The 72089-nt window shown below is 40.7% G+C and overlaps 1 protein-coding gene across 1 annotated transcript; it reads right to left on the bottom strand.

Annotated features, from left to right (window-relative positions):
* Positions 1–32130: 32130 nt before the first annotated feature.
* On the bottom strand, positions 32131–69659 carry RFX6 (regulatory factor X6). Its single transcript, XM_075750060.1, has 19 exons — positions 69217–69659; positions 68753–68909; positions 66993–67116; positions 65396–65457; positions 57676–57753; positions 54494–54521; positions 49833–49940; positions 47368–47445; positions 47161–47274; positions 45069–45118; positions 44198–44357; positions 42632–42776; positions 41279–41388; positions 39117–39234; positions 37902–38024; positions 36291–36500; positions 35244–35753; positions 34028–34246; positions 32131–32858 (listed from the first exon to the last, which is right to left on the bottom strand). The coding sequence occupies exons 1-19, from the start codon at positions 69413–69415 to the stop codon at positions 32692–32694; spliced, it is 2760 nt and encodes a 919-aa protein (XP_075606175.1). The 5' UTR covers positions 69416–69659; the 3' UTR covers positions 32131–32691.
* Between the last annotated feature and the right edge of the window lie 2430 nt (positions 69660–72089).

Here is a 72089-nt window from a genome sequence, read left to right as displayed (position 1 = left end):
TGCATCTTTAATGTAATTACTTAAAACCTTAAATCATAAAGTGCCCTGCATTGACGATGTCTTTGTAGAAGGCTGAAATGTCATCTTGCAGCACAACCTTCTCCAGTTCTAATGGACAAATTAATTAATCTCTTAATTTCAACATTCAAGGTGTGATCTATGCTACCAGTATCAATCACTTGCCTTCTGTGATCTTATCCAGTTCACAGAGGGATTTTATGCCAAATGCCGTTTGAGCTTGGGTTTGGTGCACGAGCGACACAGAGTAAAGCTGGATCCAATATTGGGCAGGTAAGGAACAGGAGAAGAACACAAAGCACGGGTGGGCTTAACGAGGAGGACCTGTTCATCTACCGACTGCATGGTCACGGTCCTGAACCAGATGGGCTGAAGTCAGAGCGAGTCTTTCCACTGACTCCATCTCAGAGCATGGAACCAGAGCTGTCGCTGAGGATGCGACACTGGCTAGATGTTTCTCATTGAAACATGTCACCTTAAGCAAGAGTTTCACATTAATTTTAATTTGCTGCACAGATAGATTAGAAAAATGTGTTTTCATCCTGAGATTAATGTATAATGACATCTATCCAAAGAATGCTTAAGTATTCACACTTCAGAGAAACTGACCTTTAAGCCACACTTAGTGAAAGTAAGCTAAAATCAGTATGGCATTCTTGTTTCCAAGGACACTTATAATCATTTTCTTAATTGTCCTTGACCATCTTATCATTAAAGATCTTGGCACTAATTAACTATATAATGTCCCTTGCTTGATAAAATCAGCCTTGCTGGCACAATAGGCATTGTATTCCCCAGGCATTCTTTGCAGGGACTGTATCTATAGCAGGGGTCGCTCATGCTACTAATGTTGCCTGGATGACACACAAACATTTGGAGCACTTAATTGTCTGAGAAGTGAGCTGAAAGAAGGCAGGGGCGACGCTGTAAAGTATGTTCCAACTCAGTGTTTCTTAAGGGAGCTTTTATGCCAAGATTAGTATCAGTGTTTAATTGACAGCCTCTTCACTTAGTTAATTACTTGGGCTATTGTAGCGGAAAGAGCGAAATGGACAAAGGCATTTGTGATATGAATCACTACCAATACAGAAACAAATATGTGAGTGCTGTGAAGACCAGCAGGAAAAATACTGAGTCTTATCTTTCCCCTGCTGGAGCATGATCTTTCAGCATTTTCAAGGGAAAACCTGAATCACCACAATAACATTGGTGGTTCAAAGGTGGCCAGGTTCAATGCTTTTATAATTTTCAGATGACTGTTAGGAAAGATTGCAAGTTGAAGGCTGAAAGTTGAATCTGTGCGTCGTCTATCAAAACACAGTCAGACAGAAATTGCATGTAATTCTGTATCTGCGCACACACAAAGTACATGCAATTAACAATACAGTCGCACTTGCATAAATTGGAATAATCGCTAAATAATGAAAGACTTGAAAGACCTTTTGTGCTTTCTTAAAGCACAATACCTAGCTGAACTATACTCAGACATCAGAGTTTTATTTTTTTTAAATATATGGTTACAGTCTTTATGCAACCACCATTTTCCATTTTAAAAACCAAGCAGGCTAAAATTTTGAATGTGATCTGTAAATCTCGCACACCTTAATGCACTGACTCTGGTTATGCTTAAAATGTGAGCGTGCACAAGACCTTTCAAATGCAAATGTGGAAATACAGCTGTCCCATTGGGAATGCTTTCCAGAAGGTATAGTCACAGTCGTGTTGGTGTCTCACCCCAACCTCTTGGGTGTTCATGCAATACCCACCCCCAGCTGTGCCACCAGCAGATACTAGCCAAAAGCACACAGCCGCTGAAGGGAAACAGTTTCTAGGGTGGTCCTGTGTGGGGCTGAGGCCTCCAGTCCTGGAAAGAGCACATTTCTCCTTCTGTCTTGTAGTCCTACAATGAGGGACATTGCCCGTAAACTGAGGGAGCCAACAAACCTATCAAGTTTGGCAGCAGTGATCTTGGGACACTGTTGACTCCCTACCAATGGCCATGGCAGAAATCTTCATAACTGCCAGTGAAAATATCCCTGTACTCCTCTCTAAGCAGAGCTATAGGAGGGAACACTAGAAATGGTCCTTACCTAAAAGGATGCCCGTGCCCTTTCTGGTTCCTTGTTTTCTGGTGTTCCATAACCTATTTCTTAATCAAATGTCGTGCGTCACCACAAAAGCCCAAAAGACTTAAGCAGTGATGTGGGAAGGGCCGTGAAACCTCCTCCCTTTGCCAGTGCCACTGTGCCTCCACAATGAACAATCAGGGCATGATGAAACTTTTTGAGCGTGAACTCTACAATCACTTTGGACCATCCTCAAAAGATTGGGGATACACTGCTGGACCACCAAAGCAAAGATGATTTTAACAAAGCTAGTTAGCGCTAGCAATCCTCTAGATAATACCAAAAGCAATGATCATTAGCAATTTTAACTGGAGATCCTGGCATGAACACCACTGCTGTGAGCAGCAACAGCTCCGTCCCATTAAGAGTCTTCTGTTTCCAAGCACAAAGTGATCAGTTCCCCATATCATGTTATAACGGGTAGCTCTGGGGTGCAGTTTCACTATCAGCTTACACTTTGAGCTGCTGATGGAGAAAGAGGCCAGCTCTCCTCCTCTCTAGTCTTGGTTACATGTCCTCTCCCCAGTCGCTGGTACCCAGCTGCTGCATGGCCAGGCTGAGCCATCTCTGCTGGCTGCTCTGGCTGGAAGCTGGCAGTGAAGAGCAGTCAATGGATGAAGTGATGTGGCTTGCTGAACCGATACATGGGACAGGACAGGATACACAGACAGGGGATGAGGGACAACAAAACTGTCCTTCTAGGGGACAGCCAGCATCTGAATGCAGAGAGGCCCAGCCAGAAGTTTACATAAGTGTTCAGTTAGAAGAATTGTGGTTAATTTTGAGCAGAGACCTTTTGACTCAATGTGCCTGTCAGACTCTATTTGTCTGTATTTCCCATCAAGCATAGGCCCAGTTTTTAATATGGAAATTATATTGCTTATGAAAATGAGCAGACCTTTATGGCATACTGTCTCCCTTGATGATCCTTCTGGAAAGGCATCATTCCCCAATGGGGAAACTGGGAGCAGGTGCTGGGCAGAAGGAGATTAAGCTCCACTACTGCTGCCACTGTGTCTGAGCTGGATGCAGGGATCTGCAGGTATATCCTGTGAATCTCTGAAATACCCATGCCCCATAAAGCATCAGGACACACATTTTTTCCATACAGAGCGTTGATTTGCTTTTTCCCTCTTTGATGGAAGACTTCGGAGTTTCCTAGATTCAAGCAATTTTTTTCTGATCTGGCTCTGTTTCTACTTTACACCTTCCTTTTTTCCCTAGTGATTTCCTTTCACCTCTTGCTAACCATTTTGCAGAACAGATTTCACAATACCTTGCATACTCCGAGGCAAACAAAAAAGGGTTGCAAAAGTTTGGATTCTCCAGCACTCCCTTCCAGACTCCCAGGAGAGGGTTTGAGTTATTGCAAGAGTTAACTTTTCTCTCTCATTCCCATTTTTCACAAGGGAAATATCAATGCTGGCGAATGTGTTGGGGAAAGCCCACAGCTGAATAGATGGGAAGACTTAGGTGCCAGTGAAATTCAGCAGTAGAGTCAAAAGACCAGTCCAAAGCTTCTGCATTTGGATCTGAACAAGGACTGAACAGAGGTCCCAAAGGCCAGTGGTGCTTGAACCTTGACTTGCTGTAGGCTGAAATATTCCAGTTCATTCAGGGGCAGGGCTATAGTTCATGGTTTTGGATACAGCTCACAAGCTTCCATCACCCTCAGGTCACTGTCATTTCATCTGCCTTCAGACGCCATGTTTTCATAAGTTTGAGGAATGCTACATTTGCTATCTCAACAGTTAGGCTTTTGCCCAGACTACTCATTTTGGAAGTCATCATATGTGTCTTAAAAGTTTATCCAACAGATGAGATTTGGTTGATGGGCTAAAACCAAACACTGGGTCTATAAAGATGTGCCTTTAAATGATTGCACCTGACCTGCAGGAGTAAGTACAGCTAATCTAACATCTTGTTGTTCATCAAGTTCATTCAGGTGGTTTGTGGTATTTTAGTATATAAAGAAACTATTTTTCCTGCCTTTACTATTTTATTAATCTTGTAAAAGTTCAAAGACTCCAGAGTAAACAAAGTATTTTGACATGACATGCACCCAGGAAAGAACTAAACCTTGAAAGAATGAGTCTAAGATAAGAATAAGCTGGTTTCTGAGACTGGTGTTCAGGCGAGCAAGGCATGATGAGGTGGTCCATGTCTTGGCTACTCGTTGTCCCTGTAGACACAACCACTGATAGAGCCGAGTGGTCATTTCTGTCTAAAAGCTTGACTTGGCAGCTAACTGCAGCTGGGTCTTGATTGCCTCGATGCCCACTGACACAGGGAAATCCTGTATGAAAATATCTTACTGCTTTGTGAGTCACATTATCCCAGACCTTCTGCTTGTTCTCACTGTTGAGGTAAACAAAGCTCTAGAAAGAAAACAACTCATGACTCTCAAAGAAAAGGTGACAGAATGATAAGTATGGCACATTTGGCTGCTGGCTTCACAAAATTTTTCCTTTACTTAGTCCTTCTACAAGCAGGAGCTCCAGTAGCTCTCCCCATGTCCTATTCTTCAGTTCTTCATTCTCAATCTTGCAGAACTTGTGCTATTATTTTCTCTGGCAGCTTACTAGAGCCTTGGAGTAACTGAAAAAAATTAATACAGGGGAAAGACTAGACTGGAAAAAAATAAACTTTATGGAAAAGTGCATCTGTTAGTCTCTGGAATAGTCTTCACAGGCAGACTCTGCAAATGGTGTATTTCAAACAGGACCAGTCACTGATCAAGAACAGTCCAGAAATGGTTGGAAGAAGATAGATAATTTTAAGAGATTTTTTTTTTCATCTTGTCTAGCCCTGTTTACAGGATGGTGTCACCTGAGGCAGTTGCAATGACAGTCACCATTGCAATGCCAGCACTTGGATCCCAGAGTTAGTTTCCCGTAAGACTGGTCAGTTGAAACATATATTTCCAGCTTGCTAGCTGTAATTTTAAACAAAGCAACACAGATATGTGTTTAGCAGATTTGTTCTGAAACCATAAAACCTAGACTTTTTAAAAAAATGTACAAGTTGCTGGATATGATCAAGTCTCCAAAAGAGTACTGGAACTACCTGCTTTGTATTCTGAATTACTTAAACTGCCATTCCATAAAATGCTGAAGACATTAGTTTAAACTATCAATCATTACCAGGTAAAATATACACGACATCTTTATTTTGGTTTCAGATTACGTGTGTCATAATATTATTGAACAGTTTGATGCAAGGCAGCTCTTTGGGCAGTCACTGCTGCAAGATGAGACTTGACTAAAATAATAAATTTTAAAAATTGCTTTGAATTAAAAATTGAAACAATAATTTATCATTTGTGCATTGAAAACCTTGGCAGGTACCCACAAGACACTATATGCTGCCTACATATGCAAAGCACTATTAGTGTCAGCACCAACATAAAGCAGCAGCCAATAAGCCTGTGGCAGTGATGGGGGGAGCAGGAAGGGAGGTGGTGGATAAAAGTGCAGCTTTCATTCAATTTACTTCTGATAGCTGTTCATTCCTGGTTGAATGGCATGACTACCTCTCTATGTAAGAGATCTCCTGATGTCCAGCGCACGTACTTGGTCCATAGCCAGTGCACGTGTGCAACCGCAACAGCCCGTCTACAGTACAAATATGTCATCTGCTACACAGGTGGCTTGAGAGCCACAGCGTAGGGATCGGTGTGCTAATCAAGAGGGAGACTTTTCAAAAGTGCAAAGGACAAGAGAGCTTTCAGCTCCCCCTGATGCTTTTAAAAGTCTTCCACAAACCCAGTGCGTCAGAGTGAAGGCATGTCTGCCAGGCTTTGTGCAGTTGCCTGCTCCTCTGCCTTTGCGATAAGCTAAGCAGTTGCAGGCCAGAAGAAGTTGGGATACCATGTAACTATGTCAGCATGCTGTTGAGCATGGTCTAATAAGCCCTGCTGAGAGGTAGCATCTGTTGCCTCCGTCTCAGTTTAGTGCTAACAGGGATACATCTGCTGACATATCTGGCTGGCTTGGTACCTGAGGGGAATGACTGTCAACATCTGATCGTTTACATCTTGAAGGAGAATTTTATCTAGCACAAATCAACATTATTAGTTCTTTTTGAAAGCATTAAGTTGTCTCTGTCATTCTTAAGAAAAAAAAAAAGTAATTTAGAAAAGTCTGATTATGAGAAAAATATTTCCATTCAATATCTGATGCACTGCAGGACCCGTAGACATCCCCAGTTACCATGTGACACCCTCTGTAAGGATGAAAAGTGCTCAGGCCTCAAACCCAGCACCTTCAAACAGGACCACTCTAACGTAGCAGAGACCACTAACTATCTTCTGAAGGCTGAACGTTTACAAAGAATAGCTGCAAGTGAACGTCATCTACTCCAAGGCAAGCTGAAAGCTTGAACATCTGCCAAGGATGAGCAAAGCCAAGGGACATGACTTGGCTCTCCCTTCCAGAGTCTTGATGGGGGCCAAAGGAACTCGCTGTACGCATATGGCAAAGCATATAAATTAAATGTTTTTTTGACGGTGGCCACCAGAAAGCGGTGTCAGCATCCTGTCACTTGGCTCTGCTCTAGTCCTGCCTCACAGGCTGCAGCGAGCAGCTCAGGGTGAAGGGCACAACGAGCTGGGTTACGTCTGAATCCACCCGCACGCACTGCAGGTCATGAGTCCCCTGCGGTATGGCAAGGGGTAAGAACAGAAAAAAATCTTCATTTCTCAGTCCAGGTTTTTTATTTGGCCAACTACTGGTGGCTAACCATGGAAGAAAACACCGTGGCTTTTTTCACTTGTTGCTTTGTTTTCAAAGGAGCGGTTTCCAGTGCAATTGAGAGTGTGTGAGGACAAGAAAAATGAGGTATCGGCATTGGCCTTTGTGAGTAACTAGTCACCAGCAGCACCGTTTAACATTTCACACCGCAAATCTGTTTGAATCGGAGACAAGCCTAAATCCCATGGAACAGGAGGCATGATCTTCCTGGGATTAGTGAGCACACTCTGTTAATATACGTCCTAACTTTTGGAATCTGTAGCTTTAACAATATTTATACAAAAAGAAATCTAAATGACACTGCTAATTTGAAACTAATGGCAGCTGAATGCACCATAATTTATCTCTAAGTTATAGCTGAGCATATGATTTACGGTGCCAAAAATACAGAGAGATTTCCCAGATATTTACCACCGATGAGAGTAATGCTTGCAATGCCTGATGGCGGAGTCGGTGTGCACCGCTCCAGAGCCCGCGGCTCCCCTCAGGTTGGGAGGCATGTGCTGGAGGCAAGTGGGTTTATGATCCATCACCCACCATACAGATCAGAATATACTCTCCCTGCTGAATCACATGGCACTTCTCCACATTTTCTAGCTGATAGTACTAAAAAATTAGATTAGCTGAAGGACAAATATGTGAAAAAAAGCAATGCTGTTTACCTCTTGGTGTAAAAGGTAAATGAGTGGAAAGAGGAAACATTGCACAAACATTTTAATACAAGTGCTAACAGACAATGTTGTTAACTATGTATAATACAAAATTAATGAGTACTATAACACAGATGTACTTCAGAGACCCGTATAGATGCAAAGAATAACTCTGGCAGGAAAAGACAGTCTTCACAATTGTGAACTTCCAGGCTAACTGGAAGGGGAGGATCCCTACTCGTATTTACACATGGGAAGCTGAGTCACGCAGAGACTGAGAGAAGAGCATCCTCCAAGGGGAGAGTCAGCCTGCCGCAGGCTGGGCTCACCCTTGGGGACGTGCCTGTCCCCTTCCTGGGACCAAGAGAGCACAGAGGAGACAAAGTCCTAACCGGGGACTGCACTTTGGTACAGATGACTCTGAGGGACTTCAGGCAGTCTCCCCAGGAAGCCTCTGGCAGAGCAAGAAGGAGACACCCAAAATTCATGTATCATAACAAGACATTCTTCCTCTTTCCCTGAATAGTGCCTGAGAAATGTGTGTGATTAAAGAAAACCCTGTCATACAGTTGTTGTATTACCACAGTTCAATGGTTAGACAATCAAGGAGAAAAAAGAAATGTCAACCAATAGTCAGACTAAAAAATTTGTTTTAACTCAGTTAAAAAAGTGAACAAACTCTGGAGTGACTTCAGTTGAAAGAATTCAGAAATTCAGTTCATTTTTAGTGTGAGCGGCCATACGTAGCGCACTTGGACCCAGATCTGGGGGTGAGTGCTGATCCCATCCTGCACTTGAAGATGTTTTAATCAGGAATTGTAATGTTGGCCTGAAGAACTGGGCATCATTTTTACCAAAGTAGTAAGCTATGGCAAGTAATTCAGGTTTGAGAATAAATGACAGCATCTATTAGTATTCAGAAAACATCACCGGATCATTTAATCAGCTTTCTTCTTCAAGCCTGATATCTTCTTTTCACCCATTTAGCTTCTTCACTGAACTTCATAACTTTAGCGATAGCCCTAAACTCTCAGAAATAATGCTCAGGAGACTGTGGGTTTTGAGACAAGGAACGTGGAAGATCTTAAAAAAAAAAAAAAAGAAGAAAGAAAAGGAGTGAGTTGATCATTCTAGACCACTGTTTGATCTGGAAGCTGAAGGTACTGACTCAATCATTTCACATGAAATGCAGGTCTTTAAATCAAGAGACACATCTCACCCTCAGCAGTTGTCTAAAATAGGTCAGGTGAATTGCCCTCTGGAGGAAGGAGACCAAGATGCCTACAGAGGCTAAATAATTAAGGTTTCTTGACCATGAATGACATGAATGCTGTGCTGGGGTACTGTAATTTGCAGTATACTGTGAAAAAGGTCATGCATTGAAGACTACGTAAAAGCTTGGGTATCTTAAATGTCCCTTCATCATCCCATCAGAATCAGCTGAAACCCATGTTGGGTGGGGGTGTAGCAGCACACAGTGATGTACTTCAAGGCTGTGTTGCAATGTACTTCAGACTGTGTACAATGAAGCAGAGTTAAGTTTGTTCAGACAATTTTATTTTTTAGTTGATAACATGAAGTCATTGGCTTACATTACATTGGATTTCCCCCAGTATAACTCAGACTGTCGAAGAACTTAAATTATCTTTTAATGAACTCCATCTTCGCTGGTGACCCGTGAAACAGTTGCAGTGTACAAACCAGTGTTATTAACACGCTTGGCAAAGCTGCTGTTTTCACAGGCTGCTCATGAAAGCACTGTAACAGAAAAGATCACTTCAGAGGAACGCTTCCTCAAACAATGCACTTACAAAATAAGTTTTCTTCTAGGTTTTGCACACTGGATGATATAGCTCAAAAAAACCCGCACTCTTTCCCCCCCCCCTGCCCCGTCCCTTCAGTTCTGGGAAGAAAGCTCTCCCTGAATTGCTAGCGAAGCGTGTTCCCAAATGTCCTATTTCCTTAACAGGTGATAATGTTCTTCTGGAAGTGACAACTAGCCCCAGCTGTTGAAACATTTTGAAGACTGATTGTACTGATGAAGGGTTACTTCATGTGATGAAACTCCGATCAGTAGTCCAAATATAGGATTACCTCTAGCCCCTTTGTTTTGAGAACTGCTTCACTTACTACCACATGGGCTTAAGCATGCTGAGGGATTTTCCCCTTACAGGCGTCAGTTTGGTAGATCGTTTGCAGGATTGATAGTTTCGTAAGCTCAAAGCAGCGATGGACCTGAAGGGGTCAGTGGTAGCATAGCTGCATGAAAAAGTTATGCAAAAATAAAGGCATCATATGGAAAAATCTGTCTGCAATTAAGTCTTCGTTGCCAGAGAAAAAGAAAAGGAGAAACCGAAATCTGGTGTTTTCCTCTCCCAAGTTCCTTATGTGAGCCTCTGACTTCTCTGTCTTCCCTGACTTACAGCACAGAGAGGAAATTATTTTGGGGGAACCAGAAAACCCTTCAAGTAAGTAGAATTCTTAGGAACACTTACAAATACCATATATACCAGATTTTTTTTGTATCTGCTGTGAGAGTATGCTATTTACCACATTTGTAATAAAATACTATTGGATGCTAGTGTGTATGGAAAATTGGTACCAGAGGTGGATTGCAAGCCACAGAAAGCAGGCACCATTTTTTTCATATATCACCCCAGTTCTTAATGGGACCTTAAGGGTTTATGGTTAAATAAAATACTATTACAAGAGCATATTAAGTTCTCTTCTGCCTCTTTGTAGCTCTTGTCCGCTGAGGTTTCAGCTTTGAAAGATGTTGCTTGTTGCTACCCAGAATTCAGCCTTTTGCAATGGCCGATATATTTTTTATAAATTACAATTATGTAGCACCAAAGTTTTGGCACAAAGAAGCATTTATTTAGTTACAACAGCACTTTGCTAACATATTCTGTGTGAAAGAAGAAAGCCCAAACATCACACATATGTGAGGTGAATATACATATACTCATACATAGTAAAAGTTTGTTCATCTGTAAATTAATCGGGAACTAATTATAAGCACTCAAATAGAAAATGTTGTGTATTAAGGTTGCCATAGTGTCTTTAACTCACCCTGCTGTGCCATGGGAACTCTAACCTACAGTTCATTAGCTGCTGTATGGTAATTGCACACCTAATTCTTAACTTTAGTTCATGCAGGGATGCATAATGGATTTTCTTAGGATTCATTTCAGGAAAGATTTTAAGGAGGTGGGAATGCTATGAACATTTTTGAAGAGGGATTATGGCTAAATGTTTATTTCCTGTTATCACTCCTTTCTTGATAATAAGTTTCTTTTTGGTGTGGGAGGAGGAGTGAAACAAAAGACTATGGAAGGAACATATGTTACTATGGATTTTACGTTACGATAAATTTAACTGTGTTGTCAATTGGGGGCACTGTTAGGTGAAAGCGTGTATTGAATTTACCTTGAAAGACAGTAAAAATAGTGTGCATCTCCTCACACCTGTGGTTGTAGCATAGATAATCAAAGCACAGGTATCTGCATGTAGAAATCCAAAGTCCATAATTCTGTTCTCTCCAATGGTGTTTTTTCTTTCTCTCTGCCTGCTATAAGAAAGCCTCCGCTGTCGTGTTTGCAGTTTACATTGTTCTTCCATTCTTCAACTCTACTCAACACATTTTCCTCTTGGCAAAATCAAGAACTAGAATGAATAAGGTTTATGTGGACACATCTTTGCTCATTCTCCTCCTACACATTTCAAAACTGTAAACAAACTTCTTGAAAGTTCATGGAAATGTGCCCCAGTTTTCTTCTGCTATTTATCTATTCTGCTATTTTGTCTGTTACTGTGCAATTGGAGGATTTCAGCAGGTGACAAGGGAAGAAAAGCTTTTAATGGAAAGGACCTTGCTGAGTGCCACTGACAAACAGGGAGAAGTGGGAGATGTACGTGTCTTGGAGGTTTGGGTTAGGAGACTGGCGCTACTGGAACAATGTAATTTGAATGATGAAAAACAATTCATGAGGATTTCTCAAGGCATTCACGGAGTTGCACTAGAATTTGTTTTTACATGCATTTCTATTTTAACAAAGAAAACTATCATACAGTATTAGGATAAATAAACATGACATTAAAGTTTTACCATAAATGAGAGACATGTCAAGATACACTTTAAAAACACGTTCCTAAATTGAATTTGGCCTTGAGTCTATGTAGGCACGAGGATTACAAGCAAAAAGAAGACAAAGGTCAAGCTAGGCTTAGTGAGATAATTTTGAGCTTTGTAGTACATCCCCTAATAATAAATTTATGCCTGAAAAATACCTCTTTGCTATCATACAGCCCCTGTGAGATAAGGATGTCTTAGCTCTTCCATTAACCTTTCCCCATTACATCTATGGTTGTTTTAACAACAAAAAAAAAATCTCATAAAAAAAAGAAACTTCAAGACTGAAACTCATCATAAAAAGAGCTTAATTATTAGGCATGACTCAACACGCCCCGAGAGCAGCTGGCAGTCACTCATCTCCCTGGATGGTACTCGGCAGGTAGCAGTTAATCCTCTCCAGACCAGTGAGCCTGGAGGGCAGCATGGGAATCCGGCCCCAAATCCTGCCGGAGCACGAGAGGACGGTAAGGGAGGCACCGCTGCTGAGCGGTGATGCTCTGTCCTGAGAGCCATGTGGGACGTTCGTTCGTCCGAGGGCGAGAGGAGTGTCCTTCTGCAGGGAGAGATGGATCGAGCAGGGCAGCTGGGAGGTGGTAGGGCTCCAAGTGGGGGGAGATGAAAGGAGGAGAAACTGAAAACAAGTATGCACGCCTCCGGGTCTCCAAAGGCTAAAGCTGTTAAACTTTGGAACCACACTAGCTCCAGGAAATAGCTGAAGTTCACATCCTATCCCCACAGTCTGCATTTAGCTGCACATTTACTCTTAAGTTTATTTTTAATTTTATGGCCGGTCCACATGCCACCGACTGGCCTATGCTCCCGGCCCTGCCATATTTACTTGGGAGATTCAAATAATTCTCTCTCTCTTTTTTTTTGATAGTACAATGCTAAACCAAACAGAAACTAACTACCACATTCCCCAACTTTCCTTAACTTTTTTTCCACAGTAACTTTTACTTTAGGAATATACAAGAAGGCAATGTAAGCAAGGTGTTAAAAAAGTTAATTAAGGTTATTAAATTATAATTACACCGGAATCTGTTGCATCAACAAAATGAAGTGCTTTAAATCATTCTGAATCCAGAAGCTGAGGAATTAAACATTTGACCGAGTAGTCAAATCCCAGCCCTTCCCAAAACCAGGAACCTCAAACCTCAGTTAGCACATCTGGATCCTGCCCACTCTGCAGACAGTGGGGGTCCGGCCAGGGGAGGCCAGCACAGAGGCTTTGTCTTTTACCCCCTCGGAGGAAGAGGGAGGAAGAGGAGGAGGTGGCAGGAGGTGTCCTAGATGCCCGACCTCTTAGCATTGCACAGCAGCAGAAGGACAAAGAGCAAAGGGAAGCCCATCAGGGGATGCTCCCTTAGGCTTTCCTGACCCGCTATGGGACTAGAGGAGAAAATCCATCATCCAAGGGAACATCTGTAGCAATGGATTTTCCCCACAAACACTAGAGGAATCTGAAAACCCACAGTAGCTGTAATGATGGCAGTTTTGACAATAATATTCATCTTGGCTGAGGTCAGGAACACACTTCTCTGAATGTGGAACATTCACAGGGAGTTAGTCATATAAACCCAGACGGCAAAGCCAGCCACAGCACGGAAGATTTTACTATAGATCGGAGCTGGAGCTATGGTGAACTCATAGCGCGTTGAAAAGAAAATGTCTGTCAAGCATCTCACGTTAGTATTCTCATAATGCTCAAAGCCTTTGCACATTTGACAGAGGGGTTTTTTTAAAAAACTATGCCTAGTTTTCCATAGCATTTTTAAACTGACAAGTCACATTTCCATCGAGGAGAAAATTGTATGATAGTTGGATGTGGTTTCAGGAGCAATTTTTAAAGAAATGTCCTACTCCAGCTCCTTCAAGGATCCTGTGTTACGTGTATAGGAAACTCTCACACATTCACCTCTGTCGTTAGCGCTAACACCTCTCACCAAACCCTTGCAAACAGTGCCCTGTTTGTGTGAAATCAACAGCGACGATTTCGGCTGGATTTCGTTAAGTGCCTAAATACGTGGTAGAAATCTGGCAGATAATGGGAAAAAATGAAGGTTTAACTGGCACAACAACAGTGTTAAAAGGGGGATTAGTATTAGCATGTGCTTTGAATTCAAAGTAATAGAAGTAAAACCAGACGCGTTTTGTTTGGCATCTATTTCATGTCCCAGTGAAACTGGCATACCACCATTTGATCAGGCACGAAGCCATCCCAACAGATGGTCCCCAGCAGCAGCAGCCAAGAGACCATGTATGAACATCAAATGTGTTTGAGAAGGGCAGGACTCCAGGCTGCCAATGTCGAAATTGTTTTCCATTCCCAGCTTCCGTGCCGATGGCTAGCAGGGCTACGCAGTCGCTGCCCCGGCCCGGGGACCAACCCAGCGCCGTGCAAAGGGTCTGCTCTGCATCCGGCGCCGTGGAGAGGGGGTACGGTCAGGAGTGTTATCAGGCCTTTTATACCCACCTCCCTCCGGCCTTTTGGAGGAGTCGTCCATCATGTCAGCTTAAAAATGCTCCTGGACAATTGTTTGGGTTTAAATGAAAAGATGGGAAAAGCATGGGCTTCTGCTCCATGGTTTTCTCAGGACCTGTGCAGGCACAGGGACACCAAAAGTGATTACAGAATGGGTGCATCTGGGAGGCAATGATACATTTCTTTAAGGATCAAGTGAGCACAGATGAGCACATTTCTGTGCTGGCCACTATGTGCTGCAAGGAGAGGGTTTTTTCAGTTCCCAATTAGCTGTCTGCTAAGCAAATCTGTTGCTCATGTTCCGTGTTGTAGCCTAGGTGGGTTGTGAGTTTGGTTTGCAGCTACAGGTGTTTAGTTAATCCAGCGTGGACCTGAATGAGCCCCAGCTCTTCCCTCTCCCAGTCATCATGCCTTTATGTGCAGGAGCAAAAGTCATTCAGGGTCTGTTGAGCCCTTTGCAGTCACCGAGTCGCATCCTCCTGAGGTACCTGCACAGGCACGTGCCCCAGCTCCCGGGAAAGACTGGAGCACTGAGATTACAGCCACAATCTCTGCTTCTCCTTCCCTTTTGTCATCCCGCTCCAAAACAGAAGGTGTTTATACTACCAGGCAAAACGCTCCCTCTCTCTATCACATGGCAGAAGAAAGAAGGAGGCAAGCAAGTCTAAAACCTTGGAAGAATGACTGTAACGCTAGCCCAGCGTGCTCACCGCTGTGCCCACCAGTGCGTGGCCTGGGCATACCCACAGGCACGGAGCAGGAGTGGTGGCAGGAGCTGCCTTCAGCCGCCTCCTCACGGTCCAATCTCTCACTGGTGCACTGTGCAAAGAGAGGAGACCCCCGAGGCCACCTGGCTCTAAGGGGCAATCCCCACACTACACGGCACGCAGGGGTCACTGGCTGTGGAGAGGATTTTTCACCACCTCTTCATCTTCTACACATTTTTCTGCTCTATATAGGAGTCTTCCGAATTACAAAAATACTCTAAAGTTCCTTTGGAGTTCACAGGGCTGAGGATCAGCCTCTCTTTACTCAGGTTCATGGCTTAACTGCCATCCACTGCGTATCATGGCGTTGTCCATCAAGGAGCTTCCTAGAGATTAACAAGCCAGACACGAAAGCTTCACAAGCACGCAAATATAGATATATGTATTCCAAATAACTTCTCTCATTGCTGAAGTCCAGCCACCCCGCCATGAATTGTGGCAGTTTTTCAACAATGTGCAGCTGCATTACAAAACCGTGCAGGATAGGAAGCGAAGGATACCTCATTTCAAGGAAACCCAGGAGGAATCTGAGGTTGGCTCCACAGAATTAATCCCACGTGAATTTGTCTCCTAACCAGGTTAAATAGTTGGCAAGTGGAAAGGAAACGAGAACATATTTCAGTAATACTGGGGCTCTAATTTGCTTGTATTTGAACCCTTTTGTGTGTCTGAACCTTGAAAATAGCTTGCGATTCAACATCAAATGCTTTTGTGAAGTTGTCCTGCCAAGTGAAACGTGTTTGAGCTCCATTGATGTTCCAATACCAACAATTGATACAATCTGGCTAAACCATAAATTTCCATTTGTTACGCTCTTTGAATGTTTCCAATACTAAATAAAGTGTCAAAAAATGAGATGGATATATGAATATGTTGGAGAGCAAAAAAAGGGGCTAAGTGCACTGATTTGTATATTCAGTGAATACCAAAAGGTCTTGAATACCAAACGATCTTGAATCTGGCTAGAGTGCCAGAGTTGGTGCCAAATGAACTCCAAACAGCTTTTCTAATAGCACCTCCCCTCATTAAGCTCTCAGGTGGACCAGCTCTAGAAAATGCTGACAGGGTCAACAGGACGGCACTTCCAGCAAAGTCTTTCAGCACCACCTAATGAATTGGAAGGTTTTTTTTCCTGGCAACATCTGTGGGTCTGTGGGAATTCCTCAACCATGGATTGACCAAGCCTAGAGTCTGGGACAGGAGAGAAGCAAAACACATGGCTTGAAAATAATACCTCCGCCTGCAGCTTCCGACTGAAAGCTTATCGAGAAGTAAGTCAGAAACACCCTGGCTGTAGCGACTTTAGTTTTGCTCAGGTTTGTTTGACTTAGCAACAGGCTTGCTACAGGTACTTTATGTTCTCTACAGGTTTGCTTTTTTTTTTTTTTTAAATGAAATAAGCAAAGACTATAGCAAAACTGCATCAGAAGACTTTTAAATCTGCTTTTTCACCCATTGAAAACAAATACTGGAAAACAGGGAAGAGAAATTTCATGATTTTGTCTTTCTGTTATGAAGTTTTGTGGTTCTGTTGGTGATATATGCATGCTTCCATATGAACCGGTAGCAGCACTGAAGCAATGAAGTCTGCAGTGGTATCTCCAGCCCCCCCCTTTTTTTTTTTTTTTATGGTGGGATGTTGCCACATTTTGGAGAAGGGTGTGCTGTCAGCGTCACGCTTAAGGACTCCCGTGATGCACAGCAGCAATTTCAGTTATCTGAGTTCTTTGCAATTCAGTTGAAATACTGGACATGTACATGCTTTTCCATCTTAAATTCTTCTTGCTGTGGGCACAGAGGTGCTTTGCTTCCCCGAGCCTCCTGGGATTTTGCTAACAGGGAGCGTGTGTGGGGCAGTTTTTCCAGCTTTCCAGGACTGTGCTGCCATCTCCTGATCACATCTGAGGCTTCCCCTGCTGAATGCTGGCCGAGCCCAAGGCTACCAACCTTTTCCCTTCTCCTTTCCAGAAAGGACAGCAAACGGCCTCTGACCTCCGCCCGCGCCGGTGCCCGCTCTGCGAGGAACCGCCGGGTCCCTCTCCGCCCGCCCGCCCGCCCGCTCGGTCTGACCCGAGTGTTTTTGCGGGGGACAGCCGTGAGCAGCGTGCAGCGCGGCTGGCCCGGGGGCAGGAGCAGAGCTGCTGGACGCCCCTGCTCGGGGCGCTCCCGGCTCTGCCCCGGCTGGCGCAGGTCGGGCCGGGCAAAGGCTCTGCCCGTTCTGGGCAGGTGAGGAATATTTCTGAATTTAAGTTTTTGGGAAATTCGGCCGAGATTTTTAGGAAGGCTTTTTTTTTTTTTTTTTTTTTTTGACATGTCCAAACCCACCTTTTTTGATGCGCTCACCATTCGCCCACCTCCAAGGGACACCTCTGAGCCCTGCGGGTCTTTGCCTGATCGCCTCCCCTCTCCCCGCCTCAGCACTGCGGCTTGCATCTTTCTCTTTTCCCTGGTGGGGCACCAGCCGCCTCCCTGCCACTTGCCCTCCTCCTTCCCCTTGCGCGGAGCAACCGCGCTGCTTCGTCCCTTTTTCCCGTGACGCCAAAAGCGCTTTTCGGGTCTCCCTCAGAGACACCGCCGCGGCCGACAGACCGCCCCCGCCCCCCGCCCCTCCGGCCGAGCCTCCGCGGCACCGGCTGCGCCACCCTGCGCGCCCCGCCCCGCGCCCCGCCCCGCGCCCCGCCCCGCGATCCGCGCCCCGCCCCGCGCCCGCCGGGGGTCGCCAGCGTTGCGCTGCGCCCGCTAGGGGGCGCCCCAGGGCCGAGGCAGTATCGCCTGCCCGGCGGCCTGCGACTAACTTTTTTATTTTATTTTATTTTATTTTATTTTATTTTATTTTATTTTATTTTATTTTATTTTATTTTATTTTATTTTATTTTATTTTATTTTATTTTATTTTATTTTATTTTATTATTTTATTTTATTTTATTTCAGTTCATTTGTATTGCTTGAAGGCAGAAAACCCTACCTACGTTTGGTAGGTCTAAGAGTGCATCTCACAATGACGATTTAAGGGATATGCTTGCCAGCTTGAAGCAAACAAGTGAAACGTTAACCACCCCGCTGTACATTTATAATAACAAAGTAGTTCCCTATCGGATATTGAGTGGCTCTCTTGCATCCAAAACAAGAGTGATATTTATTCTTTAGCCCCGACCCCCCTTATTTATTCAGGTTTATTTATCTCAATAAGCCAGACATTATTGGAAAATCTTTTTAGTAATAAGGCATGAATTTGCTACTCTGTTCCTTCTAATACAGCAGTAAAGATTTAATGGTAGCATACCACCTCTCTTACAGTATGTTTTCTCTCACTAAAGTAATGGCAAGTGGAATAAGAGACAGGTGGTGGTATCTATAAACTCTGCTAATGGCCCCATCAACATATGTTTAATGTATTCTAAACTATACTTCACATCCTACTGTTGCTAGTACATTTCCTCTGGCACCTCTTCTCAACAAAGAAATTTGGAGAGGAAAGGAAACATTAATAAACCCAAAGTGTTTAATTTAAAACCAGATATAAAGTTTAACACTGCTCATAAGAAGGCTCATTTGACAAGAGATCAGCTCATTATAGACCTCAATAATTTTGTTGCCAGCATTAGTGAAAGGCTTTGACAAAGCAAAGGCTTTTTAGATATAGTTATGGCCTTTCTGCTGCATTTGGTGTTTGATCATGTCATGTAACAGCATCACTATCTAATGGATTACAGAAGTCAACCAGTCATGAGACAACCCTGGGTAAATGTTTGTTGGGAGGAAAAAAAGGTCAAGTCTACAACACCAGGTTTTCCCCTGCTTCACTTTTTTAAACATATCTTCCTCTATTAAAGACGTATTTTGTTTTCTAACGCACAGGTATCTTTCAGGCTGCTCTCAGATCCCCTGCTTTCGGTGAGGCCTTGAACAAGCCCGTGCTGCCGTTTCACCTCCAAACTTCCAGAGGGTGAGCCTTGGGTGGTGACAACTTGTCATTGTTGTCGTCGTCATCCTCCTCCTCCTCCTTCCTGCGCCCCAGGAGCTGCCAGCACAGAAGGGCTGTAATCCCAGGCAGCGTCACCAAGTGCTTGGAGAGCACCGACAACAGTGATGATGGCACAGTCTTTGTGCCGGCAGTACATACCCAAAGTGTTGCCAATGAATTCGGAGTGAAATCAGTCGTCTTCAGAGTGCAGAGCTCCCACGAAGAATTATTGCTGCAGGAATAGTCTCCTGTGAGCATGTAAAGTCAAGACTCCAGTCATTAGGACCAAATTCTGCCTGATCTACTCATGAAATCCCTACTGAAATCAACATTTAGTGTGGCAGAGAAAGGCAGAATTTGGATGCCATGGTTTCTAGCTGGCCCACAGAGGTTATCCTGAAGGTGCATCGTGTGAAACAGCTATTGTCAGGCAACCTGGCTTAATAGCACTATTATAATTGATCACCAGGAGCACCTTCTTCCAAAGAGTCGTGTTTCTTGAAAAACATTGTAACTGCTATGTTAGCATGCCTTTCCTGGTGATGTGCCTACCCAGCAATGATGATGGCCAAAATTCCCAGCTGAACTGTCATATTCATAGCATGGCTCTGATTAGCTGTATCTACTCTAGGGTGAAATCACTCTAATCGACCTGTTTTCTCGTACCCTGCTCTGGATACAAGGCCCTGTCCAAAAAGTGGACACTCGATGTGATATTGGGGCAAAGCAACAGAGTCAGTTTCAAAGTGCCAGTGCAGGAGAGACGAGGGCTGGCTTTAGGTCCCAACCCCCTATGTATCACTATGTATGTGATCTACCTAATGTAGGAATCCTACACCTGTAGGAATCAGCTCCTCACAGAAGGCAGCCTTGGTCCTTAGCTCCCGTTGGAGATCAGAAGGAGAAGGTGGTGCTTTCACTTTGCAGCTTCTCCCTCAAGGTATCTGCCCGGGCAAGGGGGGCCCAGGGCCAACTTCCTCTCCCGGTGGAGAAGAAGCAGCCTGCTCCCAAAACTGGGCACTGGGACTGGCTTAAATACAGAATTGTCCTGAGAGCAGACATGGCAATTGTGTCCCACATGCACTACGGGGAGAGGCTGAGATCTGACACAAACTTGCAGGTCCTGCCCTGGGCTAAGATTTTTTTTAAATGCTGTGACTGTGCCTTCTTTCTTTGGATTGATTGCCTAGTTACAACAACATGCTTAGGGTAAAAAAGGGAGGCAAGTAGGAGAATAAAAGAAATTACTGGAAATTCAGAAGGCCTCTACAGTATGCTCTAAAGGGCTATTTGTTATTACAGACAGTAACAAAACCATTTATTGTCATATTCTAGGAAAAAATACAAATATCTTCTATTCACATAAAGAAATAATTCAAATTGCTTTTGTGTGGTCAGTGCTATGCCAGAGTCATGCTATGATTTCCAACAGAACACTACGTTTTTTTCTTTTATTACTGACGATCAGTTCCATGCTAATGAAATGAAGCACTTCAGCCTGCACTTAGTCTTAATTGAAAGTCAATGATCTACTCATATATGTAAAGTTAATTTAATAAAAGCAGGAATGGAATATGCCACAATCTACAGGATCAGGCCCTAGGAATGTTTCCTTTTTCCTCTTAATGATTAAAGAGGATTTTCCTTTAGATTCACTTGGGTATCCCTTCCCCTCCATTTTAGCCAGTGCAGCTCTCTGTCCTGAATGCTGTTCTTTATTAAGAATGCCAGGGAAACAGATCAGCTACTGGAAACTCTTACTTGACTTAGCAAATATGATCTCAGATACCCAAAGTTACTCTTCATCTCTCAAACTCTGTAAAAAAATTATAAAGGGGTAACAGAATTGTGAAAACTCCTTCCTCTCACTCTTTCGGCTCCATGTTTGAGCTGATGCTTATAAGGGAGGCAAGCCGTCGGAGAGAGGGTTTGTCACTATTAAAGAATATGTAGAATCCATATGCACTAAGTAAAGACCAAGAACAATGCTCTCCGCTGCAAGAGAACAGCTTAGTGAGACATTCCTACTATATGCCGTATAGAGTCACTGCTTTCCCTGCGTGTGAAAGATCAAATTTGTGCCATTTGTGCCTGGCAAGATTATGGAGCAGACCCTCCAGGAGACTATGCTCAGGCACGTGGAAAATAAGGAGGTGATTGGTGACAGCCAACACAGCTTCACTGAGGGCAAATTGTGCCTGACAAACTTGGTGGCCTTCTATGATGGGGTTACAGCGTTGGTGGATAAGGGAAGGGCAACTGACGTCATCTACCTGGACTTGTGCAAGGCATTTGACACTGTCCCGCATGACATCCTTGTCTCTAAATTGGAGAGACATGGATTTGATGGATGGACCACTCGGTGGATAAGGAATTGGCTGGATGGTCGCAAAGAGTTGTGGTCAACAGCTCAATGTCCAAGTGGAGAACAGTGACGAGTGGTGTTCCTCAGGGGTCGGTACTGGGACCGGCACTGTTCGACATCTTTGTCGGCGACATGGACAGTGGGATCGAGTGCACCCTCAGCAAGTTTGCTGACGACACCAAGCTGTGTGGTGTGGTCGACATGCTGGAGGGAAGGGATGCCATCCAGAGGGACCCTGACAGGCTGGAGAGGTGGGCCCGTGTGAACCGCATGAAGTTCAACAAGGCCAAGTGCAAGGTCCTGCACGTGGGTCAGCACTATCCCAAGCACAACTACAGGCTGGGCGAGGAATGGATTGAAAGCAGCCCTGAGGAGAAGGACGTGGGGGTATTGATTGATGAGAAGCTCAACATGAGCTGGCAGTGTGCGCTTGCAGCCCAGAAAGCCAACCGTGCCCTGGGCTGCATCAAAAGAGGTGTGACCAGCAGGTCGAGGGAGGTGATCCTGCCCCTCTACTCTGCTCTGGTGAGACCCCACCTGGAGTACTGCGTCCAGCTCTGGGGGCCCCAGTACAGGAGAGACATGGAGCTGTTGGAGAGAGTCCAGAGGAGGGCCACGAAGCTGATCAGAGGGATGGAGCACCTCTCCTATGAGGACAGGCTGAGGGAGTTGGGGTTGTTCTGCCTGGAGAAGAGAAGGCTCTGGGGAGATCTAATTGCGGCCTTCCAGTACCTGAAGGGGCCTACAGGAAAGCTGGGGAGGGACTGTTTATCAGGGAGTGTAGTGACAGGACAAGGGGTAATGGGTTTAAGCTGAAGGAGGGTCGATTTAGATTAGATGTTAGAAAGAAATTCTTTCCTGTGAGGGTGGTGAGGCACTGGAACAGGTTGCCCAGAGAGGTTGTGGAGGCCCCATCCCTGGAAGTGTTCAAGGCCAGGTTGGATGGGGCTTTGGGCAACGTGGTCTAGTGGAGGGTGTCCCTGCCCACAGCAGGGGGGTTGGAACAAGATTATCTTTGAGGTCCCTTCCAACCCAAACCATTCTATGATTCTATGAAATCAGCCCCAAATTTTCCTTTCCCTGTGCCTTCCCATGTCCTGTTGTTTTTTTCTATAAAATCCATATTCCAAAGTAAAACATTGCTTATTTCACCAAATTTTATTTTCATTTTACATATAAATAACTTTACCTGTTCATCTTTTTTATCTCTGAATTAATTCCTCATAAGGTGCTAATAACTGTCTCAGTTGCATGCTTGCAATATTGGACTTTACATACAACCTTGCTGAGCCTCAGCTTGCAGTATAGTATTGCCATTTGTTTCCTTAAGTTGGTTTGTGACTCTCTCACAGTCACCCATTGATACTGAAGCAGAGATGGTTAACAAATACAAGCTGGGAAAATCAGTTGATCTTCCGTTTGCTGAAGGCCTGATGGAGAGCTGTACTGCAGTAGCTAATGCAAAGTTCTGGTTAAATATTGTCCTACCATTTGCACTATACCGTCTGTTGTTTTTACACTAAAGGCTTAGCAGAGGTTGGAGGCAGTATTGACTTTGTAATTAAACTATTTTAACTTCAGGATTTTGTAATCACTGTACTTAAACCATCTGTTATGGTACATGGGCGATTTCCCCACCCCCCGCTCCACCCCTCCTCTCCGGGAACAAAACATCATCATGTTTTTAATCACAAAGCCCCTCTTACGATGGAGGCAGAAAGGGAAAATGAGGATAATTTCCTTTTTCTAAGACAACATGCAAAAGCTCACGGAGCTTTTGCTCCTTGCGAGAGGAGGTGCACGTAGGACTTCCACTACTGGCTCCTCCTGTCCCCTAGTCCCAGGGACAAAGCAGAGGGCTTCGTAGGGGGGCACCTCCCTTTCCTCACTGACTGCTCGACCCTCGCCCAGGACTTCCACTGGGAGAAGTAAGGAAAGGGGATGGAGACTGAGCTCTACCTGGGTAGAGCCTGGCAAGCGGGCTTGCTCATGTGGGGAACCACAGAGTCCTCTGTGCTCAGGTGAAGCAAACAGGAGAAGGGCTTAAGGCAGAAGGCAGAGCAGCAGATTTTGTGAAGCTATTTGTGCTTGTTGACTTACCTGTGTGTCTTCCTTGCTGACCAGGACATCCAACACCTTGGATGTGAAATTTTCAAAGCTGCTCAAATGGTAGCACCGCTGCCAGTATAATCTTGGACAAATCACTCAGTGTTTGCCTACTCCTGCAAGTCGCACAAAGTCAGTATGGAGAAAGCCTTAGCAAAGCATCCTGGGGGTATAATGATCCAGCATTCCCAGCAAAATGAGCATTAGCACTTGGCAACACCAAATTCTGGGCTTTCACCAGTGTAACTAAGTCAATGCAAAAAAGGCGATCTTAGCTGAAACAGTTATGATGGTAATACTGCTAGGTATTAAAACCTGGGCTGTCTTTCTCTGCGTCATTAAAACAAATTAACAGCATCTAGTCCTTTCTCTCAGTTGTGTGGGATTCTTTTGTTTCATTTCACTGGGTTGGCTTGGTCTGCAGCTTCAGCAGATCCAAATGCAGGCTGAACATGAGCTCAGATAAATTAGGGGGGTTCCTATCTTACACATATAAAGGTAATCAAAAGTCTGGATTCTTCATTTCTGGTTTACTGCTCTGAATTTAAATGACTAGCTCAAACATCTTTGTGCATCCCTTACTTAAAAATGTCTTTTAATTTTGCTTCATCTTGCCTCAGTTTTGTGTGTTCACTTACGTTTTCTTACTGCCAGTCAGCTCGGCAGAGCTCTTTTGACCAGTGCATGAGAAAAAAGCACTCTCACATCTCGTCACATAAACCTGAATTATTGAGAAAAAAGAGGGAGGTACAAGTGGCAGGAAATCTTCCCAGCTGTGTTGAGCAGAACTCACTTTTTTTCCCTGGGTTCTAGTTTGCCAAACAAAGAAGAATTTTCTGTCAGGACAGATGAAAGTGCTAAATCAGACAGCGAGTGCTCTACATATCTAAGTATCGGATCCAGTTGTGCCCATCACACACATTGTATAGATGCTTTGATCTTGGCCCAACTTTGTTTGGCATTGTAGCTTCTGAAGCTCTTTTTGGGGACAGCAGATAAAGCAGTGCTTGAGAGAGGCAGATTTTTGCTGTTAAGCAGAGCAAGCACACCAGGACTCCTGAGGCTGCATTTGTGCGTATAGATAGAGGGCTGGCCGTGCTGTGGTGTGTCTCACATGGCCTGCCCCACCCAACCTGTCTCTGGAAAATGATGATTTCTTCAAAATTCCTGGAGGCTGAAAGAAAATTATCAATGCAGCATGATTGTAGGTGGGATTAAATTCCATTTAATTCAATCCCATCTGACACCAATAACCGCTGTTATTAATGATACTGGGTTTCACTGATTTCTATCCCCTTTGTAAAGAAATGGCATGTTTCTATTTATTGCCTTTCCTAAACAAGGACCCTGGTACCATGCTGTAGTTGTTGTGAAAAAGTGTGGCATTCCACCCGGTGCTGCCGTAGGCCAGTGACCAGGTCCCCCCTCCACAAACACCCACCCCCACTCTGTGAATTTTGTTTGTATCTCCGTGGCTCTCCAGCATGCACTTGCCTGGCAAAGCCATTTCGTTAATGCCAGTCAGCAGGAACCGCTGAGTACGCAACACTTCGGAAGAACTGTTTGCTTACTTGAGAAACTAAATGCAGATGTGGAAGCCTTGCCTTACGTTTTGAATTGTCAATAAGCTGAAAGAACAGAGGCTAGCATTTTCAAATGTTGGACCCGTGGTCTCGTGGGTTTTTTACGTTTTCATGTGTTGTTCTACCCAGCATTGCAAGGGTGAAAATAAGTAAGTATTGCTACAGAAGTAAGTCTTCTATAAATCAGATGCCTGGATATTTTTAGAAGGTATCCTCTATTACTTACAGGATTAAGGATTAGATCCTCATATGTATCAAAAGCTCTGCACACATCAGCGGTAATAAAGCTAAACTCCAAACTCCATTTTCAAAAGTGGTCGGCACTTGTTAGCTTATCCCTCTGGTCACCTCTCAGCTTAGCCACCAGGACATGTAATGCATAGCCAGATGTTGATTAAACACACCTTTTCCACCGCACACTCTCTGGACATCATCCAATTTCAGCTGAGAGGCCATGTGATGCCCAGTTCAATCTGCTCTGCTAAGTGACTAGTATTTCTTGGAGGCTGGTGTTAACTCTCATTGATTGCACTGTTGCAGGGCCACCACCAGCCTGGTGCTGGGGCTCACGGAGTAGCCCAAGCAGGTGGGCAAGCATCTCGCCCTGACCTCACAGACCGCACTGAGATTTACCAGAGCCAACAGCCGTGGAAGGACTTAAAGCTTGTCATGTACTAACTGCAGGACTGCAACTGTCCTGTTGCCAACCAAACGTCTCGACCTCAACTGAGGTATCTAGAATCCCCACAGGATACGTGGAGAGGCTCATGTTTCACATGGAAATCATGTGAGCAACAAGTGCTAAGCAAAGGGATTTGCTGAGCAAAGGCATCCCTCAGGGACAGACACTGCCAAACTCTGTTTTGCCTGGAGGTAGACGAGAGAGGGACACAGTTCCAGGCCTAAATAGTTCAGCTTTTCTTGTGTCTGAGTTGTCCAGGACTTGGGGCATACCACTTCTCAGAGATAGATCATGCCTTGACTGGTGGCAGAAGTAGCATGAACCCCATTCCCAGCTCCTTGAAGACAGCAGGAGACATGCGAGGTTACTCTTGGAAGACTGTGAAGGGCTGGCAAGGAAAATCTGGTTCACATTGCTGATGTAGAGTAGATGTGGACCCTGGAGTGGACAAACTTTTGATTTATACTATTTTCCTGCAGAGGGAACTGCTTGGCTCAAGGGCAAAACCAGGGTGCACTCCAGTAGTTATATGGGATGGACTGTATAACCAGGAGATAAAGACCACTTTGCAAAGCAGAGGAGCAAACCAAGCTAACAATATAGATATGTCTTTAGTTTCTCCTGGTGGCACTGTTCTGCTTCATGTAAACTTTGGAGCAGGATCAGAGATCTGATTTTCTTCCAAATGACCAAACACCATGATCAGCTGGAATAGCTCAATATCAAACTTAATCTGTGGCTTGGTTTGTATTTATTTATTTAAGCAAAGTGTTACATCCCTAGTACAATGGACCAAGTCCATTTCAGCCTCATCCTCAATATTTTACTCTTTTACAAATTAATTTCACTATAATATTCCACTTATCCTTCATTTAGAATGAAATTTGTCTTTCAATTTTAGAAGGAACTTTATAATGTAGGCAACGTTTTATATTCTCTTCTAAAATTCTTTAAAAATTATCCTTACTATCAGTTATACAATGATGAGTATTTTGGTAGTTTCAGAAATGGAATGGAAAGAGAACTGTTGCATCTAGAGTACTTTATCAGCTCTTTTTCAGGAGCCAGAAGCTGGATAACTGCTATCTTAAGTATGCCTGGAGATTGGCCATGTGGTCTATCAAAGTTAATGTACTTACCAAGAACTGAAAGCCAGGGTCTGTCAGAAACTCATAGCCTCTGTGGATGTGGAGGAGGATAGATCCAGTGCATCAGTCAGTGGATGGCACACCTACCTGTGAAAAAACATGTAGAGTCAAAGTAAAGATGCTGTTTGAGGATACTGTACATCTGGGCTAGGTTTTGAAGGCTGATCATACCTTGAAGATGAAACTTGGTAAAGACCGTATGAGAGAGAAAAGGAAGCGCTGTTTGTTGTCCACCCCTGTATTACATACAGTTGGTATTTCTTCCTATAGTAGAGATTTTCTAAACATGCAATTTTAATTAATTAAATTAATTAAATTCTCTATGTATCTTGATGTGAAACAGGTGACTAATCAATAAAGTCAGCTTCTGAACAAAACTGAATGATATGAGAAAACTAAATATGACAAGAATTAAAAAGGCATATAATATCAAACTCTAAATGTACAATTTCACTGTATGTCTCTTTTTACTGTAGCAACCAGGGCACAAGGGCAGTATGAACATGTGGCCCTTTATTTGATCAAGGATAATAATCAACCAAGCCAAAAGGAAGGGAAGTAGATTTTCCTAGTTCAGCCACTAAGATAATCTTTTACATGTTTCCAGTTGTGTAACCATTGCTCCATGCAGCATTGTAACATGCAGCCATTGTTAAATGGGAAAAAACTGTGCAAATAACAACCCAAAATGTAGAGAAATGGTATTTGGTGTCACTAATTATGTAATGGGCATGATATTCCACCTCCTTCCATTTCAGATCCCACCTACTTCTCTCCTGTTTTTTCTACTCATGCCTCTGTTGGCAGGCTCAGGTCCTGCTGAGAAGTGATTCTGCTGAGCCTTGTAATTGCTGCAAATGTCTGGTGACCATGGAAGCAGCATAGTTTGTGGTAGGATCTCCTGCTTTCCTGATCTTTCATCATCCCAGTAATGTTGATTACTTGAGGTCTCATCATTAGCAATGACGCAGAACCTCTCTAGAGGCTACAGATACCTACAGTCCTTCATTAAGGATATCATTCTCATCTTAGGCTTTGAAAGATGCATCTCTTCCAGCAGAGAGGTTTCAGCTAATGACTACTTAGACGTGCACTGATCCTGGCTCACACAATTAATGACCTAGTCCTAGCCTTTTATTCCAACTTAGTCCTATACTTTTATTCCAACTTTTAGCTGAAGCTAATGACTATGTCAGTGACTCTTACTAATTTCAATAATAAGCATAGATCCTTGCAGGTCTTAAATCCATAATTAGTTCAGATTCATTGCTTCATGTTGGCCTAAACCCCAACCATGACTTTAAATTCCTCAGTGCCAGCCTCATAAGTATGATTGACAATGTGGTCTCCATTATCTAAAACCTCAAATTAGTCTCAGTTTCTTCTAGACCTGGGTATAACCTAAATGGCTTATCTTCTTTCATTTCCAAATATAAATTTCAAATCAGCTTTGAGTCTGCTGTTAAGACTAGACCTTGAAGGAATCATAACCTGGTCTGGCAGTAGGCTTCATACAAGCTCAACAACCCCTGCTAAATGCAGAAACAATCCACTTTCACCAGTTCCTGCCCAAGTAAATCTTAATTATAATTCTGACTATAATATTAATCTATATTGGTCTCCCTACATTCTGTTTTACCTAGAACTAAGCATAGTTTGTGGGTTCCTCTAAGCAGCAGCATTAAGCTGAGCTTGATGGCCACTTCTAAACCCAATATTGACTCATGGTCCAGGTTAATGTTGACCCAACCCCTGAAGTTAACGCTACTGCCAAAGCTAACTCCAATTTAAGCTCCACTCTGAGTACATCCCTAAGAAGAAAGCAGCAAATTTCCCTAAATTAACTATGTTAAATTAAGCATACCATGTGGGCCCAACTGGCAAGAGCCATAAGCCAAGATCAGACATGATGCAGGTTCATCCAACATACTAGCCTGAATCCAAGCCTGTAAGCCCGGTTATAGCTATTCCCAAGTCCTACAGAGTTCATCGTAAAAACTAGATCTGTGACCTGTTTCAGACTGGCAATTTAGTATAGTTTTGTACATCCTCATTTGTAACAGTCATACCAACCAGCTCACCCTTATCCAGAATCCATCCCCAAAGCTAATATCAAATGTAATCCAATCCCTACAGCTAGTTTAATGATTCAAATTAGACCATAGCCCAAAACATCAGTATAAAAGGCTGTTACGTACAACCTGGGGCATATGGGCCCCAAAACCAAGTCTAATCTATCTCTTCCCAGTTATCAAAACCAGGTAAGGCCTCTTGCAATACCTAGATCTAATCACTAGCAGTCGCAACAATTTAAAGTTTAGCTTGATGGCACCTTTTATTTTAGCACAGTAGTATTGGGTGCTGTGGGTATCCTGGCCTGTAGGAGTACAGCTTTGTCCAGAGCAATGACATCAATGGCCTGTACTCTTACTTCAACAGATTCTAGCATTTTTCTGCCTGATCTTTGATCCTGTTCCTAAGAGATTTAGTTCCTTTAGTGTCAAATATCTACTCTTCTAAGAGTGATAACATCTCTACAGTTTTAAGTTCTCTATGAGTGGGTGTTTTTGTAGTTGTTTCTTCTTTGGACCACTTGGTCCATAAGCCTGAAGTCCACTCAGTTTTGATCCCACACTGAGGGAAACAGCACTGCACTGTCATATGAAGCATCTGTTGCCATTCCAGCATATCTGTGTTCTTCTAATTGTCTTAAATATAAGGTTCTGCTGAATGGCTCATCCCTGCCTGCTGCACTGCAACTCCCCTTCCTCTCTGTGACCACTGACCACTGACGTACTTGACAGAGATAGCTGGCAGGATGCTGATCCGACCAGTAAGATGCATTTGGATTGTGGGATGACAGTATGAGACATGAGTTTACTTTTTAGAAGTAATTTCACTGTGTTTTCACTACACATTTAAAAGTGAAGGCAAACTTTCTGTTCCTAATTTTTAGTCTGGAGCAATGGTCCTAATCGCCTTCAAAGTAGAACTGTGCTTCTCTTCCAGCACGAATTCTGTAATTTTCCCCATTGTTTGCTAGGCACAGGACAATGGCACACAAGGGAATCTGTTCTTCTCCAATATTGATTCTTCTTGGTTGATATAGTTTGCATTAGAATCAGTTTTACTTTAGAAGTGGCAGCAGATTTGACCTGTTCATCCACCTCTCTTTTGCCTTTTCTAGCACTAGTTCAAATTCACTGGTACTGGCAAATAGATCAAAACGATTTCATTTTCATCTTTCCTTCCCAGAAAGCAAAGCACTTTCCCCCGCCTCCTCTTTAGGCAATATTCCTTTGATACTGATTGTACTCAATACAATTTTTTATCACAGATTTTCTGGCATGTATATATTAAAACCAACATATTAATGCATCCACAAAAGTGCAACTGAACTGAGTAATACAAGACCACCAAGTGGCAACTCCATTGATTCTTCATATTATTTACTGTAATGCTGCTATACTACCAAAGGTAAAAATCTTCCCATGGGGTATCCAGAAAAGCTAGGAATTATTTCATTTCCCACAGACAGAACTTACTGAATTCATCAAACCATATATTTGACTGAACTAAGGGTCATAAAATGGAAATTTCATATGCTAGTTTTGCTAGTTACAATTATTATGGGTTTGCTTTGTTTTTAAACACTATGAGAGATTTCTCTTAACTGGCTATTTGAATACTAGAATATTTTTTACTGCTCTTTGCTGTTGATAATGAGCTGCAATTTACAATCCTGTGATACTTCATACTACTCTGTTTTGCAGCCATCATGAGAATCACTACATTTAATGATATAATAGTTTCTTATCTCAGTTAAAGTGCCGATAAAGTACTTTATGCCCCCCAAAAAACCCATAATGCAAAACGGTTCACATCATTAAAAAAAGAAAATTACTGGAAATGATGCATACAAAGCACGAGTCACTATGTACCACAAGCTGTGCTTTTTATGTAGAGCCCGATGGACTAATATCCTTTCTGCTAGTGGCTGCCTACTTCCTCTAAGTACTACATATTGCTCTCACATAAATTCAATAATCTGGAAGTTTCCAGCTCAAAGTAATTATTTATGCCATGTGTCAGTAGGGGGAGTAAAGCATTTCAGGATAGTGACGTATCCCTTCCAATAGTGACATAACCCTTACCATCATACTCCCCTTCCCCATCTTGACTCACTTCGAATGGGAGGGATTTATGTCTCTTCACTGACTATAGAGGTGACTGGCTTAGATAGGGAACTTGACTTTTATAGGAGTAATTTAAGGGGAAAGTATATGCTGTTGTGAATAATCATGAAGAAAGAACTCCTTTGCAGTACTTTACTTGATGTAAAGCATTGCCCCATAAATACTTGTTTGAGCAGCCTGTATTACCCCTACATGTCATCATTGGGAATTTTTGTTGAAACCAAAACTTTGGTCGCAATGTAAGACTTCACCCTGAATTAGGAAGCAATTGAGCTGGAGTCTTCTACATCTCAATTACTGAAGTATGGTGTTTCATTACTGCATAAAGTATTTCATATCAGGAATTATTCGTGAGCTCACCCAGTTAATGCTCCTTATCCTCTGCTGCAGTCAGACTTCTCATGATAGGAAACACTAAAGTAAGTTATACAGGATTAAAAATACAAACTTCATCATGGTATCACCCATTTTCTTCCACCAAAAATACCCTGCTATCTAATCCACAATATCCAGCATATATTTAATGGACTGAATGGAAATATGAAATAGCCTCAAACAATTCAGAAGACTGGATTAAAATCTAAATTTGAATCTGATGGTGGGACAATCTGTTTATAAAATAACATCTGTTCTTTCATGAAAGTGTAACAAGAAGTTTGTTTTGTGTGTTCTCATCTCCACCCTCTTTAATACCACTGGTGAATATTCTTCACCTGGTTTCTCCAGAAACATACATAAATGCATGTTTGCATACCGAATCTCATGGCACTTGTAAAATAATGGTTTATTATAATAGTTGGTCTGGAGGCTTGCAATATTTTTCATCAACTTTACTACTTTTGGTCTCAATGTACACAGTTGCCCTAAAGCCCATGAAAGTTGATGGACATCTATTTTTGTGGATTTCCACCAGTAGGAATTTTGGGCTTATACCACAAGTAATTTTGAAATCCCTTGACATTTTGTGGCACAGTTTCATTTGTTTCAGTTATCCAGCTACAGTAGCAGGCCACTGCAATTATTTAGTTTATAATATTTTTACGTTTTGTTGGGTTTATTTTAAGAGAAAGTGGTTTATTTTAAAAGAAAAAAAATCCCCATGATATGTTTTATTTATTTCCTGAGGACTTCCACTTACACAAGTAGGCACTAAACATTTGAAATTGACTTTCCAGAGCACAACAGTAAAAAACTTAAGAATTTGGCTTAGTTTCATTTAAAACAGTAAAAATTGACCTTGTAAACATTTCCATAGGAGGTAGGATACATACATTTGACAATCTGTCAAATAAAAGAAAGTAAACAATATCTCTGTGATCCTAATAAATAATGAGCAACACAGATATTAAATAAACATTTTTATACAAAAAAGATATAAGAGAAAGACTAAAATAGCATTTTTAATAAATTAGGAATAGATGTAATCATTTCTTTACAACTTAGTCTTGCTTGCAAGAACCACTGGCTCTTTCTGCTCACCCTGAAGTTCTGCCTGAAAAGCCGTAATGGTGAGAGCAATTCTGAAAGACTCACAAGCAGGACCCAATCTGAATATAACTATTTTTTGTGTGTGGAGGGCTGCTAATATCTCTAAAATGGCTCCTTTAACACCTATATATAATACTTTTCTATTCCACCAACTTGAAGGGGATTGTCATCATAGCCTTAATGTCTGGATTTGGAAAGTAAGCTTAAGGCACTGACATGTCTCTCCCAGTTCAGGTTCCTCCAGCAGCTGCTCCCATGAAGACAGTGTTGATTGGTGGTAAAGATGACACCATATCTCTGCTTGGTGGGCCATGGGACTCCAGATTTTCCTGAGAAGGGAACTGACCAGATGTTCCATACATACACTGGGAAGAAGATGTGGTTTGCATGTTTGAAGCTGTGGGAATAAAAGGTTACCATCATTGCCAGTTTTCTATATCTATTGAATTTCACAAAAAACACAATCCAATTTCATCTGATGGAAACCCTTATCTACCAGGCACACCATCTGAAGGACCGAAATGTCAACACTTCTATACCTCACTTTATTTCTACACTTCACTCAATTTACTTATAGTTCTAAACTTTTCTTCAGTGGTTCCTCATGCCATCAGGAAACAGGTCAAAACCCATGTATAAGTGAACTCTGCTAAAAATCCAGCTATGGGCCTGAAGTTTATGGCTTGCGTGTGAGACATCTGCTATGAAAATTATGCAAAGCTATTTATGTGCACTACGCTCATCTTTCCATATCTTGCACCATATCAGGTCCATATTCACTGGTGGTACCACTGCTGCCACCTGGCACATATCAACATAGAATACAGAAGATACTTGATGGGCACAGTCCCTGTGTGGCAGTGCTGGGGTTTTTTCCCCCTTGTTAGCATCCTTTAAAGAACTGAGCATTGAATTCTTGCAGAGCCTTAATGAGGCAAGTAATGTCTGATCTTCTGTGCAAGGTTAATAGGTAAGTAGAAGAAAGAGGTAATCTTGTGAAGAAACAAACAGTGCCCTGGTTCCATCCAACCCTTTTTGGAATGTGGGACCAAACTCAGCTGCCATTTGTTTAATGTTTTGGGGCTAGGTAATTTCACCTAAAATTCACCGTCAGTAGGAGCTTTGCCTAATACACGCAGTTGTTGAAGCACAGGACAGGAAGGGTCTATACCACAGCAAGTATATATCTAGACATCCCTGACCCAGGGTTCATTTGTTCTGTTTGACACTGAGGATCCTTAAGAGCCTTTAGAAGAGCCCAGTCTGTTATTAGCTCACTTAATAGTTAGGAAGTGTTTCCTAATACGGATTTTTCTGCAATTCAAGTCAGTCATTCACTCCTCATGGACAATGGATCATAGTCCTCCTTATGGGAGTGAAGGGTTATTAAATTCACTGCCCTGCAATTTTAAGGAAAACACATCTTATGATACATCCTAGGTACAGAGTTATTTTATCTCTATATTGCATCTCATATAAAATATACATGAATTACAGTTTAATACTCAGCACTTGTTAGGATTCTAAAAAGTTCATGGCTCTTCATCAGTCGTTGGCTATACTTACACATAGGAGTCCGACAGACAATTGAAGGTGAGGACTCTGTGTAGTATGAGCCTGTTTGTTTTCTTCCGCTGTCATCCAAGATATTCAGTGGATCATGTATATCATTGTATGATGGCAGTGATCGAATGCTGCTTACACTGCTGATTACAGAAACATGTTGATCCACCATTGTTCCAAGTCTGTGAGATTCTGGATAATTTATATTGTTTCCATAATATCCTATTGACAGGAGATTGGAAAAAAGCAGAGTGAAACTACTGTTGAAGAGAAAGGGTAGGGTAGGAGCCTGTGATAACCTGGGACAAAAGGCAATTGCTACTGGCTGAGTCCCTTGAGAATAAGATTATTTATGTACACATACAGCCTAGTAACCTCAGTAACATATGCAATGACCGATCCAAAAGAGGGGTGGTAACAAGGGAGCAAAAAGATCTGAAGAGTTCAGTCATGCCTTCAGTACAGAACTGCCCTTCCATTCTAAGTTCAGAATCACACAGTAGCCTGCAATCAGTGTTCCTAAGAGTCACCATGGGGACTCCTATCCACAGTCCAGTGCTCCCTTCTGAAGCTCACAACCAAGGAAAGTATACCTGGAAAGAAAATATCCATGGTAATACATACTTACCCCATGTACAAATCCATATAACAGCAACGTTTCCACTGCGTCTTTCCTCCAGAAGAGGGAAGTTTTTGTTGACTATCACTCCAAAGCAGATTGTGACAATAACTTTACATTTGAAGTATGAGAAATATTAGGGCCGAAGTCTCAAACTGATGCTAATGCACATTTTTATACTTCATTTCACCATCCTGACCCTGTGACTATAATATATTATGCTGATCCCACAGGTAAGCTATCTTATGCCTGCTCTATTTCACAGTAGGTGTTTTGGGGGCCTTTCAAGAGATGGTTAAATCACAAGGTCATCCTGGTTTTGCTTCCTTTGTGCAAGACATCACAATGGTGCCAAAGGAAGATTAACATAGGTGCAGCAGATGTATTTGAGGACAACTGAGGATTCACCAGAGGAAAATAAATCCTTAAGTAGCTTATTAAACTGCTTTACAATCTCTGTGTGTCATCAGAGAAGTGGAAAACAGGAAGGTATAAATAAGAGCTGAAAAACATATTCCATAGAAAAAAAAGCAGAGAAAAAGTGTTTTACTCCAGCAAAGAAAGAGAAACAGAAGGGAAAAAGAAAATATATATTAATACCATTGGAAGCATTAGTGGGATATGCTGCTCCTGGGCACGTAGTCACCGAGTTGCTCAAGAAATTGAAACTCCCAGTATTCAGAAACTGCATATTGTGTGTGTCCTGAGACATTGATGAGGGACCATAGCTGGAAGGGGATCGGGCATTGTATGGAGACACAGCACAACTGTTGCTGAAGTAGTCTCTGGAGAACTGCTGTTCACTCAAGGCATTGAATCGGCTGTGCTCTGCTCTGTGGTGGTAAACTCCTGAAGTGGAATGGGCCTGAGTTCTGAACATAGCCTGGTAATTGGAATTGTTTCCATAGTAATTCTGATTAGTTTGTGACAAAGTCTGATAAATGGGTTCTGAGTAGGAAGAGCACTGTGAATGTGCAGATAACACTGGACCTACACTTGGAGGTCTCACAGCCATTGGCCCCTGGTTGATAACACTTCCTCGGCTGACCATGGCTGGTGAAATGGGTGGAGTCATCAGGTGACCAGTGCTTTGAGACAGCTCCATCTGACCTGGAATAAATAAGCATTAGCTGTGATTAGCGTTCATATTTCAGCACTGCTGAATGGAGCAGATTTGCTAGGATGCTAACCCTCTAGTGAAGTGTACCTTACCATTTGAAACCTTTACAAAGCATATGCGTTGTTCCCCACCTATACAACACATGTTCTTTAATTCATGGCTTCAGGCTATAAATCTTCCCACTTTCATTCTCCATCTCGGAGGCTGCTACATGCAGTGGGAAATTGCAGCAGTTACAAGCCTCCTGTGCTCCAAGTGTTACTGTTCATTATCTCCTCACAAGAACCTCACCAAGCCAAGAGGTATAGGATAGTTTTACCATTGTTCCAAGAGGATCTGTTACTGACAGGGCTCTACAATTGCCACCTTCTGTAAATCAGCAGAGACGGTGAGCTCATGACAAGTTATTTACTAGAGGTCTTTATAAATGCATATGGTCATTGCTCCTCCTACCGCAATATGTTATTGTGCACTGAAAGACTAACAAACAAATGAGAGGAGGAGAAACTAGAAGAACTGATCCATACCTGTCAGCTGCATATTCTCACTGTCTCCTGTGGTGAAGGCGTTCAGACCAGAAGGCACACTGCTGGGCTGGCTAGCTGACAAGGACACGTAGGTTTGCTCTGCTAGACACTCATTTTTGACTGAAGTGTCGCTGGGCAGAGGAGCAGCTTTGTTACGATTTGCTAGGAAGCAAGAGCTTGGTGATGCGGTAAAGGTGGCTTTGCTTGCGTCTGGAAGAGTAAGTGAAAACTCTTGGTGGCTGTTATGTATGCTTATTGCACGTAAGTTCACCACTAGTATATAGACAGCACATGAGCTGCCTGATTTGTTCATATCTTTGGTTGCTTATTTTAAAACCCAGTGAAGCCTCCATTTTTTGCATGTAGTCAATGAATACAAATATTGCTCTAGTCTTGATCTTCCCAGTGGAACTGTTTGTATCATATTCCCTGACCACAGATCTACATCACAGAGTATCAGATCCTTACTGAAGCCACCATAGTGAAGGTATGAACCAGATTTATTCCCTTGAAGTAAATGTCAGCAATGAAGTCAAGTAAATTGCACTGAGAGTGAATCAGGCTCATGACACTTCGTCCTAAAGAATTTAGAATGCTTTTCATACTGATATCTAGAGAAAACCATTTGTTACACCCAATAGTTCTTCAGTTTTCTGCAGACTATTGATAAAGTCAGTGGAAGTTTTGCTGTTCTTCAGTGGAAACCATGACTTTACCTTATGGTTTCAAGTACTTAAGTATCCAATGATAAGGGAACTGCTACATAGGACAAGATTTTTCCTGAAGGCTGAATTAAAAGAAAAAGCACAGCATCTACTGTCAGACAAATTCTATACAAGTGTCTTGCAGCAAGGTGCAGATTTAGAATAACAGCAACCAAAAAGTTAAAGATTAATCACTGGTTCTAATGTTAATAACAAATAATTCAGCAGAACCCAGTCAAGTTTCATTGGATTCTTAGTGATTAACTTGGAAGAGAATTTGATCCAAATTAATCTTCATTCATTTTATAGCAAAGGGCCTGGAGCATATGACTTCAAACTGCCTAGCCTTGAAGAAGCCTGGTAGATGGAAAATGTTAAGGATACTGTTTTAAATTAATTTTTTTTTCTCTTCCACATAGTAATACTTCAGCCAGATGCTAAATAGGGCTCCAAACTTATGTTCCAACCTTGCAGGGATATTTGCGTTTTGGTAAACATTTAATACATTCCTAGTTCAAGGTGTAATTACATATTTAAACTTTGGTAGGAAAACTGGATTAGGAATTCCTGCCCTTTCTGCTACTTAATATCTCTGTTCACACTTTATCTTGTGGCCCGTCAGAAATGTCTGCAGCATCCAAGATCATTTTAGTGATCCAGTGTATTCACATTCCCACAAAATATTATTAAGTGAACTATGGTTCAATGTTACCATTGAAGGTAACATCGAACCATAGGTGAGAATGAATTGCTGAGTGAATGGTCACAAGCTTTTCAGGTGAATGTGACAATGTTGCATATAACTACACCTTCTCCAGGAGAAGACAGTAAGCCTGCCTCTATTTAAATAAATATGTCAATTTCTAAAAATACAGTACTACATTCAAAAGAACCAAGCTCTAGTTACCTAAATTCTTCATGTATTTGTCCAGTAGATTCTGGAGTTCTTGTTCTTTGTCATTGTTGAACTGTGTCTCCATGGCAAGCAGGATGTACTCATCTAGTAGCATGCGGATCAAATGAAAAGAACCTTTCGGAGGAGAAAGAGAGAGAGTAGCTGAGTTATCTTTGTGACCATCTCTCACCACTCTACAAGAAGCCAGTGAAACAAACAAATAATTGTGGACTTTAAATGACCTGGCAAGACCAACAAGGAATAGTGCCTAACTTCTAGCTCTAATCTCTCTTTGCACTGGCCCACCTAGCTCAATTGTTTACTGTCCTGTAGGCTATTTGACCACTAATTACATCAAAGAAAAATACTGATGAAAGTGAGACATGCTTTATACTTGAAGAGGGCACACAGTGGAGCTAGATAAGGTCGAAGTCTCTAGAATGCCTCTGCTCTACTTCTGTTTGCCTTGTGCTAAATAACCAGACAATAACTAGTGAAGTCTTTGACCTTATTTCAAGGATATATCACATTAAAAACATGTGTCTCCTTACAGCCATTTCAAATACCCTCTGAATTGTAGATAATGTACCTACAATTAAAATTAGGAAATTACGTACTAGATTTAAAGTGAGCTTCACTTGCTCTACTGTCTTCTATTTTATAAAAGGTTCTTTCTAAAAGTCCCCCAAAATGTAAACATTTCTAAAGATGGACATGTGAACCCTAATTTTTAAAAGCTACAAAAACTGTTGAATTGACTGTCTGCTGATCCCAGAATTAAATGAGTGGTGATCAGCCAAATTCCTTTTGCTTTTACGAAAACATACCATACACAAAAACTTCTATACAGCAGTAATTTTTTACCAAACTGATCCACATGTAAAACTAATAATTTAAATCTTCTGTCTCCTATACTGAGATATGCAGTTACACTTCCATTGACATAGCAAAACAAACACTGCTTCTAGCTCTTCAATGACAAAGCAGTACCAAACAATTCCAAAGAAAAATACCTTTGAAAAATGAACATGTGACACAGGTCACCAACAAAATCTTGCTAGCATTTACTGTGAAATGTCAGTTTGAAAAACAAGTTACACAGCATTTGTGGCTTTGATCAAAGAAGGTTTAGAAGGGGACAGGTTCCTCTGCTGAGGAAACAGTGGAAAGCTGGCAAGTGCTGGCACATATGTACAAAATATGAGTGTTTTTACAAAGCTCACGTACCAAAACTTGATGCATTGTTTAGAGTTAGGTTATGCATCACTCGAGCACCGAAAAAGCTCCATTTGAGAAGGAAGTCCTGAGCTCTCTTCTTTAATGACCTCCCATTTTGCTTGCTTGCCTGAAAGAGAATAGTAAAATCCTGTTGAGTACGCTAACTTGCTTTCTGCACACAGGAGAAAAGAAAGGAGAACTGAATATGCTGAAGAGTTCAAGGAGTCCTTGACTCAGGCTGATGTGGTAGGGTGGATCAAGCTGCCTGATTCAATCTCTCTTCACAATGTGTGTCCCAAAGTGATAAAGAAGAGCAGCATTCACTCTTCTCAGTGCAATCAGACTAGAGCTCTTACAATGCTAGATAAAGCAAACTGCTTATTACTTGAGCTCTGCTGTGCCCTAAAGGTATATATATTTACTCATATTCTAGTATTATTGGGTGCCAAATTATTCTGTAAATATACAGGTGTACAAGGCAGAAAGGAAAAAACCCACCCTCTGGCACTGTTATTCCACATAAACAGGGAACAGAAATCAGTTTTTGTACTTCAATGTAATCTGTATAATACTGGCCAGACTTTCTCTTACAAAATGGCATGTTTACTATCATAACATTGACACTTATAATGCTACTCATTTCATACTGTCACTTTGCTCTGGCAGTGATTTGTTCATGTGGTAACGTATGCCCTGTTGCTTTCTCAAACAGCAAGCAGAAAGAAGCTGTTGTGTGAGTTTGACAGTAACCACACTTTAGCATGAATGGAAGGCAGAGAGCAATGGAAGGATTACATCTGTAAATTATTAGCTTCTGCTTAGTTGACCTAGCTGCATATCAGGACTTGTAGGTATTTCTTACCTCTGACTACAGGAAAACAATGCTAGGAACCATACCTGTTAACATTAATACTACAATATCACATAGCAGATGCTGAATGGGAGAGTGCTTCACCTTTTCTGCCTGGCTTGTTTATCAGGAATTGTCTTCTGAAATTGTGGAATCAATTTTAGGCCATAATCATTCAGTTCTAAAACAAGTTGTGATTGCTCAGCTTCACTCTGAGTTTTGTGTCTAGGTAAGTGTATATGAGGACTTGCCTCGGCTCTGTTGCCCTGAATAATCCAAAGATCCTCACTGTGCTGCTCACATATGACAGGGGCTGTTAGGAAACTCAAAGTGCTTTAAAAAGAAATAAATTATCACTGTCTCCATTCAAATTTGGGAAAACAGGTGAAGAAAGGGAAAATGACATGCCCATCGTAATTCTGTAACTGGCAGTCACTCTTCCGCAAGGCAGTCAAAGCTAACTGCAGTGTCTCCTCCTCTTGCATCCATTCGTATCAAGATGCTCCCTAAAATGATGAATAAGAGACTGCACTTCCAGATAGAACATGACCTGATGAGAAGACCAGTGTTTAGCTACTAGCAAGCAATGCGTAACATTTTATTCTGCTAGTTTACATTCATTCGGGTCACAAATTGCGTAAGTATCTCTTACTTGAGCTATAACTCAGAACTCAATTATTTTGTTCTGAACTATGGTGTAATCATTCCTGTATAACTACATGCATGTAATACTTACAATTATAAAGCATCTTGTAAATTGGGGGAGGAGAGGCAGGGAAGCCCATCAAAACCCTCAATTACTGAGCTAAGCACCTTGTAGAGCTACAAAACCATATCTTTCATCCTGGTTTCTAGAAATCCTTCTACAGGTTAGCTACTTCTGAATCCATCTGCTACATTAACTTATACCACATACAGTACCATCTGAATACCATGAAAGAAAGAACTGCTTCTCTAAGGAAAAATTTTTGTTCACCTTACTCACTGGGCAATACCCCTGTGATTCTGCTTGCACAGATAAGGTGGGTTGGTTTCTTTCATGTACAGTTTATGACAGTGCTGACTTTAATGTTTTAGTTAAGATATTTCTTAGTTTGTCATACACATAAGACTGTTCAACAGCACTCAACATGATTAATTAGAACTAACGACACTGGAACCTTTCACACCAAATGAAGAACTCCCGTGTTACAATAAGGAGATGGGAGCAGAGATGAGAATCCCATGTGGGAAACCAATGGGACTGTACAAGTAAGGGACTGTGTAAGGAGTAAGGGTAGTAGGATATGGTCTTGAGTCAGGCAGAACATTTGAAAGGTACCTTGATAACCCTTTGCTCAACCACAGTATCCAACCACTCAATAAATGATTCCACAGTGGCATTCTTCTTTAGAAGGTCCTTCAGTTCTTGGAACACTGTAATAGAGTCATCTACCATGTAAAAAGGAGAACATATCATTGTACACTATTCTGAATGTGAGAAAAAGCCACTCACCAGCCATATGACAACATTGTAGCATGGAAAGGAAAAGAAAAGAATTAGAGCAGTGAAGAAATGAGCAATTCCCCAGCAAAACAAGCAGACACACATCCATCACACATATTATATTTTAATTACTTAAGCAATACAATGATACAAGTTGTAAGACAATGAAATTTTAGAAGAAAATAAAATATTTTCCATTAATTTCAAGATTCAGCCTTGAGAACCTATTACTAAGTTTAGTAGTAAAGCTCTATCTGTAATGTGGCAGACGTATACTGTCTTATGTTTCCCTTATATTTTACAAGTTTCTCACAATATAATGTAAAGCTAACTTCCCCAATTCCCATTTTTGAAAAATGCCTGAATGACCAGTTATTTCTCTTCTCCTTTTCTTTTGTTAACCAGTGTGAAAGAAGACAAAGAACAAAAATAGAAAACAATTACACAAAAAGTAGGAAATAAGCAACTCAAATGAAAACGTGAATAGGATTATGAACCATTAAAGAGAATAAATGTTCAGATCAGAGTAACAATATCTAGAAGACAACACATTGCTATTGCTCTCCTTTCAGCTCCCCAGACTCTGATCAACATGATTCCTATGACAAAAGTTATCTTTTTAAAAGAGAAAATGGCTATATCGTTTTTTCAACAACAGGTATGTATATGAAAATTAACACCCTCAAAATTTGCGCTTCATTCTGTTCTGTGTGTGAAAATAGCTGTAACACCTTATAGAAAACTATGTAGTTTTTTTAAAGATCAACTTTCAGAAAAAAAAACCCAAAACTATTCATAAAAGGAAGAAGTAAACTAGCTCAAATACCCATTAAATTAAGCCACAATGACATGGAATTTTTGAGACATCTTTCAGGAATTGATCTGTGCTAATATCCCCATATGATTAGAACAAAACTTCAAGAGAGATTTTATTACACTTAGTAACTGACATATAAATGATTTTTTTCAGCAACCATTTAAAGTCATCTAGCTGGGATGACTTCCTAGTGCAAGCCTCTGTTCTTGTAGGACATGTTAGGGCAACCAATTGGTTTTCTTAAGGCTACTGAGCTAGATTAGAGAATGCAGTGTCTACGTGTGCCTTTTCTCAGTCTGAGTAGACTGGTGTGGCATGGAATGAAAGAGTGAATTACTTTTAATGACACAAATATATCACCATGAACTTACATTCACTGTAGACTTCCCCATCAGAGTCTGTGCTCCCTGAGACTGCAAGGAGTGCCTGAGAGCCAATACTATTCAAATCAACTTTTTCAATGTCCGACACCATGGAGTTCACAACATGCTGATCAAAAAGGGCTGGCCGAGCAATCTGTAAGAGAAGGCAAGGTAAAATGCTGAGACCTTGTCGTGGTTTAACCCCAGCCAGCAACTAAGCACCATACAGCTGCTCACTCACTCTCCACCCCTTGGTGGGATGGGGGAGAGAATCCAAAGTCTAAAAGTAAGAAAACTCATGGGTTGAGATAAAAACAGTTTAATAATTTAAAAAAAAAAAAAGTAATGAAAAGGGAAAAAAATAACAGAGAGAAAAGTACAACCCAAGAAAAACAAGTGATGTCAATGAAAACAATTGCACACCACCAACCGACCAATGCCCTGCACAGTGCCCCCACCTTCCACACTTCCCCCCAGTTTTATTGCTGAGCATGACATCATATGGTATGGAATATCCCTTTGGCCAGGTGGGGTCAGCTGTCTCAGCTGTGTCCCCTCCCAAACTTTTGTGCAGCTCCAACCTACTCACTGGTGGGGTGGGGTGAGAAGCAGCAAAGGCCTTGACTCTGTGTAAGCCCTGCTCAGCAGTAACAAACATGCTTGTGATATCAACACTGTTTTCAGCAAAAATCCAAAACACAGCCCCATACTAGCTACTACGAAGAAAATTAACTCTATCCCAGCCAAAATCAGAACAGACCCACACTTGGGGATCACCTGAATAACTCCTCAGAGAAGAATCATATTCTGTTTAATTTTCTTATCATGGTTGGGTTTTTTTGTAGATCAGATGAGACAACAGTTCCCTTCCATTAGACTTCTAATGCTCTTCTAGTATGCCTTCCTATCAGATCATCTTCATGATGTCACGCACGTGCTACTTCTGTCTTAATATTTATGAAAGAGAAAACTAAGTCAAGATGAATATATGGTGCATCTACAGTTATTCATGAGGACTACCACCTGTTAGCACTTAAGTTCCCCAAAAGGCATTGTATCCTGTTGTATAACCTACCAAACCATCACATGTAGGTGCCTCCTAATTGCAGATGCCTGTGTCCTACCAACACAGCCTTGGAGCCCTCAGCTACACGTTCTTCTTTCAGTCAAAACTCAAAAAGAAATAAGCTCACTAAAAGACATCATGGACAAGACAGCAGACCTTTGCTAGGCAAGAAGGATCATTTGATATTTTCCAATTTGGAACTAAACCAAATACCCATATATTCCACTTAGTCATTTGATTGCCAAAAGTTCCCATGATAGTAGTTCATTATAACCATGGTCTTTTCTCTCTTTTCTACCACAAAAGTTTGAAGTTTTGGTTAGATCTATTTATGGCCACTTCCTTCTTGCATGGATATATGCAAGATATATGTCTTGGATATATATAAGATATATGTCTTCCATGGCTGAAGTTGAACCTTGAAAAAATAATGCATTATATCTCATAGCCAGCAAGGTGCACTGAATGTAACGGACAATTTTTTGGATGTATAGTCTTATTCTGTTTACCTGTGCTAGGTGTAGGAATGATGTCTGTCGTTTCAGGGAGGAAACAAATCTTCGTGCAATAGGCAGTTTCTTATCTGTCAGGTTCTCTGGTAGATTTTCCAAGGAGGAAACAACCCACTGTTCCCAGTTTTTTGCAAAATTTCTTATATCTGCCAGTAAACTATAGGAAAAAAAATGTGTTTTAGAGAAACATCAATAAAAATTGTCTTGCATAAGTTTAAATAATCTAGTTTCAATCTATAATTAACAGACTCCTGGACATATCTGTGAATTACTCCTCAGGTGCCACCAAAGGGAAACAGGAAATGGCCAATCATCAAAAGGCTTAAAATGGACTATATATTGATCTTACCTCCTCTGAGAAAAATTGTAAGCCATCTGCCAGTTGAAATAAATAGGTTGAGAAACACTAGCTTTAAGACATTAGAACTCTCTGAAGCTAAAGACCTTAGATATAAAACCCCAAACAAGATGCCCTTCAAGGGAAAGGAAAGATGTAAGGTAACTTACAATAATCCTTTTATTAATGTCTTGTTGAGAAAATGATTAGATATTATGGTGATGCATAGGATACAAACCTGAAAAGTATTCTGAAAAAAACATAACAATTATTTTTCCTTAAACTACATGAGTACATTTGTTTCTTTTTTGACCTTCTAGGGCTTTAGGACATTAAAATACTGTGTCATATTTTAAGGATGCTCTATAGCTATCCTCAGAGCTGAGAGTATTTTGCCATACATATTCCACTGTTCTAAAAATGAGTATAAATACTGTGAGAAATTTTTCTAGAATACAGATTTTCTGCTATTTACCTGGAATATGCCTAACAAATGGAATGTAGCATTATTATTAAGTGTCAAATACCTACCTTTCTGGCATTTCTTGCATTGTTGCAGGGATGAGTACATCTGTAAGGACCTTAAAAAAGGTAACAAAAATTATATCAAGCTTCCATTGGCCATTTATTCATTCATGTCTGTCTTGTGTACTTAGATTACAAAGTGATAAGGACAGGAAATGTATACAGAATAAAGCCATTCAACCTGTTGTCCAGATATTTATATACCTAGATTTCTCCCACCATTATTAGATAGGAACATATGAGCTATTTATATACCTAGAGGGCTCCCATTCTTAATGTATGCCAGCATGCCAGTAAAACAAGAAAGTGCTATCACTCATGTCTTACAGTAGGAAAATCAGTAGAAGTGAGATGCATAAACACTTTGTCTTTTCTAGCATCACTGTGAGTCTCAGTAAAACAGGTACTTAAGCATCTCCCAAGTCCTTGAGTGCTGTTAGCTATTTGACTCTTCTTTCTGCCATAGTGCATGTGGCACTGAAGGTGTCCAGAGTTTAGGACAAATCCCTTATAGCTAAATGTGGTGTGGAACTGTTTTGGCAAAAAACTGTACCATCTGGCATACCCTCTGGGGAATGTTATTGCAGAGGACAAAGTTGTTAGCCTATATCCCAAAAATCTGTTTCCACTACTAATGTAAATGGTTTGATAACACAAGAAAATTCCTCCTTCTTTCTGGCAGCTGTGCTGTCCAGAATATCTAAAATGATTATAACTGAGAAATAGTGAGAGACAAAGAGGCATGACGGTAAATTTATGAACTTTTGAGAAATTCTGTCTTATTAAATTTCTCATTTAGTGCAGCTGTAGTATTTCTTCTTCTGTCACATTAAAAATTTATTACAAATCAAGTTAAGATTGGCTCTGTTGCAACAGCACGTTTAAAGCAGGAAAAAAATCATAAACTCAAGGTACAATATAACCTCTACAAGTAAATGAGGCTTAATGGCTCATCTCCAGGGGAGTAATTATGATCTTTGATGCTAATCACCTTTACTTCACTCTGCTAACTAAAACACCTCTTCTTACTTTACAGCTTGATATGCTTCTAAGAAATATGTATTTTAATCTTTTCTGGATTTTTTCCCCCATATTTTTGTACAGTAAAGAATGACAAATTGATGACAATAAGGCACTCGGTGCTAAAGAGCCCCAAGTCTCTTGCTTTAACTGCTTGGTGTTTACTCTTATACCAATAGTTATTTCTTTCCATTGATATGTGGTCATGAAACGTGTTAAGAGAGAGGATGACAATCCTTTTCTATTTATATGGCACATCCTATCAGAGGAACTTAAAGTACTTCGCAGTTGTTAATTAATGAACTGATCTGATTTTCCAAATTAAAAATTCAGGAATCTTTGATGACATTATTTATTTTTTCCCCAAAGCTCTATCGCTTAATCCTGACCTTGCAATACTCCTTAGTTTCACTTAGTTTCAACTATTCGTTTGATCATGTTGTGAACTAGATCAAAGAACTCGTATGGCACAAAAACTCTGCAAAACAAATGTTCCTGAAATTTTTTTAAAAACCCAAACCACTTCAGCGTGCGGCAATTTTGCTGGTACATTTAGAAGCATAGGAACAGAAATGAAGTGTAGCAGGCAGGAGAGGCAGGAATATCTTAACCCAGTACTGTTCCAGCCCTGTAACATGAAACCATGGCCTGACATAACCTGTGAGTAGCAGGTAGAATCACCTTGCTGATCTGCCACAGATTCTCTTTGCTGATAGAAATTGCAATAATCTGAGAAGTAAAATCAAGGCTTCAGTTTTCATCCAGACTTAACTTAGCCTTGTCAGCAAACCACACAAACACTTCTTTCAGCTACATTCCAGCAAGCAGGTCAGGATTTCACTTATTAGTGTGCTGCCTGTAGTCACCCATCAAGTGTGCAGCAGAGGTGAGGCTGGAGTTCAGCTCTTGTATGTGCTAGTTTTATGTTCTTGATTTCAATGGAATCCTTGCTGATTTACACAGGTAAGAGGCAGACAGCAGTCATGGCATCCTGTTATTCTAACTTCAACACTGTTTTTACACAAGCAAAAGCTGTAACGTGGTTGAGATTATCCATGTAGCTAAATGCTTAACTTACCTTATACAGTATTGAGTCACAAACACAGAAGATGTCAACGATGATGGGATTTTCAAGCAGAGGAAGAAGATGGTCAGGCATCCCTTGCCAAAAATGTAATAAGAAATGCTGAATCTAAAGGAGGAGGAACCAGATTCATGGACATAAATAATGCTTTCTTGGCTCCCCGTGCATATATACCAAGAATGTGTGTTCAAACAACCTTACCTCTTCAAAGTTCCCATTAATTGCATTGTCAAGGACACACTGACAGTGTGTTTTGTACATCATGATAAGAGTATCTACCTATTTGGGGAGAAAGAAAGATTAAACAGAGTTTCTTAGCTCTCTCCTTTACTGCTATAGTGATCTAGGTTTCTGCTTTCTGTAGCTAGTATTTAAATATAGAATACAAACTGTATTACAATGCATATTTACAAATAGACATGCTGTACATCCAGAAGTACAGATGAGGAGGTCACTCATCTCTAGTTTTTATCGACATCTTTAAGTCTCAATGTTGTTGTCAGAAATGTAGCATCTGAGTCTGTATACACTGTGAAAATGTGGATATCAAAGTAAGGCAATAGCTAGATTAACCAGTCAAATGGTAAAGTAAATTCACCTTTCCAAAGCTAAGATTAATCCCAAAGAGTAGTGCAAGTTAATCATTAGGCTACTATAGGCGTCTATGAGTGTTCTGAAACATCATCTAGTTGGACAAATGAGAAAATAGCTGCCAGTCATTTGGTCAAAGTTTAATCACTGCCTTACATGAACTGAACTTTCAAAAGCAGAACTCCCTTTCATCTCATCAGGCTAATTTATCTGAGTGGAGTGTTCCCTTATTTTAATAACTGTGCAGAGGTATTACAAGACTTTGTAAAAAATGGTAGTAATTTTTGAAATTTGTAGCAAATTATAAAACAAGACTTTTGTAAAGTATTTTAAGGAAAGAAAAATGCTAGCAAAGCCTTCTTATGGTCCAGAATCACAGAGCTGGTGAACTTCTCCAGCAAACCAATATCAGGTTTTGAACGAATCTAGTACCACCTTATTTCAACTGGTTTAGCATATGGATTTCTTTGAAAACAGACCTTGCTGACTTTCAAAGCTGCTTCTGTAACTACAGATCTTTGAAAAACAATGGCAAAGAGTAAGATTAAGATCATTTTCAAGAGGTTTTTTGGAAGGGGTTGATGGAAGTTTACAGTTTGGGTAAGTTTTCTTCAGAAACATAAAATGTAGAAATTATCAATCTATTTTAGTGCAGACTGATATATTCATGGACTCTCCAGAGATATCAGTTACATGCAACGTCTTAGGAGTTTAATGCAGGAGTCAAACTTCATGTATGGGCTCTCTTCAACAGAGTACCTAACTATCTTAGGTCAATAATCCTTGGTCAAATAAGCTGAAGGAGGGGAAAGACAGTAAGGTAAGAAAACAGAAAATAAGAGAACAAGGAATGAGGAAAGAGCAGCAAGGAAAGAGAGAGAGGGAGACACACAGAAATTCATTTTTCTTCCCACAGTCTTCTCATAACTCCATGAGTCTGTCCCCAGACAGAGTCACCCGCAAAGCCCTGTTGGACTCTCCCATCATCTGGTCCCATCATCAGAGGAATTATGTGCTGCTGACCCAAGAATGAAGAGAAAATGAGTTGCATCTTTTTCTTCATTGCTGGAGTGGTAACATTCAGTTTTGCTTGCACTGCTGTGTTGGGCCTGCAAGGAACCTCAAATGCTTTTCAGATTTAAATGTTAGGAGAATGCTGTATATTTGAGAGATGTCAATTCACTGGTGGAGACTATAGCAGCAGATGATGCACACTGCTGAGTATACCAGTTCTTGAGTTTTCTTTAAGAAGTGTAAGATTTCCAGCTAAGATCTCTGTACTATGGATGGCTCCTTTTGTTTAGCTCCTCACAACAGGAATCCTAGGCTTCACTACCATCACAGAACAAAATTAAGAGGAAGGACTCATAAAACAAAAAGCTTTTAAGCAACATATCTCAAGACAGCCACCATCATGACCCATACTGGAGGCTAAACTGGAGAGTTCACAATGTGTACCAAAAGGTTTCTAGCACAGTTCAGGGATGTAGCAGCCTGTAATGTGACCAGAAACAACACAGATGTAACACAAGGCAAGCAAAGACATAAAACATATGCCAGAAATACTTCTAACTAAACAGTTACCCTTAGGATAAGCAATACTGAGTATTGATTTGAGGAATACGATTTTACTAATTTAAAGAAAAAACAACACATATGCTCAGAGTTTCACAGTCTCTTTTCAAACAATTAATGAAAGAGAGTAAAGTTCATCTAATTATTTGTTGTGAATTATTTGTTCTGATCTAATCAGAACAAAATTTACCTTAAATCCAAAGGCATTTGGAATGAATACAACTCTCAGTTATTTGTTTGTTTTGCTCTCCCGGTCTTACATACCATCAGTTTGTAAAATACTAGGTCAGTTAATAGGTAAATAATTCAACCACCTTTCCAGTGGAAAGCCAGTTAATCGGTGTTAGTAAAGGTTTGCCCCCTCTATAAATCAGTCACCTCTGTTTGACTATGGACATTTCTGGCTCTTTCATGTCAATACCTCAAAGGCTAAGATATGAAGAAACATTCTGTGGCAATTTTTGATCTGCAAATCAGAAGAGAAGTAGCTCACATTTTACCTTGTCTTTAGAAATGCACCCTTGAAGCAAAAGGTGTTGAGCACTTGGAAACTCTGGGAGGAGAGTTCCAGTTTTGGAACTCAGAGAATATTTACGAGTGAAACCACCCTGAAACAGAAGGGAAAAAAAACAGGAACATTGAAAAAGCTAATACAGATTAAACTGAAAACAACAATTCATGTTAAACTTGTATAGTATCTCGTAAGTCTTTCAACGTTCCAGAATATTTACATTCAGATAATCCTTCCAAAATATTGATGCTTATCCAGATCTGGATTCCAGCTCAGGAAGGCAATTAAATATATGCCTAGATCTAAACTCCACCAAATAGAGTTTTCAGAGAGATGCAGTCTTTGAGCCGCATTACTTCATGGAATTCTACAAGCTTTGGATTTACTCTATGTTTAAAAACTAGAGTAGAATACTACTCTCCTCTACAGGAAAGACTGTGATATCCTCAGGGAGACCCTAAGTTTTATTTAATATGTATCTTCCTAGTGCAAGGATGTAAGGTACTGGAGATATTATTATTCTCCCCTGCTCTCTTCCTGCTCTGATAGCACTGGAACAGTGATTTCTGCTGTTTTACTATGGTAACCACTATTTTAGTTTATCACAAAGTTTGGCAATACTTTATGATGTTATGGATTGGATGGTATGTAGGGTCTATGGACACTTCTGAACTAAGTATTTATTATACAACTCTCTGTCATTGTGGCAGACTTGACATGAAGCCCTGGTTTCATATCTCAATAAGAATGACATTCCCAGACATTTAGTGTTCTCCAGTTACTTTGTTGAGACACGGTCAATGCTGACCTGAAGACAAGATCAATTCCTCCTGAATTATGCTACAGTCTACTGATCTGAGAGTTCCTTTCAGTTCTTAGAGTTCACCTCTTAAGCCTCTTTAGCTTGTGACATCTGAAATACCATAGACACATCTTGTACTAGTTACTGACTGAGAAAAGATCTTGAATAATTATTAGATGCTAGCCTTTGGAGGGATGGGATTGAAGAATGAAACAAGCAGCAGCCTTGTATGTGTGGATACTGACAGTGAGGCAATATATGGTAAATCAACCCTTGTTTAGACTCCTAACCTAACTCCTCACAAAATCTGATTTAGTCTACTCAGTAAAGCTGAGCAGTAACATTCTGCAGTGATGTAGTGTTACTATGCTTATAATGCGCACCACAATATGCTTATTAAGCTCTCAAATGCTATAATGAAGATTAAATCCTCATTCTCAAGAGAAGCAATAAAATATGTATTATGATTCTGTCCTTACTGACTGAATCTTACTCATTCTCATACGATTGCATTCAAATCTAGAGAAGACTATTCGGCTGAAACCCTTTGTTCCATTTTAGCCTACCCAGTCCTTATGTCAAGGCAGTGTACAGAGCTTTGAACAGGCCTTTTGCGTATTCCTGCAGTAAATCCACTACTTCTGTGCAGATTCCCTTTGTACTAATGGATGGAATTTACGACTGTGCATGAGGCATTTGAACAGTACTTGGAGCGGCCTTTTCCTACCCCTTTGCATACGGTCAGATTTCAGTGAAGTGGGAATATCAGGTATATAGTGTAACATATAGTGTAAAAATGTGCCAAAGGGAGTATTTGCCTATAAATCTTGACTCATGAATTGGAAGCAAGTTTCAAGTAAAATTCTCTCAAATATTGAATTCAGAAAACTATAGCTGTAACTGACTTATTCACCATATATACATCCCTATTATTATAGGGTGATGTGTCTGCCAAAACAGAGAGCAAGGAACAAAAGCATACATTATGTAAACACACTTTGCCTGTGCTATCTGCTAGTCAAATACATACAAAGCCCTAAGTCAAAGAAATTGTAGAAATTTAGAAACATTAGTACTTTTTCATGTTAATACTTTTGCAGTTTTCTAATTGCCTATCAGTATCAGGAGGTTTTCTTTTTTTAATAACAGCAGTATCTCAATGATTTTATCATGCAATTACCCATGAAATATATTAAAAGCTCTGATTAAAAGGGATTAGTTCATTTAAAAGAAGGCAGTGATGGTGGTGGGAGGTTTAAGAGAAGATAATCTGTAATGTTTTTTACCTTGCTAATGGACTTATATGACTGTGCCTCGGTTCTAGGCTTAATATTTTAACCCACTGCCACTTGCCCTTTCAATTTAATGCCATCTGTTTCTAATGGCCATTTAACATTAAGATAATGACAGTAATATTATCTGCCTAATTAACCATGCAGACTCTAATGGTGCACTAACTGGTTTAGATAAAAGAATTTGCTGATATCTCCCCCTACAGAGAGAATACTAGAAAATGTGATAAAACATACCAGAAGTAAACAGTGTCCCTGGCACTCAATAAGTGTTCATTCAAATGCCATTTACTCAGTATATTTAGACAATCAGTGCTTTAACATCTTTTCAATGTCTTTATGTTCCTACTGAAAATTACACCTTATGCAATCATTGTAAATCTTTCTGGAATACCTAATTGCATGTACTTTCAAGCAAATGAATAAGGATGTATCACCTGTTCACTTTAATGGAAAGTATGATGACAAATTTTCATTATGCTGAGATTGTTAAAATTCAGTTTTGACCATGAAAGACATTTTTTCTTTTAAGACCTGCCTGAATAATTTCAGACAACACAGATCTAAACAATCAAAAACCCATACTCATGTGCCCTTTCTCACTTATTTCTACCAACTTCTCTGTGATTCTTTTTCTGGGAGGACGAAGGTATTGAACTTTGGGGCAGAAACAAGACAGGTTTGTGGGATTGTCAATTCCCAAACAGACTGGGAGTGCCACATCAGAGATGGAAGTAAATGTGCATTCATTTATGTCAAGGGAACCAGAAATTTTCCATCCCAAAACTCTGAAAGAATGAATGCTGTAGTAGTGCTCATGAATCCTTGATTGGGGATATCCCATGGCAAAGCACTATCTTTTTTTGATAAGATAGCTGATTACCTGAATAGGGAAAATGCAGCAGATCTAATCTATCTGAACCTCACTAAAATACTTGACGTGGTGTCATATGGGAAATGATTAGTTGTACTGGTGAGAATGGGGATTAGTACAAGAATGTAAAATGTTTAAGAAACTGCCTCCAGCTGAAATGCTAACAAGTTGCGTTGACAGGGAAACTACTGGGTTGAAAAGGGACTGAAGATTCTCAAAGATCAGACTTGGGGCTGATCTTATTGAACATTTCATAGATTAAATTGGCTGACATGAGCTAATGAAATCGTCAATAAAGAGGAAGACCAAGAGGTCATGTAGAAAGATCTGGATGGCTTTGAGATAATGGCAATAAAGGGGATGAAAATCAATAGAGCAAAGCTACACTCTCAGGGACCAATAAGAATTTCTGCTATCAGCTAGGAATTGCTTATCTGGAAGTGAAAAAGGAGAAAGACTTGCTGCGTATCAGTTGATCACAGAAGGTATATTTAGTCTGGTAAATTAAATGGTGTCTGGATACATTCCCAAGCAATACTGGAACCATGTTATTCAGAATGGCCCCTGGCATTCTTTCGGCCCATGCCAATTAGCAGATTCCCAAACAATTCCTAGTCTTAATGCATGCTAGGGACTTTTGTCTGTGGCAATGTGGCTGACATGTGCCTACGTTGTTTTGTAGGTTCAGGAGTTTAATAATATTGGATGTGCAGGCTATTCCATGCCAGTTGAACTCAGTGTCAAAGATCTATCCTGGGAGCAATCCTTAACCCTTAATATACAATAATCCATAATTTTCTGGCATAAATATGACCAGAATGACAGTGACTATACCATAGTGTACAGTAGTGAAAATGTAGGCTACTTGTGGGGAAAAAAACGACCAAACAAAAAACAAACGCAGTTCTAGGGTTCATCAGAAGGGATATTTCCATTAGAAACTGGAGACATGCCATTTACAAGACTTTATGATTTTTTTTCTATGAAGATATTCAAATCGGAACAAGTACAGTGAAAGGCTATAAGGCTGATCAGCAGTGACTAAAAGCTGCTGCCTGTTCAATCTAGCAAGCCAAAGCAGCAAAAAGACCTACCTAATCTATCTGAACCTAACTAGAATACTTGACGTGGTGTCACCATGGGAAATGATTAGTTATACTAGTGAGAATGGGGATTAGTACAAGAATGTAAAATGTTTGAGAAACTGACTCCAGCTGAAATGCTAACAAGTTGTGTTGACAGGGAAACTACTGGGTTGAAAAGAGCAAAAAACAGAGAAAGACAATCCTGATCAGGAGCTACAAAGTTCAGTTCAATAAAAACACCATCTTTTGGCTTGCAATCAGACAAATGAGATTCTGGAAAAGCCCTCCTGCAAAAGTAATGGATGCAAAAAATTAAGCTAGAGTTTGATCCTTTCTTTAAGAGACTCTATTATGAACCTCTGTGGCTAGGGGGAACTGGATTAGAACAGGAACCCCAGAAGGTGCCTTCCAGTCTTATTTCCTTTTGAATATTTAGAGGAGCAAATACTCAACTTCATGAAAAAAGATTATGCTGTCTAATCTTTAATGAAAAATATTGATGTAATTTAAAAAAAAAATAATAATGTGAAGAAAACCACAAGTGATACAATATGTAGATTATAACAGATGTGAAAGGAAACAGATTACAGCACTTACCTCATTCTTTAACTTGCTTCCAGAGAACCTTTGAAAATAAACACATTTGATTATTTTTTTCATAAGCAGAACATTTTTAGAGTTCGTGTGTATATATAAATATACACACATATACAATATATATATAACATATCAATTAGAAATTATAGCATTTCTCCAAATGTAATTATAATAAAAATAATTTTTTTTTTCTTAACTTCTTCCATTGGTTTGCAAGTGCCTAAGGATATCAGGAAACCTACTGATGTCTTCTAAGACATGAAGATTCATATAATTGACTAAACAGTAAAATACAAAACCCAGTTTCAGTTTTTTCTTTGAATCTTTGCAACTTCACAAATATCAAAAGGGCAGCACAGGTGCAAGTCTGTAAAGTCTTTACCAGGAAATATATAAGGTTTTTGATACAGCTGAGCAAATTCAGAGTACAAAAAAATATATCTAGAATTTACACTTCTCAGGAAAATGAAGAAATCATAGTGATTTTCCATTCTTTTTCACCACAGTACAGTTTAGATGCAGATGAAATGCATTTCTGACATCAAAGATTCATTAACTGTCAAAAATGTGCTGCAGTATAGTGAATGTCCTATTAAGAGTCCAATTGAGAGATTCCCAACGAAGTCATTGGACTATCAGGCAACTCTTCAGTGCAGAAATCAGAAAGCACACATTTTAAAGTATAACTACCAAATTATAGAATGTGTAATGATAGGGATTCTAATGGATCAGTATAATGATAAATGTTGTTTGATTATTATTTCCTGTTCTGCTAGCTGCCAACTGATAAGATACCGTGGGCAACATGAAGTCTTATAATTATTAGTGGCAATATTGTGATTTCATGCTGTTGAGATGCTCTGCTGGCAGAAAAGAAAACCAGAGGCTGAGCGGTTGTGGAATTCCTCCTGCCCAGGCCAGGCACAGGCACCTGACAGTTCCCATCACATGATGATCCAGAACGTTACCTACAGAGTTCCCTGAATTGTTGATAGATGAGCACAAAAGAAGGCATCACTCAGTTGATTACAACGTGGAACTAATTAGCTTCATAGCTGGATGTATTTGTTATGGACTATGGATTTCCACATGTGCAGCAAAATGTACACAGAATGTACAGCAAAAACATGAGGCAGCATCTGCTAGCATTGCACCTCCAGAGCCTTAATTGCTAGCTAAAGCTACCCTACAGACAGTGCTGTGGATACTAACAATTTTTGGTGTTAGGTCTGCTCCTTTCACAGTGCAAGGCTTGATATTTAAAGGAATCAGGAGATCAAATTTACAGTGGAATTTAAGGATTCAGGCATCTGCAACCCTCCATTTAAGGACTACTGTACTCAGCTCAATTACCTAAATATTAATACATGAATGCCAATTAAGTTTGAAATGGCAGTACAGGCCTATATTTAGGCAAATAAACTGAGGCCCATTGCCCCTCCTAATCTTTTGACAAGCTGCCATCTAACATGCAAGCCTGGTGGTAAAGGCCTCCATATGCCTATATTTATGCATGGGCATGATGTGATCTGACACCATTATCAACCCATATATTTTCCCTGCCTATTTCTGCCCCAAGCTTGACCCAGGAACCATTTTTATAGCTCACCTACCAGAGCAGATATCAGACAAAGGACAGATTTTATGATGGATCATTATATGCAGCAGTCAGCAATTGGGAGATTTTGAATCAGTTTTGAATCCCTACACTGCCTGACTCTTTTTTTACCCAGAAGCTTGTTCTTAACCCCTGGCTACTGCATCATTCTCTTCACACAGATAAATCCAACCTAAGTGATGGCCCAGACTGTGCAAAATAAGCATTCGAGCTTCTGTTCTAAATCGGCTAGGGAGGCAGTCTGACTGCTGGACCCTGAAAACTCAACATCTCATACATGAGAGCACAAGTCCTAATGCAAAAAAAAGGTTCCTAAATAGTGAATCTAGTCAATCTAGTGAGTAGTCCTGAAAATACTATAGATACTTATAAATACATAGATACTTAGAGAGTATCTATGCCATCTTTATGTGAGCGTATGCCGTTGGAAATCCAGCCATGGGGAATTTTGCAGAATCTCCACTTTCTTTGCATTCATTGCTGCTAGATAGTGCAAGGACAGAGCTTTACATGAAAAGGGCACTGGCTGACATAAAGTTGAGGAGTAAGAGTGACTGTATTCCCTTAAATGAAAATAACTTGTCTTTTAGTCAATTAAATGAGCAATTCGTTCAAGAAAATTCTGTGTTATGAAAGAACCTCATCTCACTGTATACCAGCAACACCTCTGCTGCTCTGGATAAATACTGGACAAGGAAATGGCATATCCCAGTCTATTATACCTTAAGTGCTGCAGTGAAGAGATCCTTCCTTTTAAGCATCATTGGCAACATTACCCTCAATTTTTACATTTGTCCTATTATTTGGAAAAAGTCTCTTTGGATATAACCTAAATCTGCCAGCAGCTGAATTTTCTATGTGTGATTATAAACTCATTTATTCCTTTCCTTTCTCAGAGTCTCCACTTATACAGGTATACTGCCGTAGACAATGAAAGCCGTCATTCAAGCCATATGTGAACAGAGACATTTGTTTTACGAACTATTAATCTTTGGCAAACCAACAGGCAGCTATCGTAACGTATTGATCCTGCTAGCTGTCCCTTAAATAAATATAATTAGAGCTTCCTGGGTTAGGTTTAAACTGATATTAGTCAGTCAAAGGACCTGTAAATATTAATCTACACTGACCCCTCCCTCCTGCCCACAGGTGCCAGCTTCACACCATTCTCCAGACGTTTCATAATGGGAAGCTGTCCTGGGGAAAGAACTCAGAGGGTGACACTCAAGCAAACAAAATGAGACAAGTGTTCTGGAAAAAGTGTTTTGCTGCCTCAAATGAACTTGAACAAATCCTCTGCTGTTATAAGTTGATGCAGCTCTACACTGAATGCGGTGGGGCCACACTGGAAGACAATAGCAAAAGATCTAGATCAACCTCTTAAAACAAAATTAATGTCTTTAGGCAGCAAAGTGCTACTTAAATCTAGGAATGCCAGACATTGAGATATGCAGCAATATTAGTTGTGGTATCAACAAAAATTAGTGTCCTACAAATACCTTCCTAAGGGAAGGTTAAAGTTAGACCTTCACTCACTTAAGTCTCACAAGTTATGTTACTGTACCTGGTTAAGCCTTTTCCAGAATACACAGAGTGGTAGTATGCACTGCTTTCTTTAATGCCAATTCCATAATAGTGATACCTGTGGGAAAAAAAGAGGTGTGTTTGAGTGATGTGTCAAGTAAAGCAAACTGTCAATTTTCAATGCTTTCTGAAAACTTCTCTTACTGACATGGAACAAAATCTGGTCTCATGGAAAACAGTATTGTCATGATTTGATCCAAAATCCAAGGATAGGATCTTCTTTAAATTTAAAACACTTTCTTTCTTACAAGAATTCAGCTGGAACAGCAAATTTCCTAGAAACATGTTACATCTCTTTTCCCTAATGTGCATTCTCTTTCATTTTACTTCATTTGTTGAAAGGGTGCTGGGTTTGATCTACCAAGTTGATTTTATCAGGCTTACCACTGTTATATTTAGAGAGTCCCACAGAGCACTTAGTTGAAAATAAGTTGCCCGTGTACCCTATAAACTAGTTTTCAGCATCCTATGACTAAAAATGCTAATATGTCATTCATTCCTTCTTCTCTCAGGTTGTAGGCTGACTGACTCTGAATTTTTTAGCCACTTAAGCAGTTCACATTTGTCTCCCTTGCTGCTCTCATGGAGATTACTGCTCCCAAATAGAGCTGGAAGAAGGAAACACGTGTCTATTGCTCAGGCTCTGCAGTGCTGAGCACAACACCTTAACCCAAGACACTAAAGAGGGTGGGTTGATGCTAAGAAAACTGGCTATGTGGCAGATGATACTTACTGCTTTCCACTGACTTTGCTACAAAAGAAGTGACCTTCAGGAGAAGGGCAGGAGAGCAAGCTAGGGGCAGCTCTTTCTTTACCGGTCATAGCAAAGTTTGCTTGAGTTCATCTATCAAAGGTGATAGGCCCTGTCTTATAAATTCCACTCAATGGATTTAAAAGCTGATTGATTGTGTAAAACCAAATTTCTCTAAGAATGTTATGGACAGTATACTCAGGTTCATTTGGTTTTTACCAAACTGAGCTTGAAAACACCATGGCAACTGGTTTAACTGCACTGTTTCAAAGTAAAACTTGTAGTTCAAGTACACTGCATATAAACCAAGCCTCACAAAGAAGTAACACTTTGCAAGGCATTGCACTAGTTTCACTGAAACTTCTCAAAAGCTTAAAGAAACACACGCTTCAGACAAAGCCCCCAGCAAACAGTTCATAGAACACGTCAACAAAATGACCATTTAAAAAATCACAATCTTACTGTTTGTTCTTGTATGGGACAGTCACAGATAAGAACAAAATCCTCAAATGCTTTATATTTACAAAGCTGACCAAAGGCATTAGATATAAAATATATTTAAGAAAATGTTTATTAGGGTGATACATTTGCTTAGCCCAGGTAGCTTTGAAAATCTCAGCTGAAATAGTCATTCTGTTTCTGAATAGTCAGTTTTGGGCATTCAGGATTTCACAGCCAAGAAACGTGACAGAAAGTGGCTGCTGTTAAATGTCATAGCTTTTACTGTTTGCCTGAAACTAATGAGTCTACATAATACCACTACATCACAATGGTACTGGCAACCCATAGGAAAGCCAAAATTTCTCACCTATTTCTTTCCTGTTAGTTTTCTTGCCTTGTAAGAGTATTTTTCTGAGGAATGGTAATGTGGTGAACTGATCATTTTTAAATTCCTGTTAATACTCAGAAGCTCGGACATAGGACCATCTGCTTGTAATAGTTCACTTTTTATCCTTTAAAGTCAGAGTTGGCAGATCAAAGCAAAGTGACACCTCAAGGTAGTTTGGGATGCCAATGGGACGTTTCATTAAAAGTCATAATGCTAGACATTGCTGTTGTCCTCTGGTTCACATACAGTACAGTGTCACCTATGTTGTGAGTTCAAGTCCTGAAGGTTTTCAACCACTACCTTTGGTTTAGGAGTATTAAAGAGACAGACTTGGGCCAAAGACCTGGATCTGGAAATTCCTAATATTTGACAGAGTTTTGACATAAATGCTAAAGGTATAAACATTTTTTCTTCTTTAATGAAAATGAAGTAACTTTAGATGTTACACAAGAGGTATTAAAAATATACATGTATGGATTCTTTGAAATAACAGAATTTACTTAGTCGTGACATTGCAAAGGTTGTGCATTGAACAGCATGAAAAACAAAATAGAAGACTACTTCTTTAACAATGTTATCTGCACATTTGTCATTGGCCATGTAAGCAAGCAGTTGCCTACCTCTCATTCCAGCACCCCCAGATCTCCCAGTTTCAATCACATTTTTTAAACTCTAAATGCCATCTTTTAAATTCTAAAAATAAAACTTCACACTGTCACCACAAATTTGGAACTCCCTCCTGCTAAAGTTGGAGTGGGCCAGAGGCAAAGAAAAGCATTACTTCTTTACAAAGTTAGGATTCAACATCTAAATTATTCAACTTCTAATTCAATATTAACATATTTGGGCTAGAAACAGGAACTGTTGTATGATTTGGACTCTCAGGTTTCCAGTGTTAGGCAGAATTACTGCTCTGGAATGCCGCAAGGTATCAGAATTTACTATTGTGACATTTTGTTATGTAGAGAATAGATATTTTCAGTACCTAATCAGTGTGTCATAGCAGTTATGATTCTGATTTCCTTCAGGGATTTACGTAGTTGAATTTTCATTACTAAAAGATGCAGCTTTCCAGCCATGACACAGAAACAATTACAAAAATTATAATCTGTACTTTTCAAGCTCTGTCTAGCTTACTTCATAGAGTAATAAGGTACAAAGATTTTTATTCTCTTACAAGCCAAAGTCATTAGCTGAATAGCTTAGTCTGGGCTCCCTGTTGAGAGTAGTATACCCATCACAGACACACCGATAACATCTTTAACCTACAACTTCAAGTACTCTCTTTCTGTCTCTTCATATGCATATTTCTATGTGTATGTACAGTATAGATGTATTTTATTATGTTATACATCTATTGTATAGTTAATAAAATGAAACCAGACATCATAAAGAACTTATTCTCAATTTTCTTAACAAACCTTTTAAAAAAACAAACTGAACTGCTTTCCTCTTTTAATTTCAGTGGTTTGTTGTAACATATGTTCCTACGCAACTAGTAGGCCTGATTTTAGCATACACTGACACAAATGATAGCTGATAACAAAATGATAGGCTTAAGCTGTTCAGGGACTTGCAATAACTTGTTATCATGGGGCCAGCTGCCATATCAGTTTTATTAACCCACTAAATCACTCCTAATAAATAAGATAATAGTTTTCAGACATGATGGATAAAAGCTAAGATTCATCATTGATCAAAGTCTACAAAGAAATTAAATTGTAACTTGAGCTCAAACAGTATTCTGTGTGTCTGTTCTGAGCAGTATGTACATTTTCCCGAATAGCTGCTCCACATAATTCATGTACCGTGAAGATTATAGCTGAATTCTAGCAGTGACCACATTATCTATGCAAAAAGGTGGACTCAGAACCTGCTGCACAGAGAATTGTTGCTTATGAAATACTAATTTAAGAGTAGTTTGCTGTATTTATTGTAATGGATCTTCTCCCACTCAGCAGCGATATAGGAAACTTCCCCCACATTCAGCAATCTGGAGTGATTAGCATGGGCATGAGAGATGAATGACCTTTATTAACAAAATTGTGTCCAATGTGTTGCACCTTCTTGGCCAAATGTTTAAATGAGTGTTTTAGTATCGATGTTTTTATACAAATGGGTTGTTGGATGTAAAAACACAGAGAGACACTGACTCTGAGGATCAAAGTTCTAGGATTTATTAGACCCATTTTTAAGTCTCCTTTGCCCAGAACTGGAGATGACAAATGCTGCTTGGAATCAGAGGAGGAACTAACATTTGTGTATTTCACCCCTTAGAGCAGCACCTGTATCCTACCCCTTAGAGCAGCAGGTCTTGCTCAAATCCAATTCATGTTCATGAGAACGCTAGAAAGAGCTTGGCCTTGTTTCAGTGTGGGAGAAAAACAATTTCTGTCACCTTGAAGATGATGGAAAAGGGAACTGATTTTCTTTGCTTTCTTCTGACCACAGCCAGGCTCTAGTGATATGTTACTGTGTATGCATGCAGCGTCCAGTAAGGCACTTTATTCCTGGGGAGTTAGCTTTTCTTTGCAACACAAGAACAATGATTCCATTGGAGAGGAATTGTCTTTTTCCTTTCATGCTTTTGCAGCATCTGGCTCAGTAGAGTCCTGGACAATGATCAGAGCTCCTAGGCAATACTGCCATATGAAATATCACTGTCGGGAATAGTTATTACTATTACTGCTCCTACTAACATTATATCGAAATAGTGATAGCAACAACAGAAATAAAACAATGTCACTACACTACCATGCTTAAAAAAAAAATAATTTAGTTGCTAGTAAGAAGTGTCTTGTACAAGTCCCAGTAACCCAGCTTACAGGAACAGCTTACAACATTTAGAGTCCATGCTGACATAAAAGCAGAGGGTAACTAGTCATTTACCAAAATTGATGAACAGTTCATTAATTTACTTACTAATTTAATGGAAATACTTCTGTAAATGGCATTTGTGTGACTAACTGCTACCTGGTGAAAGCAGAAATGAATTACTCAATGAGGCTGTGGTTCTGAGGGGAATATGGTTCACAACATCAGAGAGGTATTTATACCCTCACTTCTCTATGACTACTTGCTGCTGTATTCAGTTTCTGAACTGGAGATATTGTCACTTGTGCCTTCTGCAAGGTCTTTTTTTGCACAGCAAGAACAATGTAAATGTATCTTAGTGGAAATGAGCATTGCTGAGGAAAAGTGTCTGAGGGAAACTCCGATGAAAAAAAATGAGAAACAAATGCCAAGTGTTCACAAAAACCTGCTGATGCCTCGTCCCTTTGAGGAAATGGTTCAAGAACAGTTAATCCATATGAAAATATGGCACATAATACCACCAAGGTCAGTAAGGATATGGGATCTGCCAAAGAAATGTTGGGCATGAGGTATTTATGTGCTAATACTGTTAAATGTCTTAGAGAAAAGGAGAATATAGTGTCACATGCAATTAATTTTGTAGCTAGATTCTCATGTCGAAAACTAGGTTTGAAACATACTCCTCTACTTAATAGACATTGACTTACTGTGCTTTAAATTATGCAGACACATGATACATTATGGAAGTTTGGATCTTGATTGGATCTTGTGTATCAATTCATTAGATATGTCAGATCAAAAATATAATGAGCATGTGGGAGACTTTTCCCCTTGTATTATCTAATTCATTAAAACTTGAAAGTGGGTCTCCAAATATGTTGGGTTATGAACCTAAGACTTAACCAAGGCATTGATTAATTACCAGGTTGTCAAATATTCCTGTCAAATACTCAATACAACACCAGGAGCAAATGTCCACATCAGCTTGTGCCTGTAACCATAGCTGAACTTCACCACAGCAGACAATACATGAAATCCTTCTTCTCCCCTATAAATAACCTTTCTAATAGTTACTCTCCTCAAAACCCCTCTATTCAGCATCTATAGGTCATCTACAAAAAGAGAAATGAACTTCAGTTCCAGTTTTCCTCTGTACAATACAGATTGTATAGTTTCCTGAAATAAATCAATGGATTACAAATCTGTGACAGAAACTATGCAAGAACTGTCCTCTCTTAAAAAAAGGAAAAATATTCTATGCAGGCTTTATTTCCTTTGGATTTTATTTTTATCAATGATTATTTAAAATAAATAATTGAGACATTCTCAGGAAATAAGATGTCATTGTAAAAAATCTGGAGTTGAAATTCTTTCCTACCTTCATTTATACTGCAACATAACCTAAAATTCACAAATAACATCTCCGATGCATTCTTCAACAAAACTAAGGTGGAATTAACTGGCTATTTCTTCTATTTCTAAGGCAGGATGAAAACCAAGCATAACAACGTGAAACAACCCTCCAAAATTATAAAAGTAAACAATGCATCATCCTAACATATGCAAAGCACTTAGCAAAGCCACAGTCTTGTAGGTTTTTTTTTCCTTTTCAGTCTCCTTTCATTTTGAATTTTCTTATATATTACTGAAAGACAGGAGTAACTTTGTCTTTCAAGGCTAATCATTCAAAATAAAGATTTTCCCAAACAAACAGAATGTTTGAGTTTCTTTTATTACTACCAGTATTATGATTTTCTATCTTATTCATTAGCAAAACATTTCTTTGCTAATTTTCTGGGGTTTAGGGTTTTTTCAGTAAACCATTGACTCTGTGCTTTCTTCTGTAAGTAAGTCAAGGATAGTTTCATGAATCTTATTCAGTAAGTACATAAACACATTTGTAATTTTAAGCATGAGAAAAATCCTAGGGATACTCACATATTTAAAGGCCTGCATCTCCTAAAATATAGGCCTTAATAATAAATGTTTAATTTCTGTGTGTACACAGAAAGTTGGACACAATATCTATCCTAATTTGCTACTTGTAGTAATGTCTTAGTTTTAGGAAAACCTGTTGTGAAATCAATAGAAATACACAGAGAAGGATCTGGTTTAAATTTTATTTGGGATTGAAAGCCATTAAGTTTTTGGAGAGTTACTTTAAAAGAACAAAATTATTTACCTAGTCCTATTTTATGTAGAATGGTTTGGGCACAGTATTTAGGTTTAAATATTTTTTGGAAAAGGATATTGATAAACACTGAAGTAACAATTTAAAGCACAACACTCAGAAAAGCTCAGAGCCAGTCTTAGTTTCAGGCAATATAGAGAACTGTTGCATTTGTGACTCCTCAAACAGAGACAGAAGTTTCCTCAAATTATCTAATTCAGAGCTTGACACTAGCAATACCCTAGAGCATTATTTTGACTTCTCTACATTCCTTACATCAATACGCCACATATAGTTTTTTGTTTCCTTAAGAAGTAGCATTCCTCTATTAAAAAACAAAACCACATTGTGGACAATTCATTAATCCTTCCTCAGCAGTCTTAATATCAGGACATAGGAGGGAGGCTGGATATAAGGGAATATGCTGTTACCACTGTTCACCACAGTTTTACAATAATTTTATCATGGCCAAAAGCATAATGCCAGAACCAGGATTAATAAAAATTTCACCACAGGTGATATATAATCACCTGTGATCTATTCCCACAGTCTAATATTCCACAGATCAAATATACAAATTAAGTGGATACATTATTTATGAAATGACTGCACTATAGGTTGTGTACTTTTCAGAATTTTTGTAATTACCCACACCAAAGAACAGACGTATACCTTCTCAATTTAAGACAATTTAAGACTTTTTTCTAGTGCCTTTAAATTAATCCATATTGTTTTGTAGAGAACACAATGAAAGTTGTTAGATTTGTAAAAAGCAAATAAAATCATAGTTAAATTGCACATTTTTTATAGAAAGATGAACAGCTGTAACAGATATGTGTCCTATATAATGGGGTTTTATATATAACATTTTGACATATATTTGCAACAAATGCATAGCTCTATAAAAATAATAATAAGTTTTAGAAGCTTAATCAGTTTAATTTTAGAAATTATGCCTGCAGTACTGTTTTCAAACTCAAACTCTGTATCAATTTCATCATGTACATGAAAGTTACCACTTGCAGCTTATCATCTGAATAACCACCCCTGCCAATTAGTATATATTATGGAGACATGGAAATACGTCATTCCTTGAATGTATTCTGCAAGTGGATACAGAGATAATTGTGCCTTACTTTGAATGGCCCCTTGTTCCAAGCCGCCTTGTGGTAAGGAGAGGGAATTTCTGGCGAATGGTCTAAAGAGAAAATAACTGTATTAATTTCTAACACTGGTGTACTTTCTTAGCAATCTGTTCATGGAAAAAAACTGTTTTGTAAATATGTGGTCTAATGCAGTCCATGAATAAATATTTATAACACTTATGCTAAACATAAACAATTAAGTAGGTTTTATACTGCAGGGGTCCTTCTGTCCTTGTCTACCTCATCGTGTACCTCAGTCTTCCCACCCATAAACTCCTTCCCACCTGTTCTTCTTTTCCATTTTCACTTCTAGAACATAAAATCTAGTTTTCTTCTCTGGAATCCTGTCCCACTTGGGTCCCTAAAGTACAACTGTATCTTTTGCTTCAGAGATCTAAACAGAACCAGGGAAAGATCTGGCCTCTAGTTATTTTGTTTTCAAAGACAAAAAACTAAAAATAAACTGATTTTTGATTTGAAAAATGTGATCTGAAGGTTAAAGTGAGTAAGCATTTGCCTCATGGGTATTTCTGTGTCCTCCACTAGCAAAGTGCTGGACAGTCTTAAGCAAATTTATGCTCACTGAAACCCTATAAATGTTTTTGTTAGCTCTATGCTGCACAAAAAGACTTCATGCTATGTGATTTAATACAAGTCAAGGAAAACGTTCTGTCACTGGACTCCTGAGATTGAGATTAGTGTCCTAAAAACATCCTACTTTTCCTGTAAAGAATGATGCTTAAGCCAAAATGTTTATTAAGTAAAAAGTAATTCAGTAATAGAGGTAGATATAATAGATATATCCAATAGATAGATCACTGTCAAGACAATGTTTAAATAGAAACCTGTTGTCTTTCTCATTTACACTGAAAATATGTAATGAAAATTAGACATACACTTTCTCAGTATATCCAATTCAAGAGGAAAAAATTAGTAAGTGAACATTTCATGAACTGGATTTTACATCCATTATGATTATGTAATTAAATTAATGCATTTTGCTGTGTATGAACAATGACTAGTTCAGTAGTGTTTAAAAAAAGATGATCCTTGAAGCATTTTTGGTTTCCTGTTTCACTAACTACTCAAGATTTAATTTGGAGAGTTCACATTTCCCTTTCATTAAATGATTTCAGGATTAATTGTAGGGAAGGGTAGAAAAGAGGATGAATCAACACTTTTTCATTCAGGAGCTCTTTGTTTTATTAATTTTTATTCTCTTTCTTGTATTGCTTCTTGTGTCACATCTCACTTTACACTGCCTTTAGCATAATTAAAAGTGTCTTCCATGTCAGATCTGGTTTTGTGGAAAGAACCCTATTAAAGCCATCATCAAAAAGGGAAAAAAAAAAGCTCTCAGAAAGAATGCCTTTTTTTGTATGAAATAGCAATAAATCAAAGGGAATCTCAGCTTCATTCTCCTAAAGCTGATGTCGTGAAATCCCTTCACACAGTGTAGTTAGCTTGATTCCATGTACATTAGCTGTAGAAAACATGTGAATTTAAGAGGAATTTTGACACAGGTGTACTAAATTCTGATTCTATCAAAGAATTAATCTAACCAATTTTGAAGGCATTTACTCTTTACCTTCCCAAAAGTTGCAGCACATGCAGGTTCCAGCTTCTCTTTTCTGCAGAAGTCTAAATAATGTGCATAAAGGATGCATCTTGGTAAGCAAACTCCTTCACAGACAATGTAGTTTTCTTCCAGCCTGTGTAGAGAAAGAAACTGCCAGAGTAAGAAGCAACATGCCATGTGTCCCAATTTTATTTTCTATTTGGGTTTTAGTACTGCCCTGGGGTTTGGGTTTGGGTTTTTTTTTTTTTTTCCAAATTTTACTGAAGAATACCATGAGAGCACATAGATGAGCATCTCCTGAACAAGACAAACACTACAGACTGACTCCACACTTGGTGATTAGGTGAGCTGCAGAATATGGAATACCTGGGGCCAGGTCTCTTTTCTTAATGGGTCTTTTTCAATATCTGGACTTTTTTGCTTTATATAAATAATTAAATTATCACCTAAGAGTCAGTCTGGCTCTGAAAATAAGAGCACTAACCAGATTATGAAAGACTTGGGTTTAAGTCTGTCCTCTGAACAGAGCAAGGGCTTGAACTTGCACCATCCATCCCCAGATGTATCTTTAACATCTAGGCTAATGTCTCTTTTCTTCCTACTTTTGCTTTTTAATTCCCACACTGGACCTGAAACTGTTTGTTGACCAAACCATACTGAAAAGCAAAGAATTGGCTTTTTCTAAAGGGGGTGCATTTTAACGTAGCTTCCCAATCCGTTTACAGAATACAAGTGCCTCGTGATGGTCATTAAAGTAAAATTTTAAAAACTGAAGTAAAAACCTGTCTGTCTTCACTTGTACTGAACTCTTGGTAATGGCTGGGTATTTCACTGTTGTCCTGTTTCTTTTCTTTATCAATTTACATTATTTTCTACTCCTGGGATGATGTACAATAAATTTATTTCTCAAAATACACAAAACTGTAAGAAAATACTGTTTAGTAAATGCTGCATACTGAATAATTTTGCACTGACTCACCAGACTGAAATCCTTACAATTTATGCTCAGAAGTCAGATGAACACTAGACTATGAAACTGGGTAATTTGGATTACTCTCATTTTTCAGTTAGAAGGAAAAAAAAAAATCTAGATTTACAGTCTGCATTTGGTAACTAAGTTTCCATTTAATTCAACAGCAGTCCTCCCTAATTTCAAGTGTGTTTTAATAGAAACATTTATCAATTAACGTCTGCAGAATTTGACCTTTTATTTGGTTAATTTTTGCCCAGATAAAATGAAGTAGAGTTAGGGCTTCCATGGATGGCAGAATATAATGTGAAAAAAATACATTCATTATAAGACAGTGAAAATCTAACAGTCATAGCCTTTAAGGATAATTAAAATATCCATTCACAAATGTAATTCTTAAGTAATGTTTCATTTCTACATTCTTTCAATACATCTCATCGATAGCCATGTACTGTGAGTATCTGACAGAGATTTCTGTTAAGTGATAAACCTCTGCTAACTTAAAAAATCAGAAATTTGGGGATGGATGTCCTTATTTGTAGACGAGGCTTACCTGAAAACAACAACTAACCTAACATCCCACAACCTCACAAATGACAAATATTTCTAAAAGACCTGTGAGATGTAACCCTCCTTGCCGGCTCAGCTTTTAAAGAAATGTCCCTCTGGGCCTGACGGACACACGGGCTCGGTCCTGCCGGGGGCAGCGGCGGGGTGTCCCCGCCGGCCGGCCAGGCCCGCCGCCCCGACTGACTCCGTGGCGGGGGCGGGCAGGGGAGGCTCGCCGCCGGAGCCCTACCATTGCAGAGTGAGCTGCGTCTGCTTCTTCTTGTCCTTCATGATCTGCGTGATGCTCTTCTTCGCAGACGGGCTCTGGTCCGCGGCTTTTAGTGCGCCGTCGCGAGTATCTGCATCCTCTTCTTCCGAGGAGAGGGCTTCGCTGTTAAAGTGTGTTTCTGAGCGCCGGGGAGGGAACAAGAAGAGAAACCCAGGGGCATCGTTACGGACAGGCAGCACGCCGCCTCCTCCCGACACGACTGCGGCCCCGCAGGCGCCCGTTAACGGGCCGCCCTGCCCGCCGCTGCCTGAGAGGACGAGCCCGGCCGCCCCGAGGCCAGGCAGCCGCACCCGCCTTACCGCGCGTCCCCGCCCGGTCCCAAGCAGCAGCGGCGGTTCGGGCGCCCGCCGCGCTTCGCCCTGGCTGCCCGCACCTGCCCTGCCCGCGGGCTGACAAGGGAACGCTGCCGGCACCGCACCTCTTACCTGACTTGATGCCTGCGGGCAGCACCGGCTCCGGGAGCCCCCTCTCGGCGCCCGCCGCGGCGCACAGCCCGTCCTCGGCGTAGGGCAGCAAGCCTCGCCCCACCAAGTCCGCGTAGCAATCCTCCTGCGCGGCGGAGGACACTGCCTGCGCGGCCGGGAGGTGCAGGAAGGCGTCCTCTTGCTCGGGTCCCTTGGCCATGCTCCTCACCGGCGCCTGCTCTGTCCCGCCGCGGCGCAGGCGGCGCCCATGGGCGGCGGGAGGGGACAGGGCGAGACGGGGCGGGCGCGGCGGCGGCGGCGGCGGCGGTCTTAGGGCGCGGGGGGCGCCGGCTGAGGCATGGGCCGCGCCGGACGTTTGTGCGGGGCTCTGGCACCTCGGCGGGAGACGGTGTCAGCCAAGCGCCGACGCCGGCAGCGTGAAGGGGAGGAGAGCGACGCGCGGGTGGCGGCGGCGGGGGGACAGGTGTGCCTTACGGCGCCTTCCAGGGAGGCTGCATGGCTCCCCTGCGGGCAGAGGCGGCCGGGCCCGCGGGCGCCACTCCCTCCTCACGGCAGCTCCCCCGCGCCTACGGAGGGGGCTCCGCCTTGTCTGGGGTCCCGGAGGTGGCTGCCGGGCGGCAGCGGAGAGGTCTCCCCGTCCCTGCCTCCCGCCTCCCCGCCCGCCGCGGTGCTCAGTCGCGCTTGGCCGGGAGGGGTCGGGGCACGGCTGAAGGCCCGGGAGGTTCAGGGGGACCGGTCAGGAGCGGATCAGCCGGGGACTTAATGATTAACTCCCGCCGGCGGTGCCTCTCGCTTGTGTCAGGGAGTAGCTCTTGGCCCGCCGCGGCAGGGCAATGGGGGAGCCGCGGGGCCCCCCCTCATCTCTGAGCGGTGAAGGGCGGCCGCGGGGGCTCCCCTCATCCTCGCCGGACGACGGGGGCTCTGCTCCTCGCAGCACCCCGAAGGCCAAGAGGTGGAACCGGCCATGGGTGGCAGGCCGCAGGACCCTCCTGGGCAGCGTCTGTCACTGTCAGTATTTCGTTATTTCCTAGTGTAATTATGTTGGTGTTGGAACAAAACATCTTGATTTTGTACAAATAAATCATGTTTCTGAAGTACGTGTCTCTGCTTTGCTCCATTTCAGCACGCTGACTGAGAGAAGGCGGGGGACGATCACTCAAGGTTGATTCCTGCTTTTTCCAGAGAGCAAAGTTGTTAATAGGATGCAAAATTAGCATGATCTACATCCACTGTTTTAGTATGTCCTCATTAAAGCAAAATCTTGGGCATTATACGCCTCCCAGATAATGGCTTGGAAATTGTAGTAAGGCTTGTAGTGCAAGCAGCCCTGAAAGGCAGTGTCAGATGGATGTTAGAGGCATTCTTCCAGCCATCAGGTAGTGTTGGGCTGTTACTGACACAAAGCTTGTGAAGAGCTGTTCTTCCTTCTGCTCTCTTCCAGTCTTCCATTGCACCTCAGGTCATTGATCCCACCGGCGGTACAAGGCAGCAGAACATTATCACTTCTACTCCTGCACAGATGCATTTACAGACCAGCTATCAGCTGTTGCATGCATGGTTAACAAAGCCTCAGGTGTGCCTTATCTGCCAAAAGGCCCTAAACTGCATTGTAAGTATGAATGGTGGACTTCAGAAATGAGAAAGACCTAGGAGATAGTCCCAGAGTAAAAAATGTCATTTAGCCTGATCTTTCTGCTGCTTCCACTTACATCTCTCCCCTTAACTGTGTAAAATACACTTCATGGTTGCTCTATTCAAACATTTCTTCACTGTTCCCATGTCGCCTTCTTACTTTGTACGCGATGCTTTATATGAGTTGTCCCTATGTCTATGTCCATACATGACTTTGTCAGTGCACCAGTTCTCAGCACAACTCACTGAGACAGTTTGGCTTCTGGTTTCAATGGCTTTGTTTTGAGGTTACAGTGAAATCACATTTGACCCTCCGACTTCTCTGTGACTTTTGACTGAGCTGAGTACTTCAGAATTTGGCCCACAAGGATCAGTATTTCCATGGTATAATAAAACCTCCCAGCTACTAATTGGTGTGATGAATCTTTTGTGAGCAAATCTAATGTGCCATTGCCTGCTACTCAGCTGAGCCAGCCTATGACTTTGCCATTATGGGCCTGTCCCACCTATTGATACTAGTGCTGTAGGTGTGCTTGGCAACATGGACATACAGTCTTCAAATTCAGTGTCTTATCCTGTGCCACTTATTCCTGCTGACATTCTTGAATTTTTTGCTTGTTATCTCATTCAGTCTCATTTTTCCCAGTCATACAATATAGTGCTGAAAGACTTGAACAACAGGAAGAGATCATCTTGTCCATCCCCTCCCTACTCATGGAAGCAAGGCAGGATTACAGACAAGTATCATTATACCTATGTGATTCCCAAAACTGTTTCTTCTCATTTGTTCTTAAAGATCTCCAGTGATGGAAGGTCACATCATACCCAGATCATCACAAAAAATGTTTATTAGTGTCAAACAATCTCCCTTCAGCTTGTGTCCATTGCTTCTTTTTTTCTGTCTAAGAACACAATTGCTCTTGTTCTATTTTCATCACTTTTTTGGTATTTGAGGACTGTTATCATGTCTCCTCTCTGGTTCTCTGTCATTTCGTTACTAAAAAAAACCAGTGAAATTTAATTGACTGTACCAGTTTCTTGCATCTCCATGTGTCTTCCAGTGTTGCTCCTGCCTCCCAACCCCTTTCAACTTACTTTTTCTCTTTGCTTGAACTTATTTTTGCTTTTTTGTATCACCATGGAAGATTTCTTTTCCATTCCTCAGAGTATACCTACTCAGCTGTCACCGTGTTATGCTTTGCTGTCAGGGAGTTCTCAGAGCAGTTTTAATTGTCATGGTT

Source organism: Balearica regulorum, chromosome 3 (genome assembly GCF_011004875.1).
Source record: "Balearica regulorum gibbericeps isolate bBalReg1 chromosome 3, bBalReg1.pri, whole genome shotgun sequence".
NCBI classification, from domain to species: domain Eukaryota; kingdom Metazoa; phylum Chordata; class Aves; order Gruiformes; family Gruidae; genus Balearica; species Balearica regulorum.
The sequence above is the reverse complement of the archived record's forward strand: the minus strand, read 5'-3'. Positions and strand labels throughout refer to the sequence as shown.

Bases quoted from the DNA above. Each gene is read 5' to 3' on its own strand.
- RFX6 (XM_075750060.1), bottom strand. From the start codon at position 69,415: ATGGCCAAGGGACCCGAGCAAGAGGACGCCTTCCTGCACCTCCCGGCC. The intron at 67,117-68,752 runs GTAGGGCTCCGG...TTCTCTACACAG, and splicing joins ACGCAGCTCACTCTGCAATG to GCTGGAAGAAAACTACATTG. The intron at 34,247-35,243 runs GTATTAATATAT...TCCTGTCAATAG, and splicing joins TCCCACTAATGCTTCCAATG to GATATTATGGAAACAATATA.